At 37.8% G+C, this 72,089-nt stretch overlaps 3 protein-coding genes and 2 long non-coding RNA genes across 5 annotated transcripts in view; 4 read left to right on the forward strand and 1 right to left on the reverse strand.

The window, feature by feature from the left end:
* Positions 1 to 37,204: 37,204 nt before the first annotated feature.
* LOC110924631 (peroxidase 21) lies at positions 37,205 to 39,841 on the forward strand. Its single transcript, XM_022168624.2, has 5 exons — positions 37,205 to 37,320; positions 37,549 to 37,697; positions 37,853 to 38,041; positions 38,546 to 38,711; positions 39,275 to 39,841. The coding sequence occupies exons 1-5, from the start codon at positions 37,254 to 37,256 to the stop codon at positions 39,679 to 39,681; spliced, it is 978 nt and encodes a 325-aa protein (XP_022024316.1). The 5' UTR covers positions 37,205 to 37,253; the 3' UTR covers positions 39,682 to 39,841.
* Positions 39,842 to 51,831: 11,990 nt separating this feature from the next.
* Positions 51,832 to 52,616, reverse strand: LOC110906892. Its single transcript, XR_002573900.2, has 2 exons — positions 52,445 to 52,616; positions 51,832 to 52,091 (listed from the first exon to the last, which is right to left on the reverse strand). It is a non-coding gene; the product is annotated as an uncharacterized LOC110906892 (long non-coding RNA).
* Positions 52,617 to 53,996: 1,380 nt separating this feature from the next.
* Positions 53,997 to 55,743, forward strand: LOC110906887. Its single transcript, XR_002573899.2, has 3 exons — positions 53,997 to 54,123; positions 54,748 to 54,834; positions 55,542 to 55,743. It is a non-coding gene; the product is annotated as an uncharacterized LOC110906887 (long non-coding RNA).
* A 7,784-nt stretch (positions 55,744 to 63,527) lies between these two features.
* On the forward strand, positions 63,528 to 65,638 carry LOC110924626 (DNA-binding protein S1FA). Its single transcript, XM_022168620.2, has 2 exons — positions 63,528 to 63,679; positions 65,130 to 65,638. The coding sequence occupies exons 1-2, from the start codon at positions 63,644 to 63,646 to the stop codon at positions 65,343 to 65,345; spliced, it is 252 nt and encodes an 83-aa protein (XP_022024312.1). The 5' UTR covers positions 63,528 to 63,643; the 3' UTR covers positions 65,346 to 65,638.
* A 5,920-nt stretch (positions 65,639 to 71,558) lies between these two features.
* The window catches only part of LOC118486291, a 1,906-nt gene continuing 1,375 nt past the window's right edge, over positions 71,559 to 72,089 (forward strand). Inside the window, exons 1-2 of the mRNA XM_035982643.1 lie at positions 71,559 to 71,612; positions 71,685 to 71,987. Of these exons, the coding sequence (XP_035838536.1) occupies positions 71,559 to 71,612; positions 71,685 to 71,987 (357 nt within the window). The remainder of the gene's footprint in view (positions 71,613 to 71,684; positions 71,988 to 72,089) is intronic.

A 72,089-nucleotide genomic window follows, 5' to 3' on the forward strand; every position in this document is an offset into this window, starting at 1 on the left:
TAACGAAATTCTTGGGTAAGTCTTTGAGCTAGGTACCTTCTCTAGTCTTCTTCTCGTGTACGTACCAATTCATCAGTCAAGGTGTTTGCTAGTTCTACAGCTTCTTCTATGGTTTGAGGTCTAGCCGCCTTGACTACATGCCTAATCTCACTGATAAATCCCCAGATATAACGGGAGATTAATACTGGTTCTGGTGATGTAAGGGTTGGCACTATTCTAGCATATTAAAAGAATGTAGTTGTATATCCCTTACTATCCACTCCAGTCATCCTAAGGTTTAGGAACTTATTTGCTATTTGTTCATTTTCATTGGGAGGGCAAAATTTCCTTTCCACCATGTTCTTACATTCCTCCCATTCCATATTGTAAACCCTGTCACTTCCCCTAGACTGGAGGATAGTGTTCCACCATTCTAAGGCTGAGTTCATAAACAGATTGGAAGCAAACATTATCTTATCCTCTTCTGCACACTTGCTTATTTTTATGACTGCCTCAGTCTTTTCTATCCAGCGTAGAGCTGCAACGGCCCCTTCATTGCCCGAGAATTCCATTGGTTTACAAGACCAGAATTCTTTATAAGAACAACCATAAGACATTGTCCTTCTTCTTTTGGGAATGGGCACTTGAAGTATGGGTCCATTGTTTACGCTGTGTTCAGGTTCGGTAGATCGTTTACTACCATGATTACTTTTATTTTCCGCTTCCTTAACCATTTTAATAATATATGGCATTGCATCTATAATCCCTTGTGCCACTATGTGTTGGATGGCACTGTTATCCACTTGATTTCCATTGTTATTGTTGCTGGGTTATTGTTATTCTGGTTTTCCTGGTTCACTTCGTTGTCCATTTGAATTTTAAACATTTGCCACATATTAATATCACAAGATAATATTTAATATAATCAATCACACAACACGCATATTGATGTGACACCTGTGTCACTGTAACCGTCAAACAAATGCCAAACCAATGAAATTTTGTATTTCATACTTGGGAATTGTGAAAATATGTGTATCATTTGCACATATCAATTCTTGTTCGATTTCGGGCTTTAAGTCGCTTTCTGGAAGGTTATACACGATCTGATGCGTAAATATAACCAGTTTAATGCAACAAACACTCCGGAATAGTGACATAGGCTTAACATACCTTAAATAACCTTTACATAACTTAGAAATAAGTTTTGGATGGTTTGGTATGCCGAAATCAAGTTTATTCGCTTACAGGGACTATTTGCGTCAACTTGCAAAAGTCTGCCGTTTCGTAAGGCAACTTATAGTCCGGAACTTGATTATAAGTTAAACATACCATATATAACCTAAAACATGGCTTAGAAATAAGCTTTGATAGGTTCGGTGTGCAAAAACATGCTTACATGATCTTACAGGGACTAAAAGTGTCAAAAACGGCGTAAGTTTGCATTTTCGCGCATATCTTACGTTCTGGCCATATCTGAACATCCAAAATTTTTGTACACACTAAAATATTTTTATTTTAGTAATCGGCATGCAAAAATTCCATTCGTCGCGTAATTTGGATCGTTTTCGCGTCCGTTCGAGTTTCGTCGTAAATAACCGAACAACGTGACCGTACGACCAAACGAACCGACATCCGAGATGTTTTCGAGCATATTTCAGGTCCCCTACACTTTAACGACCTTGTGGATCCTTGAAAATGACTTTACGGAGGCTAAAAACGTCAAAAACAAGCTTAAACACGTGCAGGGACCATTTCTGCCAAACTTTGAAAGTTCAGCCTACACCGTCGCGCTGCGCGACGGCCATAAGGCTTTGTGGTCGCGCTACGCGACGATCACATCTGGGCAGAAACATTATTTTCAGCAACAGTTTGTAAATTCAGGGGCCTTTCTTGCAATTCCTTTGTGTGGTGACCAAGTTAACACTTCTCCAAGGCATGCTAGCTGTCCCTAAACACATGTATGGTTGTGATTTAATGCTTAATGACCAAGAAAACCACTTGTAATGATCCTAGAGCATCACCACAACTATAAATAGCAAGGCCTTTCACTCCATTCTTTGCTCATTCTCATTCTCTCCTCTCTACATCTGCTTGGAAGCTTTCTAAGCTGATTTGGGACTTTGTCTTCTTGTTGAAAAGATAGCAAGGACCCTTAGTGAGCATTCTTTCATTCTTTTTATGGCTTTTTCCTTATGTAGTGCAGAAAGTCAAACGTATGGCCAACAGTTTGACTTTCGGTTTTGACCATCAATTGGTCAAGTCAAAGTTCAATTGAACTTTGAAACGTGATTGTAATCACGATAGTTATAATCCTTCGTGATTATAACCGCTGATTACCACGTTAGCTAGTTGTAGTGTCGAATCAAAGTTTCGGTCAAAATGCGTTTTGGCACGCATTTTGCAATGGAACTACTTTAGGGTATCAAAACACCTTGTTTTGATACCAAATCAGTAGGTTAAACATGTTTTGACATGTTTAACTCGACACTATTAGTTTAGTGCTTGTTTAGGGTCGTAAGGTAAGCGGTCTAAACAACCGCTTAGCCTTTCGAACCCGACCCGTTTGGTCGATCTTTAGGATCCGACCAAGCTTAGTTAGTGATCATAGTTTCATAGGGAATAACCATTGAGGTTATACCTTATGATCACATAGGATTGGTTAGTCATTTGCTAGTTAGCTTGTATGCCCATAGGAAATGACCAAAATGCCCTTTTAAAGCTAAAATCCGTATTTTGCCTATGTGAACTTATTTTTGACATATAATCTGAATTAGTAACATGTTTAGGGATAATTGGGCATGTAAGACTTGGCATAGCACATAGTTAACCATCCGAACATAGTTTTACGCTAACGACGCCTTATAGTAGCTTATGTTACCATAATGTGTCGAAACGGGTTAAAAGCACTTAGGTAGGCTTTCCAATCTGAATGTAAGGTCTATTAAATCATACCATACGAGTTTAACTACTCGTTTGATTTATAGAACCTCATTCTATCCTATCTCCCGATTTAGGTCCGGTTATTTACATAGTTACCTATATAGGGTGCCGTTTGATTCCCTGATCACTCTAGCTTTGCTTGGTTGTTGTTCAAGACTTCTAAGCACCCTCAAGTGAGTACATAGTCCCCTCTTTTACTGTTTTCAAACTGTTTTGGGGTGGAACACATGTGCCTACTTGATACGTTCATGTTTCCCATGTTTTTATATCATATGCTTACTATGTTCAATAGTACATTATTAGTACACGATTTCATTATGTTTTGCTATGTATGTTCACTTAACATGCTAGCACATTGATTTCCATATACTACATTTTGTCGCATATGCTCATCCAGCATATGGACACATTGTTTTACATTTTGAACCGTTGTAACCATTTGATCATTTGAACCGTTGTAACCATTTGACCATGTGAACCGTTTGTAATCATTTGACTATGTGAACCGTTAGTAACTGTTGCTTATGTGAACCGTTTGCAACCGTTGACTAGATGAACCGTTGGACTATATGAACCGTTTGTGACTACTTGACTATGTGAACCGTTTGTAACCATTGATTGACATGAACCGTTGAAACCTGTTTGAACCAATGGGATAGGGAAGTGATTAGGTAACGGGGCGGGTATAATGTGTTAAAAGCATGGTGGATACGCCGCTGGTACTTCCTATATATAAGTGCTTTTAATACATTATATATCGTTGCGTTATCTAGATCACTTGGGCAATGGTAAATAAAACAAAGTTGTAATACAAGGTTTTCCAACAATATATTATACTATTCGAGTTTTATTCCATAAACGATTTACAAATCTGGATTTAATTAAACAAATATTTTGGGGTTAAGAATCATGGCTACGAGATTTTTATAAATTATAACCAATTTGATTTGAGTTGGTTATTTATGTCACAATACTATACTTTTCAAAACAAGGTTTTTAAATAAGTATTGCAATATGTAAAACGAGCCATGAATCTGAAACTCATACAAAACCTATGTACTCGCCGGCATTTTTATGCTGACGTACCTATTTTCACATGTGTTTCAGGTACTATAGTTGATGATGCTTGATGATGATATTGGTGTATTCTCACATAGGATTGGACAAGGCCTTAGCGACTTTAAAACTTGGAGGATAATAGTTGTATTTATCTAATTTGTATCAAAACATTTAGTTCAATAATTCAATAAAACGAAACTATTTATTCCATGGTTGTGAAACAATGATTATGTTACAACACTCCCCGACGTTTCCGCCATGTTTTGTTGTTTTACGTGGTCGGGGTGTGACAATTGATCAAAATCGTCGAACATTGCGACTTACTCTTTCTTATATATTATGCATCTAATACAAACTGAAACTAGAATTTAAAATTTACAATACTATGATGCATCCATAGCTATTATCTAGATATATATATATATATGTATATATATATATGTATATGAATATATATATATATATATATTTCCAAACATACACACATATTATATATATTATTATTTTATTATTATTATTATCATCATCACTGATATGGGTTCATCCAGAACTCCATATTACGCTCGTCATACTTTCAGACGAGCCGTTCTCCGATCTGCCTCATCCTCTCACTACCTTCTAAAATCTCCTCACCAAAGGTTCGAAGTTCTTGCACATTCTCTGTGCTCATTGGGGGTGTAGGGGCTGGTACTGGGTTTGTGAACTGGGGCATAGGTTCTTGGTGTAGGATCGTTTTCAGACCCGAACGAGTCGATCAGAAGAGTTTATCTCAGTTTCAGAGGCGGAAACTAAGAATCCGAGTTCAATTCAGCAAGAAATACACTTTAAACTGTCGTTTGATTGATAATAATGACGTTTACAACGAGTCGACACTTCGGCAGCACTTCGTGGCAAACCGGAATGAACTGTTACAGATTTCGCTCGAGACAACCTATTTATAGAGGTTGTGATTTCGCTTGAACTCATTCAAGCGGAATCACCATTCACAATTCAAGCGGAATCAGTCTTAACACTCGAGCGGAATCAAACTTTTGGGTGATTTCGCTTGAAATTGACCAAGGTCATTTCAAGCGGAATCTCCATAATTCACATTTTCTCGATTCTCATGCCCTGATCTAGCATGATCTATACAAGACTCGATACAAGACGTAGACGACAGAAGGATGCACCAACAAACTCCCCCTCGGATGTCGATGGAGTCTTCAGTGTCGAGTCTTCGCATCTTCAGTCTTTATCAGCCTTTGGGCTTCTCTTTGAAGTATCTGACGCTATAAGCATCCTCAAACTCTTTCTTCTCTTCTCGTTCAATCTTCTCTCAGATGTTGACGTCTTCTCTATTCATCAGCATCAACATTCACTCCCTCTCAAATGTTGAATCTTTAATTTTGTCAGCAGCAACAATCTCAGAATCAAAACCTGGCTCTTTGCAACTCAGACTCCCCCCTTAATCAGCTGGGATCGCAGTCTGGCTTTCACAGGTTTAGAATCGTTGCTTGACTCAAATCTGCACATAAACTCTACCACAAACATAAAATTTATGATATCAAACTTTAACACACTCAGACACCACTTGTAGAAATCTCAAAATGATTTATCTTTCAGATTCAGGTGAACCACTTGCAGGAATATCATTTTCAAAACTTCCGATGTCCACTTGTAAGATAGATTGTTAAGACTGTAAAAGCACAATCTTCCCAAACCTGTAAAGGGGTTAAATTGCGAGGGCCGTGAGAGCTCAGGTCGATACTTCCGTATACGCAGAGAGATGACGACTTCGACTTTTGGTGTGTCCCCTTTAGAGGATCTTTTCTTCAACAGCAATGATTATCAATTTTATTGTTTAATCATTTTTGCTGAGGACGAGCTTATATTTCAAAGCATTTGCAGAAAGTATTATACAGGGACTAGGTCAGAATTTCCATTCAGCAGAAGTCCCGGGATAATACTCTAGATATCACTGAGTATAAAGACCTAGTATCTCAGAAAGAGGGACCTTTTGATGTGTGTAAAATGCAACATATAAATCACATCAATTAAGGCATAAAACTAACCCTTTTTAAGTACTAATGTTGGAAAAAGAGTGTTTTTGTCTTCCTTTTGTATTTCCAGGATGAAATGAGCTCAAATTCACAAAAGAAGCAAAAAGACAACTAATTCTAGCATAAATACAAGGAAAGGAATAAAAGTAGACTGCCCGGACCCTCAACGGCATCCTCCAAAGCAAAGAAGAGAAAACAGAAGCCTGAACACGCCCCGTGCTCAGCCAGCACGAGGCTGTGCCCAAGAAGCAGCATAAAAGACAAACTTGTAGAAGCTTCTATTGCCCACCACGGGGCCGTGTCCAGTGAGCACGGGGGCGTGGTGAAAGTACAGCAGGCGCATTAATTGTAATTGCGAATTACAATTAATGGGGAGAGAGTGTCAGACGGGCACGGGGGCGTGTCCAGCGGACACGGGGCCGTGCCCAGCCTTCTTTTCAACCTATAAATAGGAGTGCTTGGTTTCATTCCATCTCATCCCTTGGCACACCACCTCTCTCACACTTCATTCACCACCCACCACCACCATAACACCATCATCCACCACCATCATCCATTGTCCATCGTAGAGTGTGTGAGTCGTCTCGGGATCCAAGATTGATAGTAAGAGTTCTTGACAATCAAGGCCATGTTTGCCTAAGTCTCTTACATCACTTGGTGAAGACAAGTGTTTAGTATAATACTTTTTATTTTTAATCTTTTGCACTTTTTATTTGGTTTTGTATTAATGACTTTAATAACTAGTTGCTTATGTTGAAGGTGATCTTTCCTTATCGTTTGTCCGTGGTGTCTTGGCATTAACTGTCTATATAAAATAAAAGATTTTCACCATTCATATCTCCACGGTCTATATGGAGGTATGTTGGCTACCTGGTCGGGGGTTAAGGGAACGGTTTGGTAAGGGTCTTGCCCTTGTTCAGCGTTTAGAGGTCCTGCAAGGGACCTGGGTCAAATTTAGTAGGATCTCCTTCAATGCCTATAGGTATTGGATGGCGGGGATCCAAACTCTTTGACCCCCTCATAAGTTAACTACTATTAATACTATAACCCGGCTATTTAGGACTGTATCCCTGCTGACTCAGACTACTTAGTCGAGGGTAACGTCACCGCCAAAAGCGGGGCCTACCATAATTTGCATTAATAACTTAATTCATTATCTTCCAATAATCCGACCCTTTAGGATTGTATCCTTGCTGACTCAAACTACTGGGTTGAGGGTAACGTCGCCTTCAAAAGAGGGGCCTACTACAATAACTAAGATAATCTCTTAAACAAGTGCAAAAGTGCGAAAATAATCAAAGGTTATACTAATACACGAGTCGGATCCAAGTGATTCATCTTGTCTATCTGTTTTGATTTTATTTTATTTTTCAGCATTTAGTTAGTTTTTATTTTCTTAGTTTAATAACATTTTTCTAACTTTTGATTTGATTAGACGTTGAGGATAAATCGGTATTAAAAGCTCTTGTGTCTTTGGACGACCTCGGTATCTTACCAACACTATACTACGTCCACGATGGGTGCACTTGCCCATATGTGTGTTTAGTGTTAGTGAATATCGTGTTTTTATAAATTTAAAACTTGGCTAAAGGTGTAAAAAGGGCTTAAGTATACATATAAATTATATATACACCAACACACATCACCTTTCAAACAAGATTTCGGGGGTTACCCATATATCCAAGAAGTTGTTCCCCACGAGATAAGCAAGTTTGAAATTTTAGATTTATATCTCGTTACAATCTACTAAATGTGCAAAAACCTACTGGCATATCCTCAGTGAGATTGTTTATTACATTTATAACTTTACATTTCTTTAGCATGTTGTGACAATCCACTGATGTACTATCATTTCCTCTTTTTCACAACAGAACTCTTTTTCATTTTATCATGTTTTTGTTGTTTTTCAATATTTTTTCAAGTCAAAAATGAGTTTTGCTTTTTCAAATGTTTTTGGATTTTTTAAAATTTCTTACTCCCCCTAAAATGCAAACACGTTTTAGGAAATTTGAAAATAAACTGTACAATAAACTTGACAACCGATATCAAATCGCATCAATTTCGCCATCCACTTGGCATAAACAATCAGAACTCCCCCTTTCAACAAACTATTTTCTCATTAAGATTTCAAAACACTTAAGTTTGTTTTAATCAAAATGATTTTTTCGGAAAATTAGTTTAGTTGATTTTACCACTTGTAAGTATGGGGATGTGGTTCATCATATTGTCTTCAACCACTTGTATGAGGATTACATCAAGTTCAACTTAATGACCTTGATTAATCACCTTTTAAGAACCAACCTCTGTACCACTTGTACGACAAACATAATTAAAAACAAAGAATGATGCCGATTCATGTTCCACGCTTACCAACCTGGGAACTCCGGCAAGTCAGGTTTTTCTATTCAAAGAAAATATCCACCCAAGCCTGACCAGTCTTAGGTGTTACCAAGTCATCATCACTTGGTTTCTTACATTTCCTCTTCTTCATAGAACTCTTTAACACCTTTGACCTTTTTGTCAATCATTTTTCCAAAAATATGTTTTACAGTGGGGTTAAAGGTCTTTTCAACATCAAAAACCTTTTTATCATCATAAAATTGGTTTGAAATCTCAACTTTACCAATTTTCTTCTTAAAATTTTTAGCACTCAATGGTGGAAAATTTTCATCATCCATCTGAGTTACTGAATTTTCACCTTTTACCTCAACCTTTGGCTCATCTGATTTTGTGGAATCAGATTCATCGCCAGAAGATAGCTCCTCTGATTTTGACCTATCAGAATCATCTCTAGAACTATCAACAGACTTCTTAACAACCCATTTCTGGTTGTCAGATTTAGCTTTTTTGTTGTAAAACTTGTTTGAACATTCACCAATTTCAAATTTTGAGTTTTTGAATAATTTGGTTCGGTCAATTGGCGGTTCAAACTCAACCACTTTCTCTTTGAGTTTAGAAACTCCCTGTTTGGTTTGAATTGCTTGCGAACAGTTCATCGCAAGATGTCCAATTCTACCACATTTGAAACAGGTTCGAGTTTTCTTTCTCTGATTAGAATTTCATCTCTTCTTGCTTCTTTGCAAGGAACTCTCTGTTTGACTGTCTCCAAAATGCTTTCTTTTCTTCTTCTTCTGATGATGTTCCTGAAACAAATGTCATTTTTTATTTAAAATCACGAACATATTTTTCATTTTTCTGTTGGAGTAAATCCAAGACCTTTCTTTTTGAAATTACGGTTCTGATTTGGTTTCTTTCGAAAACCGGAACCATAACCTTTTTTCTTGTTTTCTATTTTTTTAACTCTTGAGGTGTATTTTTTAGGTTTATCAGTAAGATTTAAATCTTTTATTTCAGAAATGTTAATTTCTATAAGTTTGAAAACCTTTTTTATCATCTCAGTTTTGACACCTCTTATTGGAAATTCCTCATCAGAATATAACTTGTCAGAATCATTCAAAGTATAAGCTACTTTAAATGTTTCATCATCCAAATTAGATTTTGATAACAGGAATTCTTTATCATAAACTCTTTTGCCCTGTTTTTTATTTTGACCCGGAGTGCTGGACTCAGACTTTGACTCCGACACCGACTCTGACTTTGACTCCTCAGTTTCATCGTTATCTAACACATGATCCACCACTTTCTTCATCAATTGAGATTGTTGATCAGTGTCAGACGATGTAAACGCGACATCAATACTTTCTGGCAAATTGACTGACGACTCCGACTCCCACTGTAAGTTTGTAGCCTTTTGGACTCTTTCAGAATTTGGATTTCTGGGCAAATATCCATTTCCAGCGGGGGTGGACACTTGTTGTAACTGACACCTTGTTTCTTACCAGAATTTTTCTTGTCAGCCTTTTTCTTAGTGTTTTTCTTCTTCTCAGTCTTCTTCTCAGGAGTCTTTTCTTCAGAAACTGTCTGTTCTTCAGTTACTTCATCATCTTCAAATGCCTTCATGCCTTCAATAGTTAGATAAATCATGTCAATGACATAAGAAGTACATGAGTAACTTTTCAACAAACGATTTACTCTCTCAGTCTCAATTCTTTGCAACTCCAGTTTCTGTTCAAGAACAGCACACTTTTCAATGTAGTTATTCACAACTTTCTGTTTGATCATGAATGCTCCTTGAAGTGTCTTCATTGTTGTTGCCTGTTCTTCACTAGTGTCATTGTACATGTTCATTGCTTTGTTCAGCACATCATACGACTCCTTTAATCTGTTCATGTTGTGAATCAATGAACTATTTTGTTTCTTCATTGTTTCACAATTTTCACACATTACAGGACTCTTTTTCGCAACAGCTTCTTCATTAATTTTGAATTTTGGAACTTCTTTCACTTTTCTTCGGACCACCGGAGTTTCTTCATCATCACTACTTACCGGTGTCTTGACCTTCTTCTTTTTCTTCTTGGCTTTCTCATCTTCACTGTCACTTTCTGCCATCATTTTCAGATGTTTTGCCATTCTTTTTGCATAGTATTCAGCACTATCATCATCACTATCTTCTTCAATTCGGGCAACAAAAGCTGTATGAACTGGAGCTTGGTCAGGAATATAATCATCCCAAGTGAAATTCTCCCAACTAAACCCTTCAGGTAACTTTTCATCATCTTGATCAATCACACATGCTTTAGCATCAGTTGGAATATATTAATCCCAGTTGAACCCTGTTGATGGCTACTTCTCTTCTTGATTTACCATACATGCTCTCTTTGAAGAATCATCAATCACATTTCTTCCATGAGCAGTTTGTGCTTGATGTTGATGATGTTGAGTTGGTTGTTGAGCAACTTGATGATAGATGGCCTTCCTGTAGTAATATAACAACCCTCGGTAAAACAGACATCCTCATAATATTTCCGACACCCTAATATATTTTAAATATCTCAATGTGTCTTTATATGCACCCCGTATGTGAAAACCGAGTCCCAAGATAGATTATACTATATAAAATAAATAAAAACAATAATTATTAAGTTGAGGCGGGCCGCGTAGGGCCTCACCTCAAGTTAAAGCGGGCCGCGCGAGTGTGTACCAGGATATCGCCAAAACCCTTAGTTGATGCGGGCCGCGTACATGTTTGGGTAAGTGAAGGCGGGCCGCGAGCGTCCTGATTTGTGGCACAGCCCGGAGCGGCCACGTGTTCGATGCGTGTCGAGGCTACATAGTGACCGGACCAAGCTACGCTTTGACCCGGAGTTGACGCGGGCCGCGTGAGCCCGGCCCAAATTTCACGCGGGCCGCGAGGGGACTCAATTACAGCACTATAAATAGAAGGCAACGGCCTTCAGTCTGCTTTCGTTCATTTTCTTTCTGTCTCTCTACACTTTTAAATAGTGGGCATTATACCCGAGTTCAATATCCCCTAAAATAGCGAGGTTCTGCTACGATGTAAGTATTATAACCCCTGGAGACGTATTAGATACGCTGCCCGATTGATCTAGGGTTCCGTAACGGCTGTCGTGGTTCTGCCCGACGTAGTCGTTGGAATGCCGTCTCGGGGAGGGTATTACTAATGTTAAAATGGGTTATTATACTAACACACGTGCATTTGTGTAAATTATAGATATTCACCAGGAAACCCTAAAGAATCACCTAAGACAGCAATGTGAGTTGATTCGCTTTTTGTAAACCTTTTTGTTTACTGTTCTCACAAAACCTCACTTAACTAAATATATACAAAGAAGTTTTTGAGTATTTGTAAAGAATACAATTATAGTGGGTATGTTGGGGTTTTGTATACAAAATTGGTTACTGGCGTGGTAACATCCCATAAGTTGAGTATGACCGTACCACTGATGTTAATTGTGATGTCTTGGATACAAATGTAATTGCGGATGTGCCCTCAATACTGCAAATTGGTTTTTACTTAAACTTGATTAAACTGGGAATCACTCACCAGTATTTCCCACTGACAAAATGTTTTTAAAACACGTTTCAGGTAACAAAATGTGAAAGCCAAATAGAAGCCAGCTGGACAGCACTGAAGGCTTGGAAAAGTGGCAATAAAGTTACCTAAGAATAAAATGGATGTTTTTATTAAATAAATAGGATTTATTCCTATGAAACGTGTGTATTGAAAACTTGGGTTTTTACCCATATGTTTATTGTTATAAAACATGGTGGTTTACTCTGATTAAAATATTTCCTAACTACGGTCCTGATGAAAATTTCCGCTGCCAAATTGGATAAATAAATGTGATACCACCGAAACTGGCTCACGGCCGCCCGTTCCCGGGAGATAGGGATCGGGGGCTGTGACAGAAGGTGGTATCAGAGCTATGCCGCTGATTCAGCCACAGAAGTGTTCTGCTGACATCAAAGTGTTAGGAAATAAACTATGGAAATACGTGTATAATTGTATTTCTTGTTATGTGTTATCTGACTATTTGTTAGTTTACAGTATGAGTGACCAAGGACCTTCTGACGCTTATCGTCAACTGTCTGGTTCGCCTAGAAGCGAAGGCACCTCCTCTTCTCAGCCTGCCCTCTCAGGGTATTCTGCTGACACAGAAGAAGGAATCTTTGTGTTTAAGGCTCAGTCTGAAGAGCCATTTCCTCAGAAAAAGAGGGGATGGTTCAGTAGGGGAGCGCACGAGCGTAGGAAAAGAATGAAAAAGTTGCAGGAACAGCGAGTGTTAGCCGCAGCAAAAAGAGAAACTGATGCTTATAATCAGGATATGCTCAATAGGGGTATCGCTAATATCCATATTTTAGCAACCACTGCTGCTGACCCAAACCTGGAACAAATGCTAGCACCCCAACCACAAAATCCTGATCAACCCATGGAAATGGAAGACCAGATAGAAATGCCTGATTTCAACCCGGAGGAAATACCTAGGGTACCTGCACCTGATCCTCTAGACCCAAACAATTACGACCCCTGGTGGGACGATGTTAGGGACTACGTGCAACAAAACCCAATACAGGAAAATGTGCCAATACCCAACTTAGGAACTTATCCAGGGTTAGATCCTCAAGATCCCTACAACATTAGTGATGCATACGTTAGGGAAATTTTAGAGAATCCATACCCGTACCAAGCCCCTATGCCTCCGTATCAGGAACCCGTACCTCAGTTTCCAAACCCAGTCCTAGAACCTGCACCCCCAATGAGTGCAGAAAATGTCCAGGAACTTAGGACTTTTGGGGAGGAAATTTTAGAAAGCAGTGATCGTATGCGACAGGTGGGAGAACGCCTCGTATGGAAATACGATGAGCGTAATATGGATTTCTGGATGAATCCATATCAGTAAACGTGATGACAATACGGTAGTAGTAATAATAATATAATATGTGTGTATGTGTTAAAAAAAAAAAAAAAAAAAAAAAAAAAAAACTACGGATGCATACTATTAGTATTGTAGTTTTACATTTCAGTCGGTACTGTAAATTTTATTTCTGTACTGGTGTGTATTGATGCATACTATATAAAAAGAGTAAAAGTCGCAATGCTCGACGCTTTTGGTTAAAAAGTGCGTGTCATGTGATTGGCTATATATAAATATTATTTGTGATATTAATATTTGGTAAATGTCTAAAATTCAGATGGCCGACGCGGGAAATCAAGAAAATCTGAATAACGATAACCAGAGTAACATTAACGTGGTTAATGAGAATTCGGACAATAATAACAACGGAAACCAAATGGATAATAGTGCCGTTCAGCATATTGTGGCACAGGGAATTATAGATGCGATGCCATTTATTATTCAAACAGTTCAGGAAGCGAATAATAAAAGTAAGCATAGCAGTAAGCGACCAATTGAACCAGAAAACAGCGTGAACAATGGACCCATACTTCAAGCGCCCGTCCCCAAAAGAAGAAGAACCATGCCACATGGTTGTTCTTACAAGGAATTCTGGTCCTGCAAACCAATAGAATTCTCGGGCAATGAAGGACCCATTGCAGCTTTACGCTGGATAGAGAAAACTGAGGCAGTTCTGAAAATAAGCAAGTGTGCTGAAGAAGATAAAATAATGTTTGCTTCAAATCTGTTTAAAAATGCAGCCTTAGAATGGTGGAACACTATCCTCCAATCCAGAGGAAGTGATAGGATTTATAATATGGAATGGGAAGAATTCAAGAACATGGTGGAAAGGAAATTCTGCCCTCCCAATGAAAAAGAACAAATAGCAAATAAGTTTCTGAATCTAAGAATGACCGGGGTAGACAGTAAGGGTTACACTACCACATTCTTTGAATATGCTAGGATAGTACCTACCCTTGCATCACCTGAACCAGTGTTAATCTCCCGTTACATTTGGGGATTAATTGGAGAAATTAGACATGTAGTCAAGGCAGCTAGACCCCAAACCATAGAAGAAGCTGTAGAACTAGCCAATACCTTGACAGATGAGTTAATCCGTACTAGAGAAGAAGACCAGAGGAGAAACCTAACCCAAAGGCTTACTCAAGAATTCCGTTCTGGGAATTCCAATCGTAGGAATGTAGGTTCTACCTCTGCACCCTACTGCAAAGCCTGCAGAAAGAAGCATTCTGGAAGATGCTCTACTTACTGTAATTTTTGCAAGGCCCCAGGACACAAGGAAGAGAATTGCAAGAAGAAATCCAGTAATGGAATGTGTTTCAATTGTGGGGAAAAAGGTCACATTAGGACAAACTGTCCGAAATTGGCTCCAGCTGCAACCAACAAAAATCCTAAAAATGCCAGAGCATTCGTGCTAACTACAGAGGAAGCCAGGATGATTCCAGACGTAATTGCTGGTACGTTTTTAGTTAATGATATTTTTGCTAAAGTATTATTTGACTCTGGTGCCAACCAAAGTTTTATTAATACTTCATTTTGCAAACTCCTAAATCAATCATTAACTAAACTACCACAAGAATGTCTAGTGGAAACCGCAAATGGAGAAACTGTTAAGATTTCTGAAATCTTGCAGGAAGCAAGAATAGAAATTTTTAATCAAAAATTTATGGCAAACCTTTACCCAATGAATCTGGTTGGATTTGATGTAGTGTTAGGAATGGATTGGTTAATAGCCAATAAAGCCAGTATTTTATGTGATCAAAAGATAATTCAGTTAAAATCCCCAAGAGGTGAAAAGATCTCAATTAAAGGAGATAAACCTTTTAGATCCACTAAATTCATCTCTGTGATGAAAACTGCAAGTTGTATAAGAAAAGGATCTATAGTATATTTGATTTCAATAATCACTAACACTAAAGGAAAAGAAGTAAAAGATATCCCAGTAGTATCCCAATTTTCAGATGTCTTTCCAGAAGAATTGCCAGGACTACCGCCAGACAGGGAAGTTGAATTCAGAATTCATCTGTTACCAGGAACAGCACCGATTGCCAAAGCACCTTACCGTTTGGCACCCGCGGAAATGCAAGAACTGAAGAAACAACTAGACGAGTTGTTGGAAAAGGGATTCATACAGCCAAGCTCATCGCCATGGGGAGCGCCGATTTTATTTGTTAAGAAAAAGGACGGATCAATGCGTATGTGCATTGACTACCGTGAATTAAACAAAGTCACGATTAAGAATCGGTACCCATTACCGAGGATCGATGATTTGTTTGATCAACTTCAAGGAGCTCGATTTTTCTCTAAAATCGATTTAAGATCAGGATATCATCAATTAAAGGTACAGGAAGAGGATATTCCTAAAACCGCATTCAGAACAAGGTATGGTCATTATGAATTTACTGTCATGCCATTTGGTTTAACCAATGCCCCAGCCGCATTTATGGACATGATGAACCGAATATGTAAGCCATATTTGGATAAATTCATAATTGTCTTCATAGATGATATTCTAATTTACTCTAAAAGTAAAGATGAGCATGCAAAGCACTTGCACTTACTTTTAAGTTTATTGAGAAAAGAGAAGCTTTATGCTAAGTTTTCAAAGTGTGAGTTTTGGTTAGAACAAGTACAATTCCTCGGACATTTAGTTAACCATGAAGGAATTCATGTAGATCCAACGAAAATCGAGGCAATTACCAAATGGAAAACCCCAGAGTCACCAACTGAAGTTAGAAGTTTCTTAGGATTGGCCGGTTATTATAGAAGATTTATTCGAGATTTTTCTAGAATAGCCATTCCTTTAACTAAGTTAACCTGTAAATCTGTTAAGTTTGAATGGGGACCAAAACAAGAAGAAGCCTTTAGAATCCTTAAGCAAAGATTAACCCATGCACCGATACTAGCATTACCAGAAGGAACTGAAGACTTTGTAGTCTTTTGTGACGCTTCTAAATTAGGTTATGGATGCGTATTGATGCAACGTCAAAAGGTTATAGCTTATGCATCTAGACAGCTTAAGAGTCATGAAGGAAATTATTCGACCCATGATTTGGAATTAGGAGCCATAATTTTTGCCCTTAAGATTTGGAGACATTATCTTTATGGTAGTAAGTTTACCATATTCACAGATCATAAGAGTTTAAGATATGTCTTCGGGCAAAAAGAATTGAATATGAGACAGAGACGCTGGATGGAATTACTTAGTGATTATGATTGTGATATCCAGTATCACGCAGGAAAAGCCAATGTGGTGGCTGATGCTTTAAGTCGAAAATATCATGAAAAGCCAAAAAGGGTACGTTCTCTTAAATTAAATCTACAAGTAGATTTAAACAATCAGATTAGAAAAACACAAGAATCAGAAATCAAGGAGGATACTGAAAAGTTAAAAGGAATGATTAAGGAATTAGAACAAGGAACAGATGGAATTTGGAGGTTCCATAAAAAGAGAATGTGGATACCTAAATTAGGAAATTTACGTCACCGTATATTAGAAGAAGCTCATAATTCTAAATATACGATGCATCCAGGAAATGATAAAATGTACCAGGATTTAAGGAAAAATTTCTGGTGGATAGGAATGAAAAAGGATGTAGCAGCTTATGTTTCTAAATGTTTAACTTGCTCACAAGTTAAAGCTGAACATCAGAAACCCTCAGGATTGTTACAACAATTAGAAATACCAGTTTGGAAATGGGAATTGATAACAATGGATTTTGTTACCAAATTGCCTAAAACAAGGAAAGGAAATGATACAATCTGGGTGATTGTAGATAGATTAACCAAGTCAGCTCATTTCTTACCAATGAAGGAAACTTTTAGTATGGAACAATTAGCCAAATTGTATGTAAATAAAATCGTTTCTTTACATGGCATTCCTTTATCAATTGTTTCCGATAGAGATAGCCGTTTTACTTCTCATTTTTGGTCAAGTTTCCAAAAAGCAATGGGAACTAGGTTAAATCTAAGCACAGCTTATCATCCTCAAACGGACGGACAAAGCGAAAGGACAATTCAGACAATGGAAGACATGCTTAGAGCTTGTGTAATTGATTTTGGAGGTAACTGGGACGAACACTTACCTTTAATAGAATTTTCTTATAATAACAGTTATCACACAAGTATCAATGCTGCACCATTCGAAGCACTTTATGGACGAAAGTGCAGAACCCCAGTCTGTTGGGCAGAAATTGGGGAAAAACAATTATCTGGACCCGAGATAGTACAAGAAACAACTGATAAAATCATTCAAGTCAAGGAACGACTGAAAACAGCACGTGATCGACAAAAGAGTTATGCCGATAACAGACGCAAACCATTAGAATTTCAAGTAGGAGATAAAGTATTATTGAAAGTCTCTCCCTGGAAAGGAGTGGTAAGATTCATCAAGAGAGGAAAGCTTAGTCCCAGATATATTGGACCTTTTAAAATTCTTAAAAGAATAGGACCTGTAGCCTATCAGCTAAAACTGCCAGAAGAAATGGCAGGAATACATGATGTATTTCATGTATCCAATCTTAAAAAGTGTTTAGCTGATGAATCACTCGTAGTACCTCTCAAGGATATAGAGGTTAATGAACAACTCAAATTTGTAGAAAGACCTCTACAGATTGAAGATAGAAAGATTAAGAATCTCAAGCATAAGAGATTGGTTCTGGTCAAAGTAAAGTGGAATTCCAAAAGAGGACCCGAGTACACATGGGAACTTGAATCGGAAATGAAAAAGAAATATCCACACTTGTTTCAGTAGATCTCGAGGACGAGCTCTAAAACAAGGTGGGGAGGATATAACAACCCTCGGTAAAACAGACATCCTCATAATATTTCCGACACCCTAATATATTTTAAATATCTCAATGTGTCTTTATATGCACCCCGTATGTGAAAACCGAGTCCCAAGATAGATTATACTATATAAAATAAATAAAAACAATAATTATTAAGTTGAGGCGGGCCGCGTAGGGCCTCACCTCAAGTTAAAGCGGGCCGCGCGAGTGTGTACCAGGATATCGCCAAAACCCTTAGTTGATGCGGGCCGCGTACATGTTTGGGTAAGTGAAGGCGGGCCGCGAGCGTCCTGATTTGTGGCACAGCCCGGAGCGGCCACGTGTTCGATGCGTGTCGAGGCTACATAGTGACCGGACCAAGCTACGCTTTGACCCGAGTTGACGCGGGCCGCGTGAGCCCGACCCAAATTTCACGCGGGCCGCGAGGGGACTCAATTACAGCACTATAAATAGAAGGCAACGGCCTTCAGTCTGCTTTCGTTCATTTTCTTTCTGTCTCTCTACACTTTTAAATAGTGGGCATTATACCCGAGTTCAATATCCCCTAAAATAGCGAGGTTCTGCTACGATGTAAGTATTATAACCCCTGGAGACGTATTAGATACGCTGCCCGATTGATCTAGGGTTCCGTAACGGCTGTCGTGGTTCTGCCCGACGTAGTCGTTGGAATGCCGTCTCGGGGAGGGTATTACTAATGTTAAAATGGGTTATTATACTAACACACGTGCATTTGTGTAAATTATAGATATTCACCAGGAAACCCTAAAGAATCACCTAAGACAGCAATGTGAGTTGATTCGCTTTTTGTAAACCTTTTTGTTTACTGTTCTCACAAAACCTCACTTAACTAAATATATACAAAGCAGTTTTTGAGTATTTGTAAAGAATACAATTATAGTGGGTATGTTGGGGTTTTGTATACAAAATTGGTTACTGGCGTGGTAACATCCCATAAGTTGAGTATGACCGTACCACTGATGTTAATTGTGATGTCTTGGATACAAATGTAATTGCGGATGTGCCCTCAATACTGCAAATTGGTTTTTACTTAAACTTGATTAAACTGGGAATCACTCACCAGTATTTCCCACTGACAAAATGTTTTTAAAACACGTTTCAGGTAACAAAATGTGAAAGCCAAATAGAAGCCAGCTGGACAGCACTGAAGGCTTGGAAAAGTGGCAATAAAGTTACCTAAGAATAAAATGGATGTTTTTATTAAATAAATAGGATTTATTCCTATGAAACGTGTGTATTGAAAACTTGGGTTTTTACCCATATGTTTATTGTTATAAAACATGGTGGTTTACTCTGATTAAAATATTTCCTAACTACGGTCCTGATGAAAATTTCCGCTGCCAAATTGGATAAATAAATGTGATACCACCGAAACTGGCTCACGGCCGCCCGTTCCCGGGAGATAGGGATCGGGGGCTGTGACAAGTAATCATTGTTGTTGAATGGATTTTGAGCTCCACTTGCTTCTCGATTGGTGCACTCCCTCTTGAAGTGTCCTTTCTCCGTGCATCGAAAACAAGTGACTTTAGATTTGTCAAAACCTAAAGTAGAAACGTTAGCCTCACGAAGATCATCTCTTCCAGTGATTTGCTTGAATTTCTCAGCTCTCCTCAACACGCTTGCCAAGCACCATTTTATGTCCATCAGCTCCATCTCTTCAGCATCAATCTGGTCGTAATCCTCCTTAGTAAGCACTGGATTCCCGATTCGACCTGCAACAAAACTACCCTAAGATTCAAGAACAGTTCCCAATAAAGACATATGGCTTTTAGCTAACTCCTCAGAATATTCCTGATCATTTTCAATATTCAATACAATATTGCATTGAAGCTTTTTGCCATTTCTTGTTGTTGAAACATTCGGATCAAATGATGGAAATGATGAGAAACTTGTGTTGTTGTTAGATCCTTTTGATGAACTTCCAGATGAGTTCTTTGGATTGTAAGCAGTTTCAACCTTTGGTGACAAGTTGGTTGTTTTCTCATTCAACCCTCCTTTGTAGTACAAACTGATGTCTTGTTCACCATCAAACACTTTCATCCTAGAAATCTTAATCTACTCCATTTCCTGTGCCTCCAACTTTTCAATGAATTTGCTCAAAGTTAGCATGTTAAATCCTTTCTTGTTTCTGAGCATCATCAAATATGTTCCCCATGTTTCGTGTGGTAAAGCATCAGCCAATTTCTCGATCAACTCCTTATTGTCTTTGTTGATGCTCACCCTCTTCATATTCACCAACAGATTGCAATATCTTTCAATAATCTGCTTTGTGCTCTCGTTCTTTAAACCACGAAACAAATCAAACTCTTTCTTCAAAAGTGATTTCTTGTTCTTTATCATTTCCTGACTACCAACAAACTTTGATCTTAATGCTTTCCAAATTGAATAAGAACTTCCGTTATGTTGCAATAAGACCATGATGTCTTCTTTCACAGCTTGTTGTAGCAGACTTAGCATCATTTTCTCATTCTTATATTTCCTCTTATCATCCGCACTCATATCTTTGATCGGAATCTCCTCTTCATCGTCATTTGTCGGTCTAATGTATTTCGTTTCCACGCACTCCCAAGCATCTAAATAGTTAGCTTGTACCCAATTCTCAAACCGTCCTTCCCAACCTTTATACTCCTCAATGTTCATGAGCTTAGGCGGTTTTTGCATAGTCCCCGTTTCGTTTTCTAGCATCATGTTCTGTGCAACAGTGATCGGGGTAACCGGGGTAGCGAATGCGTTATAAAAATCCTCGTCCATGATTCGGATATCAAGAATTTCTCAAAACAGACTGTTCAAGCGAAATATTATGTTTCACACACAAACTGTTTTCAAGCGGAATCAGTAACAACTTTCAAGCGGGATACCGTTTTGAAGCGGAATTAAACTGAACGTTTCAAGCGAAACCTCAACTGGAGCGGAATCACAAAGTAATTTGGAGCGGAATCACTAAACAGCTTTATAACAACCCTAACGTAAACCGACACCCTCATAAATTTTTCGACACCCTAATATATCTTAAAATGTCTCAATATGTCTTTATATGCACCCCGAGCCTAAAGTAGATTATAATATATAAAATAAATTAAAAACAATAAATATTAAGTTGAGGCGGGCCGCATAGACCCACCCCAACCATTTACGCGGGCCGTGTAAGGGCGTAACCGGACTCCGCTAAATTCTTTAGTTCATGCGGGCCGCGTATGATCCCGTTTAAGTGTATGCGGGTGGCGAGAGACCTAGAATGTGGCGCAGCCCTGGGCCGCCACCTGGCCCAACACCTGGCAAGCCTACATAGTGACCCAGCTAAGCTACGCATTGACCGGAGGTCAACGCGGGCCGCGTAGGCCCTATGCTCATGTTACGCGGGCCGCGAGAGAGACAGAATCAGGCCCTATAAATAGAACGCATCGGATTTCACTTTCCGACGTTCAAAACTTTGTTTCTTTCTCTCAATTTTACGTAGTATACACTATACCCGGGCGTTATACCCCCTAATTAGCAAGGTTCTGCTACGATGTAAGTATTATAACCCCTGGAGACGTATTAGATACGCTGCCCGATTGATCTAGGGTTCCGTAACGGCTGTCGTGGTTCTGCCCGACGTAGTCGTTGGAATGCCGTCTCGGGGAGGGTATTACTAATGTTAAAATGGGTTATTATACTAACACACGTGCATTTGTGTAACTTATAGATATTCACCAGGAAACTTTAAAGGATAACCTAAAACAGCAATGTGAGTAATCTTCTTTTTGTTAAATGTTTTACAAAACCTCACTTAATTAAATATATATAAAGCAGTTATTGAGTATTTGTAAAGAAAACAATTATAGTGGTTATGTTGGGGTTTTGTATACAAAATTGGTTACTGGCGTGGTAACATCCCATAAGTTGAGTATGACCGTACCACTGATGTTAATTGTGATGTCTTGGAAACAAATGTAATTGCGGATGTGCCCTCAATACTGCAAATTGGTTTTATTTAAACTTGATTAAACTGGGATTCACTCACCAGTAATTCCCACTGACAAAATGTTTTTAAAACGCGTTTCAGGTAACAAAATGTGAAAGCCAAATAGAAGCCAGCTGGACAGCACTGAAGCTTGGAAAAGTGGCAATAAAGTTACCTAAAAAGAAATAGATGTTTTTCTTAAATAAAATAGGGTGTACCCCTATGAAATTATATGTACTGAAAACTTGGGTTTTACCCATGTGTTTAATATTATAAAATGTGGTGGTTTACTCTGATAACATATTTCCTAACTACGGTCCTGATGAAAATTTCCGCTGCCAAATTAAATAAGTAAACTTGATACCACCGAAACTGGCTCACGGCCGCCCGTTGCCGGGGACTAGGGATCGGGGGTTGTGACAGAAGGTGGTATCAGAGCTATGCCACTGATTCAGCCACAGAAGTGTTCTGCTGACATAAAAATTTAAAGTGTTAGGAAATAAATTACTGGAATACGTGCATAATTGTATTTTCTTGTTATGTGTTATCTGACTATTTGTTAGTTTACAGTATGAGTGACCAAGGACCATCTGACGCGTATCGTCAATTGTCTGGTTCGCCTAAAAGCGAAGGCACCTCCTCTTCTCAGCCTGCCCTCTCAGGGTACTCTGCTGATACGAAAGAAGGAATCTTTGTGTTTAAGGCTCAGTCTGAAGAGCCATTTCCTCAGAAAAAGAGGGGATGGTTCAGTAGGGGAGCACACGAGCGTAGGAAACGTATGAAAAAGTTACAGGAACAGCGAGTGTTAGCCGCAGCTAAAAGAGAAACTGATGTCTATGCCCAGGATATGCTCAATAGGGGTATAGCTAATATCCATATTTTAGCTACCATTGCTGCTGACCCAAACCTGGAGCAAATGCTAGCACCCCAACCACAACTACCAAATCCTGATCAACCCATGGAGCTAGAAAACCCTGAAAACCAAATAGAAATGCCTGATTACAACCCGGAGGAGATACCTAGGGTACCTGCACCAAATCCCCTCGACCCAAACGACTACGACCCCTGGTGGGACGATGTTAGGGACTATGTGCAACAAAACCCAATACAGGAAAATGTGCCAATACCCAACCTAGGAGCCTACCCAGGGTTAGATCCTCAAGATCCCTATAACGTTAGTGATGCATACATTAGGGAGATCTTAGAGAATCCCTACCCATACCAGGCCCCTATCCCTCCGTACCAGGAACCCGCACCCCAGATTCCAAACCCAGTCCTAGAACCTGCACCCCCAATGAGTGCAGAAAACGTACAAGAACTTAGGACTTTCGGTGAGGAAATTTTAGAAAGCAGTGAGAGAATGCGACAGGTGGGAGAGCGTCTCGTACGGAAATACGACAAGCGCAATATGGATTTTTGGATGAATCCATATCAGTAAATATGATGATGGAAACAGTAGTAGTAGTAATAATAATAATAATAATAATATAATAATATATGTGTGTATGTGTTAGAAAAAAAAAAACTACGGATGCATACTATTAGTATTGTAGCTTTACATTTCAGTCGGTATTGTAATTTTAATTTCAGTACTGGTGTGTAATGATGCATACTATATAAATAGAGTAAAAGTCGCAATGCTCGACGCTTTTGACTAAAAGTGCATGTCATGTGATTGGCTATATTCAAATATTATTTGTGATATTAATATTTGGTAAATGTTTAAAATTCAGATGGCCGACGAGGGAAATCAAGATAATCTGAATAACGATAACCAGAGTAACAATAACATGGTTAATGAGAATCCAAACAACAATGGAAACCAAATGGATAATAGTGTCGTTCAACATATAGTGGCACAAGGAATTATAGATGCAATGCCATTTATTATTCAAACGGTTCAAGAAGCGAATAATAAAAGTAAGCATAGTAGTAAGCGACCAAGTGAACCGGAACACAGCGTGAACAATGGACTCGTACTTCAAGCGCCCATTCCCAAAAGAAGAAGAACCATGTCATATGGTTGTTCTTACAAAGAATTCTGGTCCTGTAAACCAATAGAATTCTCGGGTAATGAAGGACCCATTGCAGCTCTACGCTGGATAGAGAAAACTGAGGCTGTTATGAAAATAAGCAAGTGTGCCGAAGAAGATAGGATAATGTTTACTTCGAATCTATTTAAAAATGCAGCCCTAGAATGGTGGAACACTATCCTCCAGTCAAGAGGAAGTGATAGGATTTATAACATGGAATGGGAAGAATTAAAAAATATGGTAGAAAGGAAGTTCTGCCCTCCCAATGAAAAGGAACATATAGCAAATAAGTTTCTGAATCTTAGAATGACCGGGGTAGATAGTAAGGGTTACACTACCACATTCTTTGAATATGCTAGGATAGTACCAACCCTTGCATCACCTGAACCAGTGTTAATCTCCCCTTATATCTGGGGATTAATTGGAGAAATTAGACATGTAGTCAGGGCAGCTAGACCCCAAACCATAGAAGAAGCTGTAGAACTAGCCAATACCTTGACTGATGAACTGGTACGAACTAGAGAAGAAGACCAGAGAAGAAACCTATCCCAAAGGCTTACTCAAGAATTCCGTTCGGGAAATTTCAACCGTAGGAACGTAGGTTCTACCTCGGCACCATACTGCAAAGCTTGCAGAAAGAAGCATTCTGGAAGATGCTCTATTTATTGTAATTTTTGCAAGGCCCCAGGACACAAGGAAGAGAATTGCAAGAAGAAATCCAGTAATGGATTCTGCTTCAATTGTGGAGAAAAAGGTCACATCAGGCCAAATTGTCCGAAATTGGCTCCAGCTGCAAATAACAAGAATCCTAAAAATGCTAGAGCTTTTTTTCTAACTACAGATGAAGCCAAGATGATTCCAGACGTCATAGCTGGTACGTTTTTAGTTAATGATATTTTTGCTAAAGTATTATTTGACTCTGGTGCAAACCAAAGTTTTATTAATACTTCGTTTTGCAAACTCCTAAATCAATCATTAACTAAACTACCACAAGAATGTATAGTAGAGACCGCAAATGGAGAAACCGTTAGAATTTCAAAAATCTTGCAGGGAGTAAGAATAGAAATTTTTAATCAAAAGTTTGTTGCAAATCTTTACCCAATGAATCTGGCAGGATTTGATATTGTATTAGGAATGGATTGGTTAATAGCCAATAAAGCCAGTATTTTATGTGATCAAAAGTCAATACAACTAAAATCACCAAGGGGTGAAAAGATCACAATTAAAGGAGATAAACCATTTAGATCCACTAAATTCATCTCTGTGATGAAAACTGCAAGTTATATAAGAAAAGGATCTATAGTGTATTTGATTTCTATAATCACTAACACTAAAGGAAAAGAATTAAAAGACATTCCAGTAGTGTCCCAATTTTCAGATGTCTTTCCAGAAGAATTGCCAGGACTACCGCCAGATAGGGAAGTTGAATTCAGAATCCATCTGTTACCAGGGACAGCACCAATTGCCAAAGCACCTTATCGTTTGGCACCCCCCGAAATGCAGGAACTGAAGAAACAATTAGATGAATTGATAGAAAAGGGATTCATACAGCCAAGCTCATCGCCATGGGGAGCACCAATTTTATTTGTTAAAAAGAAGGACGGATCAATGCGTATGTGCATTGACTACCGTGAATTGAACAAAGTCACGATTAAGAATCGGTATCCATTACCGAGGATCGATGATTTGTTTGATCAACTTCAAGGAGCTCGATTTTTCTCTAAAATCGATTTAAGATCAGGATATCATCAATTAAAGGTACAGGAAAAAGAGATTCCTAAAACCGCATTCAGAACAAGGTATGGTCATTATGAGTTTACTGTCATGCCATTTGGTTTAACCAATGCCCCAGCCGCATTTATGGACATGATGAACCGAATATGTAAGCCATATTTGGATAAATTCATAATTGTCTTTATAGATGATATTCTAATTTATTCTAAGAGTAAAGAGGAGCATGCAAAGCACTTGCAGTTACTTTTAAGTTTATTAAGAAAGGAAAAGCTTTATGCTAAGTTTTCAAAGTGCGAGTTTTGGTTAGAACAGGTAGAATTTCTTGGACATCTAGTTAACCATGAAGGAATCCATGTGGATCCAACCAAGATCGAGGCAATTACCAAATGGAAAACCCCTGAGTCACCAACTAAGGTTAGAAGTTTCTTAGGATTGGCCGGTTATTATAGGAGATTTATTCGAGATTTTTCTAGAATAGCCATTCCCTTAACCAAGTTAACCTGTAAATCTGTTAAGTTTGAATGGGGACCAAAGCAAGACGAAGCCTTTAGAATCCTTAAGCAAAGATTAACCCATGCACCCATACTAGCATTACCAGAAGGAACTGAAGACTTTGTAGTCTATTGTGATGCTTCCAAGTTAGGTTATGGATGTGTGTTGATGCAACGCCAAAAGGTTATAGCTTACGCCTCTAGACAGCTTAAGAGTCATGAAGAAAATTATTCAACCCATGATTTGGAATTAGGAGCCATATTTTTTTCCCTTAAGATATGGAGACATTATCTTTATGGTAGTAAGTTTACCATATTCATAGATCATAAGAGCTTAAGGTATGTTTTTGGGCAAAAAGAGTTGAATATGAGACAAAGACGCTGGATGGAATTGCTTAGCGATTACGATTGTGATATCCAGTATCACGCAGGAAAAGCCAATGTAGTGGCTGATGCTTTAAGTCGAAAATATCACGAAAAGCCACAAAGGGTACGTTCTCTTAAATTAAATCTACAAGTAGATTTAAATGATCAGATTAGAGAAGCACAAGAATCAGTAATCAAGGAAGATACTGAAAAATTAAAAGGAATGATTAAGGAATTAGAACAAGGAACAGATGGAATTTGGAGGTTCCATAAAAAGAAAATTTGGATACCTAAATTAGGAAACTTACGCCACCGTATATTAGAGGAAGCTCATAAATCTAAATATACGATGCATCCAGGAAATGATAAAATGTACCGGGATTTAAGGAAAAATTTCTGGTGGATAGGAATGAAAAAGGATATAGCAGCTTATGTTTCTAAATGTTTAAGTTGCTCACAAGTTAAAGCTGAACATCAGAAACCCTCAGGTTTATTACAGCAATTAGAAATGCCAGTTTGGAAATGGGAATTGATAACAATGGATTTTGTTACTAAATTACCCAAAACAAGAAAAGGGAATGATACAATCTGGGTGATTATAGGTAGGTTAACCAAGTCAGCTCATTTCCTACCAATGAAAGAAACCTTTAGCATGGAACAATTAGCCAAATTGTATGTAAATGAAATTGTTTCATTACATGGAATACCTTTATCAATTGTTTCTGATAGAGATAGCCGTTTTACTTCTCATTTTTGGTCAAGTTTCCAAAAAGCAATGGGAACCAAGCTAAATCTAAGCACCGCTTATCATCCTCAAACGGACGGGCAAAGTGAAAGGACAATTCAGACCATGGAAGACATGCTTAGAGCTTGCGTAATTGATTTCGGAGGTAATTGGGACGAACACTTACCTTTGATAGAATTTTCTTATAATAACAGTTATCACTCAAGTATCAATGCTGCACCATTCGAAGCACTTTATGGACGAAAGTGCAGAACCCCAGTCTGTTGGGCAGAAATTGGGGAAAAGCAACTATCGGGACCCGAGATAGTACAAGAAACAACTGACAAAATCATTCAAGTCAAGGAACGACTGAAAACCGCACGTGATCGACAGAAGAGCTACGCTGATCACAGACGGAAGCCGTTAGAATTCCAAGTAAGCGATAAAGTGTTATTAAAAGTCTCTCCTTGGAAAGGAGTGGTAAGATTCATCAAAAGAGGAGAAAGCTAAGTCCCAGGTATATTGGACCTTTTAAAATTATTAGAAGAATAGGACCTATAGCCTATCAGCTACAACTGCCAGAGGAAATGGCAGGAATACATGATGTATTTCATGTATCTAATCTCAAAAAGTGTCTAGCTGACGAATCACTCGTAATACCTCTCAAGGATATAAAGGTAAATGAACAACTCAAGTTTGTAGAGAGGCCTCTGCAAATTGAAGATAGGAAAATTAAGAATCTCAAACACAAGAGACTAGTTCTGGTCAAAGTGAAGTGGGATTCCAAAAGAGGACCTGAGTACACATGGGAGCTCGAATCAGAAATGCAAAAGAAATATCCACACTTGTTCCAGTAGATCTCGACGACGAGCTCTAAAACAAGGTGGGGAGGATATAACAACCCTAACGTAAACAGACACCCTCATAAATTTTACGACACCCTAATATATCTTAAAATGTCTCAATATGTCTTTATATGCACCCCGAGCCCAAAGTAGATTATAATATATAAAATAAATTAAAAACAATAAATATTAAGTTGAGGCGGGCCGCATAGACCCACCCCAACCATTTACGCGGCCGTGTAAGGGTGTAACCGGACTCCGCTAAATTCTTTAGTTCATGTGGGCCGCGCATGATCCCGTTTAAGTTTATGCGGGCCGCGAGAGACCTAGAATGTGGCGCAGCCCTGGGCCGCCACCTGGCCCAATACCCGGCAAGCCTACATAGTGACCCAGCTAAGCTACGCATTGACCGGAGGTCAATGCGGGCCGCGTAGGCCCTATGCTCATGTTACGCGGGCCGCGAGAAAGACAGAATCAGGCCCTATAAATAGAACGCATCGGATTTCACTTTCCGACGTTCAAAACTTTCTTTCTTTCTTTCAATTTTACGTAGTATACACTATACCCGGGCGTTATACCCCCTAATTAGCGAGGTTCTGCTATGATGTAAGTATTATAACCCCTGGAGACGTATTAGATACGCTGCCCGATTGATCTAGGGTTCCATAACGGCTGTCGTGGTTCTGCCCGACGTAGTCGTTGGAATGCCGTCTCGGGGAGGGTATTACTAATGTTAAAATGGGTTATTATACTAACACACGTGCATTTGTGTAACTTATAGATATTCACTAGGAAACTCTAAAGGATAACCTAAAACAGCAATGTGAGTAATCTTCTTTTTGTTAAATGTTTTACAAAACCTCACTTAATTAAATATATATAAAGCAGTTATTGAGTATTTGTAAAGAATACAATTATAGTGGTTATGTTGGGGTTTTGTATACAAAATTGGTTACTGGCGTGGTAACATCCTATAAGTTGAGTATGACCGTACCACTGATGTTAATTGTGATGTCTTGGAAACAAATATAATTGCGGATGTGCCCTCAATACTGCAAATTGGTTTTATTTAAACTTGATTAAACTGGGATTCACTCACCAGTATTTCCCAATGACAAAATGTTTTTAAAACGCGTTTCAGGTAACAAAATGTGAAAGCCAAATAGAAGCCAGTTGGACAGCACTGAAGGCTTGGAAAAGTGGCAATAAAGTTACCTAAAAAGAAATAGATGTTTTTTCTTAAATAAAATAGGGTGTACCCCTATGAAATTATATGTACTGAAAACTTGGGTTTTACCCATGTGTTTAATATTATAAAATGTGGTGGTTTACTCTGATAACATATTTCCTAACTACGGTCCTGATGAAAATTTCCGCTGCCAAATTAAATAAGTAAACTTGATACCACCGAAACTGGCTCATGGCCGCCCGTTCCCGGGGACTCGGGATCGGGGGTTGTGACAAGCTTGAAGCGGAATCACCAAATAATTTTGGAGCGGAATCACACAAAACTTTCAAGCGAAATCTCACTTTCAAGCGGAATAAGACCCAAATCTCAAGCGAAATAACTCGATTTCAAGCGAAATCAACTCGAAATGCTGCTGACGTCATCATTCAATCGAGTAATTTTAAGCGGAATATCAATTTTGACCAGTTTTAGTTCGAATTTTAACCTGAAATTTTTAAGGCTTCATTAAAACATGTTTGCGCACAACATTTGTGAAATTTGGCCGATTTTAACCATGAAAAGTTTTGATTTTCGAAAAGAATGGTGTAGAAACAGAATTCGCAGCTGAATTATATAGAACTCTTCTTCCTGAGCTCTAATACCACTTGTAGGATCGTTTTTAGACCCGAACGAGTCGATTAGAAAAGTTTATCTCAGTTTCAGAGGCGGAAACTAAGAAACTGAGTTCAATTCAGCAAGAAATACACTTTAAACTGTCGTTTGATTGATAATAATGATGTTTACAACGAGTCGACACTTCGGCAGCACTTCGTGGCAAACCGGAATGAACTGTTACAGATTTCGCTCGAGACAACCTATTTATAGAGGTTGTGATTTCGCTTGAACTCATTCAAGCGGAATCACCATTTACAATTCAAGCGGAATCAGTCTTAACACTCGAGCGGAATCAAACTTTTGGGTGATTTCGCTTGAAATTGACCAAGGTCATTTCAAACGGAATCTCCATAATTCACATTTTCTTGATTCTCGTGTCCTGATCTAGCATGATCTATACAAGACTCGATACAAGACGTAGACGACAGACGGATGCACCAACACTTGCTAAGGATAAGGGTTCTCTAGAATTTCCCTGATGTATTGATCATTATCATAGTAGGGATCTAGAGGGCCCAAGTCTGGGTAGGCTGCTAGGTTTGGCATGGGTTCGTCTTCTGGTATTCGGTAGCGTTGTTGGTAATCCCTATGGTCGTCAAACCAAGGGTCGTAGTTTTGGTCTAAGGGATTGGGTGCTGGTACTCTAGGTATCTCAATGGGGTCAAAATCAGGCATTGGGATTTGATTTTCTGAGTTGACTTCAATTTCCATTGGTTGTGTGGGAAACAGTGGTAAGGGCTGGGGTGCTATGAGTTGTTCCAGGTTAGGGTCTGCAGCTGTAGTTGCTAGGATATGGAAATTTTCTAGACTCCTATTGAGCATATCCTGGGTGTGAGCATCTGTTTCTCTCTTAACGGCTCCTAAAGCTCGCTGTTGTTGTAACTTTTTCATCCTTTTCCTACGTTCAAGTGCTCCTCTACTCAACCATCCTCTCTTCTTAGGAGGGAATGCCTCTTCAGACTGAGCCTTAAACACAAATATCCCATCTTAATTTTCAGCTGAATACCTGAGAGGGTAGGCTGTGAAGATGTGCCTTCGCTCCTAGGTGAGCTGCACAACTGACGGTAGGCGTCGGAAGGTCCTTGGTCGCTCATACTGTCAACTAACAAATAGTCAAATAACACACAACAATAATATACAGATATGCACGTATTTCCGTAATTTATTTCCTAACATATTGAATAATATCTTGGTGGCAGCAGAACACTTCTGTGGCTGAATCAGTGGCTTAGCTCTGATACCACCTTCTGTCGCAACCCCCGTCCCCTAGTTAACCGAGAACGGGCGGCCGCGGCCAGTTTCAGTGGTATCGGTGTTTATCATTTTGGCAGCGGAAATTACATCAGGACCGTAGTTAGGAAATATTTTATCAGAGTAAAATACCACGCTTTTATAATATTAAACACATGGGAAAATCCCAAGTTTCAAGTACACAAATTTTATAGGGATAAACCCTATTTTATTTAAATAAAACATCTCTTTATTTTAGGTAACTTTATAGCCACTTTTCTAAGCCTTCAGTTCTGTCTAGCTGGCTTCTATTTTTGGCTTTCACATTTTGTTACCTGAAACGCGTTTAAAAACATTTTGTCAGTGGGAAATACTGGTGAGTGAATCTCATTTTAATCAAGACATGTAAAAATCGTTGTACAGTATTGAGGGCGGTCGCGCAATTACATTTGTTTCCATCTACTTTAATTACCACCCACGGTACTGTCAACCCAACTTGTGGTCATGTTACTACTCACAATGTAGTAACAAATTTTATATACAAAACCCCAACATACCAACGATCATTGTAGAATACAAATATTCAATCAATGTTTAATATAATGTTAATCATATGAGGTTTTGTAAAAACAGTTTGCAAAAAGGAGGATTACTCACATTGTTGTCTTAGGGTTTTCCCTTAAGGATTTCCTGGTGATTATCTATTAATTACACCAATGCACACGCGTTAGTATAATAACCCAATATTTACATTAGTAATACCCTCCCCGAGACGGCATTCCAACGACTACGTCGGGTAGAACCTCGACAGCCGTTACGGAACCCTAGATCAATCCGGTAATGTATCTAATACGTAACCGGGTTTATGATACTTACCACGAGGCAGAACTTCGTTATTTAGGGGGGTATTATGTCCGGAAATTACTTTAGCTATGTAGAAATTCGAGAGAGAAAGAAAGATTGAACAATTTGAATGAACGGCCGAATGCATCAATTTATAGTGCTGATTTTCGTCTTCGTCGCGCCCCGCGTAGGTTCCAGCCAAGGGCTTCGCGGCCCGCGAGGCTAGCTAGGGTAGGCCCTAGCTGTGCTGATTCGGCCACTAGGCGTGGCACGAGGTTGCCACATGGCGGCCTGGGGGTTCGCCCTGACTACGACCTGTCGCGGCCCGCGTAGATCATCATCAACTCGTTCGCGGCCCACGAGCGAGGACTGAATCTTGTTTTTATTTTATTTTTAATTGTATATGGTATTTTGGGCTCGGTTTTCACATAAGGGGTATATTTTAAGACATATAGAGGCATTTTAAATATATTGGGGTGTCTGAAAAAATATTTAGGAGGGTTGTTATACCATCTCACACCTATAGACCCCCAATCCCCACTAACCGATTTGTTAATAGGGATCAACGTGCCACTTCTTCCCCCTTTGTGAATGGCATTTATAACATTTTTTTTGTTCTTGTACCGCCACCACCACTTCGCTAAAAGGCCCACATTTAAGTCCTTAATCCCATCTACTCCCAACCTGCCATTCTTCTTGGAATTAAAGACTTTTTCCCAAGCCACCCACCGGATTTTATTACCCACCCCCTCCATTCAACAAGAACCATATTCTTATCCCCTCAAAAGTTTTTAAAACTCCAATAGGAGATTTGAATAAGGATAAGTAATAATTGGCAAGGGAGCCTAACATCGATTTAACTAAGACTATCCTTTTCGCAAAAAGATTCCTCGACTTTCATGACGAAAGTTTCGCGTTGAATCTATCAACTAGCACTTTCCAATTAGTTATCCGATTCATGTTCTCTACCACGGGCATCAAAAGGTACACAAAAGGGAGCACCCCCTTTTTTGCACCTTAAGATATCCGCCATAATAGTCACCTCGTCATCACTAACACCTACCCCAAAGACATTACTTTTATTAAGATTAACTTTCAAACCCGAAGCTAAGTGGATGCTTCTTAGAATTCTTTTGAGAATTCTAAGACTGGAATCGGACCATTCCCCGTAAAACAATGCATCATCCACATAGAAGAGGTGGGTAAGAATTGGACCTTCCTTTGAGAACGGAAACCCTTTGATGATGCCCACTTGAGTGGCTTTGTGAATCATATTGTGGAGAGCTTTATGGCTTCTGATCAATGTAAAACACAATACTTTTTAGGTTACACAACTTTTTGTTTTGTTTTTGTAACACCAGACAACTTTAGTATAATGAAACCATTGTAAACAATTTTCTTTTTTGTATCGTACAATTTGTGTTAAGAATAATGTGTTTCTTTGTGTCATAAACTATACCTATTGTTAGTACTAGTAACGAAATGAACCAACCCAATACCAATAGAATAAAGTTGGTACCAATATCAGTGTTATTGGAACCGGTATTGATATTCGTTTTTACTGTGGTCGATCAATGTCAAACACAAGTAGATGTCATTTTGGGCATATCAATGCTTATTTTTCTTCGTTTTCGCTTCTGTTGTTATAGAAAGTGTCGGAATCGTACGATACTGAATCGAATCGAATCAATACAAACTGAACTCCTGTCACCTAGCGTGAGGAATCCTAGTAGTTCTAAAGTAAAAACAAATGAATTGTTAGAAACTAGTTGATTATGATAACATAAAATAATAAAAGTTTATTATTCCATATATAAATAAGTAACTTTTTCATGCATAAACACTTGTAACTTGTGTTTTGGGGATTTCTCAAAAAAAAACTTGATTTTTTTGTTTTAACCCAAAGGTTTTTGCCTTTTGCAATTTTAACCCTACAAAATTTGTTTTTTTTTTAATTTTAACTCAAAACTTTTTATTATTTGCAATTTAACTTCACAACTTTTGTCAATTATACTTTTCGTTTTTGGTTTAACGTTTTTTACGTTTCGTTGCGTACAGTTCTAGATTCTTCGAGTTAATACGACGCAACGTATGAGTGTGGTTCAACTTTTTTATGTTTTGTTTGAAATTTTGCAAGCTAACACGGCGCAACGTACATGTGTGGTTCAACGTTTTTACCTCTATTTTTTCATGTTTGACAGGTTCGTCGCAACACACAGATCCTAGGTCGAGTTGGTGTGTCGATCACGGTTGTGTGACATTAGTACTATTTGACAACATTTTACGCCCCGCCGTAACGCGGGGTATGCTTTGGGGGTTTTCGAAAGAAAAAATGCTTATGTATATGGTTGTCGTAACCTTGGCTTTAGGGGTTTTTAAAAAAAAATTGATTTTGTTTACTTTTCACCCAAAAGTATTTCATAAATTACTTTTAACCCAAAACTATTTGTTTTTTCTTTACTTTTAACCCAAAACTTTTTATCTTTTGCAATCTATCTTCACAACTTTTTTTACTTTCAAATTTGATCCTTTATAGTTTTCATTTTTCGCAAATTTTACGCTTTATGCTTGGTTCTAAATTTTGTGACTTAACACATCGCAACTTGCGTCTTTGGTTTAACGTTTTTACGTTTCGTTCTAAATTTTGCAAGTTACCACGACGCAACGTGCGTGTATGGGTGAACGTTTTTACATCGTTTATTTTTTCCTGTTTGACAGGTTTAACATAACGTGCGGGTCATAGGTCGACCTAGTTATAACTAAAGAATCCCCGCCGCATTGCGGCGGGTCTCAATTCTAGTTATAACGAATTAAAAAAAATAAACTAAAACTAAACAAAAGGTTGAAAAATCTATGACATATCATATTTCTTATATTGAGAAAGGATCAAATAGGAAGTTTATTTTGGCTTGGAAGTGTAGGAAGCAATAGGATTAGGACATGTGGCAACATTTAAAATAAAGAAAAAGGGTATTTTAGTCAATCCAACCCTTTCTTCTTCCTTTTCAAAACCCAGTAACTTCAAAACCCACCATCTTCAACCATTTCGTCACTTTCTATCTCAATAATCACTACATTATAGTGCGATTTTCATCACCAATCAATGATTCAAACACCCGATCAACGTGTTCTTCAGCTTTTTTGAAGAAAACCCAGTTTAATTTCATATAGAATCCCGTTTTTTCCGGTGATTTTGAAGATAATCACTCGATACGTTCGATTCGAGCGCTGATAAGTGTTTTAATCATTCAGAATTCGTCAATTGTTGAAGAAATCACTTCGATCCATGTAAGAAATTCCTTAATTTCATTTTTACGATCTGGGTTTTTGATTTAGTCATTGCGTTTTACAATCTTGGCGGGGGCCCGGGGGCAGCGCCCCTGGTAGCGGGGTCCCAGGGGCGGCAGCCCCTGGCGGGGTCCAAACAGTTCACAGAAAATTTGTTGTAATAAAAATGCATCAGAAAAATTAATTTTCTGTAAATTGCCTCTGGAAACTGCATTCGTAAACTGCATTGATTCAGACAGTTCACAGCACAGACAATTCACAGCACAGACAAAACTATTGTCATGGTTCAATGCGTTTTAGAGAGAACACTTTCTTTGGTGTTTTTAGGCAATTGCGTTTTAGAACTAAAACATTTTTATGTGTTTTCTGACCATTGCGTTTTAGAAAAACACATTCTTGAAGTGTTTTTGGTGCATTGCGTTTTAGGTAAAACACTTTTTAGGTGTTTTCAGTCTATTGCGTTTTACAGAGAACACTTTATTTTGTTTTTTAGGCAATTGCGTTTTAGAATGAGTCAACTTTAAGTGTTTTCTGGCCATTGCGTTTTACAAATAAGACATTTTTTTGTGTTTTTTGGTGCATTGCGTTTTAGGTAAAACACTTTTTTATGTGTTTTCAGTCCATTGCGTTTTAAACAGATATTTTAAGTGTTTTCTGGCCGTTGCGTTTTAGAAATAAGACATTTGTATGTGTTTTTGGTGCATTGCGTTTTAGGTAAAACACATTTTTATGTGTTTTTAGTCCATTGCGTTTTAGAAAGTACATTTTCTTTTAAGTTTTTAGGCTATTGCGTTTTAGAAATAAGACATTTCTTTGTGTTTTCTGGCCATTGCGTTTTACAAATAAGACATTTCTTTGTGTTTTTTATGCATTGCGTTTTAGAAAAATGTCATTTTTTAGGTTTTTTTCATTGCGTTTTACGTAACTGGGGGGTTTTCTATTGCGTTTTACGCAACTGGGTTTTTAATTTTTTTTTTTTTTTTGAAAATATGGCAATAGTATACTCGTTTTAAAGATAAAAAACGCTCGTTTTTTTGGTGCAATTTTTATAAAAAAATAATGTCGTATGAAAGAGTTATTAACGTTTAAAAAATGGGGGGAATTGGAGGAGAGAGAAACTATTGTCTTGCATTGACTAGAATACCCCTAAACAAACTCACGCGCCTCTTTTATTCTCTTTAATTTCCCTCATTTAATTTTAGCTCTTGATTAACTAAATGGATGATCAAGATCACTTCCTAGCCTTCTTAGTCAAATAAACTTCTTATCATATCTATTACTAAAACTCAAAATGTGTTTTCTTTTGGAATTCTAAGGTACAAGTATTTATTTCTATTTTGTTTTATTAAATGATATATTGTATATATGACATACAGTTATGAAAGTTGCCTTGCAAAAAAAATATATATGACATACAGTTATTTATAGCATACCAAGTTTTAAAATACTATTTATACGATACGAATCAAGCTTTATGGTAAAAGTAAATTTTGTAACAATGTAAAGCCGAAACCCTTTGGCCTGACTTGACAAACAATATTTGCATACAACTTATTCCTTTCATATAAACAAAACAAATTTCAACTTAATATAACCAAATAACATTATTTTATCGTATTTTAAAAATATTAAAATAGTTTGCAAGCTAGGAGTGGATAAAGGAACACAAAGTCAAAAAAATAGGCCAAGTGGACAAGCTTTGCATGCTTGTAATTTTCATTTGCACTTGCAAAGACTCCTCTATATAAAGAAGGTTAGCTAGTTGTATAACTTGCTCAAAAGTACAAGCTACATAAAGCATAGATACCATGGCAACCCACAAGTTACTTTGCAATCTAAGCTTCATCTTCCTCTTGTTCTTCCAATTTCATTTTGGTATTTCTATACACATTTTCACTTTTAATTTACTTTGTAACATGTAATTATACCAGGTGTGAGGCGATCTACATGCTGATTTATTAGTCGTTTGATTGGTTTCTTTGAAACCAACGACTTTTAGCACACGTAGATCACACACCTTGGCCAGTACTTACAACGTATACAGATATGATATATTAAACATATATGATATATATTTATACGTGTTATATATTGTTTTTGAAGGTACGAGTGAAATACGGTTAAATTACTATTCGGAAACTTGTCCTAATGCCGAAGAAATCATCAAAGAACAAGTCATAAGTTTGTATAATAAGCATGGAAACACTGCTGTTTCTTGGATAAGAACTCTCTTCCATGATTGCATGGTTAAGGTACTCTTTACTTATGTTTGTTGCATGGAAAAGATTCAAGCTTTTCATGATAAAACATTGTACAACACATAATGCACATGTTACAAGTCATCATTGCATGATCAATTCCTTCATTTCTTGGTTTTAATTCTTGATTAAAATGTTCTTTTTAATAGTCATGTGATGCATCATTATTATTGGAGAGCATAAATGGAATTCAGTCAGAAAAAATATCATCAAGAAACATGGGAATGAGAAACTTTAAGTACATAAACACAATCAAAGATGCTGTTGAGAGTGCATGCCCCTTGACAGTTTCTTGTGCTGACATTGTTGCTCTTTCCGCTAGAGATGGTGCCGTTATGGTATGTGATTATGCACTCTCTTATATATATATATATATATATATATATATATATATATATATATATATATATATATATATATATATATATATATATATATATATATATATATATATGATTTAAAATGAGAAGCCACTACGAGTTGTGAGAACCGTGAGAACTTTTTGATCCGGCACGAGTTGGGCCAAAATTTTTTTGCATAAACGTAGATGAAAACATTATAAACACATCTGTAAAAAGGTAAAAAAAAAGTTGTCGAGTCGTTAGTTTTGACTGATTCAAGTTTTTTTTTACGCCCTGATAAAAGCTGTAAAATTTTACACCAATGCGTAAAAAAAAACTTCTGTCAGTCAAAACTAACGACTTGACAACTTTTTTTACAGATGTGTTTATAATGTTTTCATCTACGTTTGTGAAAAAAAAAATTGGCCCAATTCACGCCGGATCAAAAAGTTCTCAGGATGAGAAGTTGGATGCAATCGTTTATTCGCGTGTGTTATGCAGTTGGGAGGACCGTGTATTGAGATGAAAACGGGGAGAAAAGATAGCAAGGAAAGCCATCTTGCGGAGATCGATGCATCGCTCCCGAATCATAACGATTCCATGATGTATGTCCTTGCTCGGTTTCAATCTATAGGAATTGATGTCGAAGGAACAGTGGCTCTTTTAGGTATCATTCATACTTTTTTACATCTACTTTTAGCTAACCACTCTTAACTCCATTTTGTATTAAAAGTACATTTTAAAGTATTTACTAGAATACGAATCTTGCTAAAGATGCAACAAAACTTTTGGACTAATGTGGAGAATCACAATCATGGAGAAAACATAATTGTGGTAGGGAAAATAACAAAGAGAAAGTTATCAAAATAGGCTAAGTTTTGGCTGCCCGCGGCTAAGATAGAGCTGACACCTTACACGTGGACCTGACACCTTACACGTGTAATTATTAGACTGACTCTTTTATGGGCTCACTAATTTTTGTGACCGTTAAATTTCAAACTCCTTACCTGACTTTGCTTATTTAAGTCTTCTAATTGGTAGCTTAGACTCGAGTTGGAACTAATTTTTGCGACCAAAATTTCACGCTCAAAATTAGTGATTGCCTTTGGTACCAAACCTTTTACGACTAAAACCATTGGCGACCGGCCCTGTCAGCAATCGATTTTGCGATCAACCATATTAGCCATTAGTGACTTGTTTGTGGACTGACCTATTACTGGTTTGGTGTAGGTGCTCACTCGGTAGGTCGAGTCCATTGTGTCAACATTGTTGATAGACTATATCCAACAGTTGACCCAACTTTGGACCCGAACTATGCTGAGTATCTCAAGGGTCGTTGTCCCCATCCTGATCCAGACCCGATTGCTGTGGAATACGCGAGGAACGATCGAGATACACCGATGATCCTAGACAACAGCTACTACAAAAACCTTATGAACCACAAGGGACTGCTTACAGTTGATCAAGAACTTGTATCGAACCCAATCACATCTCCATTTGTTGAGAAAATGGCAGCCGATAACGATTACTTTCACGAACAATTTTCTAAGGCTCTTCTCATATTGTCGGAGAACAACCCGTTAAGCGAGGAGGAGGGCGAGGTTCGAACCGATTGTCGTTTTGTAAACAAGGACTAAAATCACTCAAAGTGTGTGTAATTTCTGAATTTTGTGGTATTGTTATCTTTGTATGTGACATATCTAAGGTTATGTCACTAAAGGTGAATGAATAAACTTTGTAATTAATATTATGTATTATTTTCTTGTTTAACGACCTTATTTTAAAATGTGTCACTAAGATCATGTGTGTTTCTTTAGTCTTCACCAAAATGAATCTTAATATTTTCTTTCTCCAAATCTTTAATGCATCATTCAAAGAAGATAGACCATATTGTTCCATTATTAATTTGTTAAATTATTACAATTTGTGGTTTTTTATTAGTTAGTTTTATGATCCGTGTTATACTTTTGGCTTTTTCTCTCACATAAATTATTATTCAATCCAATTGTTTAAGAATTTGTTTGATATTTATATAATATGCTTTATCTATGGAGAATGAAATTAAATTATGCTTAATGAATTTATATTAATGAATTTCCTATAAATTACAATTTTGTTATACAAAAACTTTGTGATTTTGAGGGTAAGGTTATTGTAAAAAAGGTTAAAAGTGTGAGAAGTGTGAGAAATATTGTGGATATGACATGTGTCCTCAATTTAAATTAATTCAAAAGGGTAAACAAGTAATTTTATCATTGATTCAATTAATTCAAAACCTTCCATAACCGCCACTTTATTTATAGGAACATGATTTTATAAAAGATCTCTATAAAAACACTACAAATAACACTGCAACCACCATTTAGCACGTATATAACACCATTCAATAATTATATAACACCATTCAATAAGTATATAACACAATTCAATAAGTATATAACACCATTTTAAATATCTCTATAAAAACACTACGAATAACACTGCAAAATCACCATTCAACATATATATATATATATATATATATATATATATATATATATATATATATATATATATAACACCATTCAATAATTATATAACACCATTTAATAAGTATATAACACCATTCAGTAATTATATAACACCATTCAATAAGTATATAACACCATTCAATAAGTATATAACACTATTAAAGACACTACCTCCATTTCCATAATGTGTTCTTAGTATAATGTTCATAGTATGGTTATTATACATGGTGTTTTAAACCTGCATGCATGGTGTTTTACATCTGCATGCTAGTAGATGTTAAAGATTCCATATGTTAAAACACCATAGTATTTTAAACCAACATTCCAGTAGATGTTCTTCGCATGTTCATCGTATAGTGTTTTACACCTGCATTCCAGTACGTATTTAAAACACCAAGCTTTGAATCATAATACAATTAAAACACCACTGTATGAATATAGACAAGACATCATGGACTAAACATCTGATCGAAACATATTTTTTCTCTATATAAGTATAGCAATATGGTACTCATATTAAACATAAAAAAACGCTCGTTATTACGGTGTATTTTTTTAAGTTACGTATAAAAAGTTATTGACGTTTAAAAAAGACGAGGGGAAGTTGCACGTGCATTAATTTTAGTTTCTTAATTTAAAAATGATAAATTTACCTCTATACCCTTAATCTAGAAAATTAATATGTTTAATTGTAAACATTATTTACAATTTTGTCATTATGATCTCAATCATTAGATCAAAGATCTAATGGTGTAGATTCTTTCTTACCTTTATCACAAAAAAACCCTTTTTTACAGGAACCTCTAACATGATTTTGATATTATATATAGGGAAAATTTCACAGAATAGTAACCAAGTTTTAAAAGTGTTCTAATTAGCTCACTAGTGTCATTTTTGTCACAACTAGATAACTTAACATTCAAATCGAACCATGTCTTTTTTCCACGTGTCAAGAAAAAAATGGAGTATAAGATGTTGGGGTCGAATTATTTTAATATGTGAAATTATATTTATTAAAAATAAAAACCATTTAATTACATTAAAAATTAAAAAAAAAACAAGTTACAATCCACGCCATCACTCGACGTTAGCATCAAATAAAAGAGAAAAAAGAAATAAAAATCCACATCACACGATTACCTATGAAATGAATGAAAAAACCTTAATTTTAATGAAGAATGAATATTGAGTGACCTGATTGGAACACTTTTGAAACTTGAGTGACCTAACTGGAACACTTTTGAAACTTGGTTATTATTCTATAAAGTGTAGTTTAACATTTTATATATATAAAACAAATGAATTATTTTCGAAAATACAAATCTTATAGTAAGCTGAATTAAAATCTCATGGTGCCTCAGTTATTGACTCATTCAACTAGAAACGTTAGCTTAATTGTTAGATATAGGCTTGTAAATGAACTGAGCGAACACGAACGAGCCATGTTCATGTTCATTCATTTACCTTTAACCAAACAAACGATCGAACACGAACATTTAAATGAACGGATTTTCTAGTCCGTATTCGTTCGTTAAGAAAATGAACATGTTCATGTTCGTTTATGTTTGTTCGCTAAAAGTATAAACGAACGGTTCACGAACATAAACGCACACAAACACGCATAGTTGAACATAAATGAACATAATTGAATAAGGCTTTGAATTGTATAGCAATAGTAGAGGAGAATAACCTAAATATAGGTAAACCTTAATTCACATTTCATACGATAGAAAAGATTGCTTTTAAATTGGAAAATATAAATAAAATATATTACTACCATATAAAAGAAAGTTTTTAAATCGGAAAGCTAGTTACGGGATGATAAAGAAAATTAAATAGTTTTTTAAATTTAATTAGTAATAACTAAATTTAAAAGATGAACATAAACAAACGGATATAAACGAACACGAACGAACGAATTTAAATGAACGAACATAAACGATCGTTCATGAACGTAAATGAACAAACGAGACATTGTTCATGTTCGTTCGTTTATTTAAATGAACAAAAAAAATTGTTCATTTTCGTTCATTTATTAAACAAACGAACATGAACGAATTTCCCGCCGAACGATTCATGAACGGTTCACTGAACGTTCGGTTCGTTTATAAGCCTAGTTAGATAAAAACAAAAATAAAAATAATAGATAAAAAGAGATGGGATGTGTGACAACCCTCAAATTCACATGTATTCCGTACAACTTATTAATGATAATTAAAGTGCTTGGCGACTGTGTGGAATTACTTAACTGCTCTCTGATTACTGTGTTATACTTACATGTACTTGTTAACCTACTAGTAATGTACACAAAAGTTACTAAAGAGTCCTGTGTGCTTTCCAGAATGTTAAAAATTAAAAACGTTACAAAATATATATATATATATATATATATATAGGGCCGCTAGAATGAAAACCACCTCGAGTTGTAATAACCGCGAGAACTACACCCCACGGGTGGGCGTTCACCATGATTTTTTTTTACAACTACATGTGTGTATTATAAACACAGCCGTAAAAAAAAATTTAAACGCCGCGGCCGAGGGGGTAGTTTTTTACACCACAAGTTTGGTGTTTTTAATTTTTTTTCTTTTTTCTTTTTTTTTCCCCCAAACTTGTGGTGTAAAAAACTACCCGCTCGGCCGCGGCGTTTAAATTTTTTTTTTACGGCTGTGTTTATAATACACACATCTAGTTGTAAAAAAAAATCATGGTGAACGCCCACCCGTGGGGTGTAGTTCTCGCGGTTCTTACAACTCGGGGTGGTTTTCATTCTAGCGGCTCCCTATATATATATATATATGTGACGCTTTACGGATTAATTAAGCACTTTAACGGAACAACATCGAACCGGACAACCGGACTTTACCCGGAACATAAAAATATTGTCATTAACACTGTTTCTCTTTTTCTGAGCTAGTTAGAGTCCCCAAGTACCCTAACACCCGTTGTAAATTACAACACACATGACACTAATCTTGAACACTTAATTAAACTTAACTAAGGCCCTAACTAATTAGTTACAATCTAACCATGGAACCCCCCCCCCCCTAACGAGTTCGGTTCCCCATAGGGGACACCATCTTACAACCTTGATTATTTTAATCACCTTGCATATATCTAGATGACACAATATCCTTTGGTTAACTAGGAAATTTTGGTCTATAAGTAACAACATAAGTCCATCATTCATTCACCACCCTTAAACAAAAATCAACACTCCTCTCTCCCTTCCTCTTGACTTTCGGCTGAAACCATAGCACCACCCACCATCCATTTTCGATTTTGATCAAGTTATTTCAAGCATCCACAAGTGTGAAGGATCTCATACAAGGAAGCCCGGAGCTTGCGGATTGTCAAGAACCTCTCTACGACGCTTTTAACCACTCGTTTTTCGACTAGTTTCTTCCCTAGCCTCGAGCTAGTAGTAAGTGATTCTAATCACCTTCTTAAGCTTGTCTAAAGTGGTTAATAAGAATTTTGTCGGATAAAAATCATGAACACTAGAGAACAAAACTAAAAGTCTACTAAAAATGATGAACATGTTGGTTAAAGAATGAATATTAGTGTAAAACTCTTGGATCTTGTTTTGTTATGATTATTGGTTGATTATCTGATGTTTTGCTGATTAATATTAGTGTTTGATGTTGTTGTGGTCACTAAACATGATTAACGGAATCAATCGAACACAAGTTAGTAAGATAAAGAGTGAAAACATAATATGTCCCGGTTTTACAGCCAAATTCAGTTGGCTGTAAACAGGTTGTAAACACTACGAAAAACTGATATTTTGACTCTAAAACGTGTTATTATGAAATACGGTTCTAATGGCACCGGAATCGTAATTTTTGGACTCCGTTTATTATTTTAAAAGCGTCTTTTCGTAACAGCAGCTAGAGCTGCAATTTTTCTGCTGAAAAAGTGCGTCTTGTTTTCTGTTATAACTTGTAATCTGTGTGGAGTCTGATCACGAAATTTATACCATAGTTGACCACCGATTTATTTGTAATTACCCCACTGGAGTTTCATAAATCGGACGCTCGATGAATTTTAAATAAATTATCTCGTGGACTGTGGTCAGAAAAATATAAATCTGAATTCAGTCCGGAAAATGAATTTTTATAAAATATTGGCAATGAACCGGACCCCGATATTTTTACACAATAAAATTTGGAACGTTTAAGGCATTCTGTAAAAATTTGGGAATTTTTGGAATAAGTTAACTATTTTATTAAAATGTCCGAAAACAGCCGGTTTTGAATGTTAATGCTGAATTGACATAAGTTGTGACTTGCGTGTCTAAATGTCGAGTATGCTATCTGTGAATGATCTAACATGTTATCTGTGTTACGTGCACTATCGTATGTATGCTTATGAGTGGGGAATGGATGGGAAGTATATATATACGGGCATAAACAGTTAAAGTAATGCATGCTATGTGATAGATACGTGTAGGAACTTTGTGCTCTATTTGTAAGACACTAAATGACTAACTGTAAATCATACTAGGACGTGATTGACCGACCTTGACTGTTAGCGATATTTGAGAATCTAACCGAGCAAACCGAGGTGAGTTCACACTTTTCTACAAAGCATGGTAAATTCCCGGTGGGAATGGGAATGGGTACAGGAATAGGGATTCCTCGTCCTTTGAGACGTGTTCAGGAATGTAAATTCCTCGTCCTGTTGGGACGTGTTAGACTTACTGGACTAGAACTCTATCAGCGAAGTCCCTCCCTTTTTGTATCGACTTAATCCCCGAGGCTATGGCGAGCGGGTCATTAGTTAAGAGCACTATTAGGTTTAACAAACCTCACACCGTGCCAGTCGGACAGGCGTGTACTAATGGACTATGGCACGTCGCTGGTGATAGAACACCGACGCTAGGGCACAATTGATTTTTGTTAGTAGTCGATATGATAAACGAGTCTGGTAGTTTAAAATACTGGGGTAGCTCCCCACGGCCAAAGTGTCGGGCTGGATAGCCAGGGAAGGTGGACATGGGATGGTTAACAAATAAACGTTTTCGAACTATGGGGTAACCCCCACGGCTGGATAGCCGAATGAGATTAAACTATGTTTTTGGAAACAACACTAAAATGGACAACCAACCGTGAACTCACTCAACTTTGTTGTTGACTCGTTATTACATGCTTTGCAGGTCATTAGATGCCATGGAGCTTGCATATGGAGGTGGTCGTTGTGGGATGCGAACTGATATGTCCCGTACTTAATGAATAAACTTTATGAACTTATTAAACCTACGTTTTGGACTTTAAACTTATGAACTATGGACTTATGTTTTGAACTTATGTTTTATGCTTCCGCTGTTAACCTAAAATCGGTTTACTTCCTTTTGGTCACCAATCGTATTGTGTTTGGTTTTATTTATTTAATTATGTTGTTCAATATGATTGGTGGCTCGATCCTGGTCATGTTACGCCTCCAAGCGGTGATACTCCGCATGGTGGATTTTGGGGGTGTGACAGATTGGTATCAGAGCCATTGGTTATAGTGAACTTGGTTTTAAAAAGGGAAAAGCTTTTTGATAAAACCAGACTATAACCTGTACAGTGCTCAATAATCCACGACGACGCTTCGCTCCACGTGCAAGACTCGACACCATAAGTGGTATGATATACGTTATATTGTCGGTTAGATAGTTCTCACTGTGCATTAGTTAACGTGATAATTGCTATTTGAACCTTGTGTGCTTACTCTCTCCTGTCGTCCCACACTCACGCACTTTCGCGACACTTTCCTCACTTACGTTGCTTCATTATGAAGATCATGAGCAGACGCGGAGGACGTATCAACCTCACTCAAGCCTAGTTGACGGCTTTGATCAATGAACGAGTTGCTCAGGCACTCGCAGCTGTTCCTGCAGGAGGTCAACCTGCACAGCCTCCTGTGTGAACATTCAAAACCTTCATGGATTGCCGACCTAGCACTTTCAGCGGCACAGAAGGAGCTGTAGGCCTTCTTCACTGGTTCGAGAAGCTCGAGTCCGTTTTCGAGATGTGTGATTGCCCGGAAGATCGTAGGGTGAAGTATGCTACTGGAACGCTCGAAGGAGCTGCGTTAACCTGGTGGAACGCTCAGGTTCAGCTGCTGGGGTTGGTTGCTGCTAATGCCACCCTATGGAACGGTTTCAAGGAACTGATCAAGGAAGAGTACTGCAGTCGGGATGACATCCACAAACTGGAGGTGGAATTTTTCAATCTGAAAATGACGGGGTCTGAGATTGAGGCGTATACCAAGAGGTCGAATGAACTGGCCATCCTGTGCCCTACTATGGTGGACCCTCCCATCAAACGTATTGAGCTTTACCTCAAGGGCCTTGTACCCGAGATTCAGAGTCACGTAACTCCAGCCAACCTGGGTACCATTCAGCCAATTATCAAGTTGGCTCATCGTCTCACCGACCATGCGGTGGAGCAAAACAGGCTACCCAAACGTATCAGTGCCACGGCTACTTCTGATGCACCTACCGACAACAAGCGAAAATGGGATGGGAATTCAGGCAAAGGTTCTACTTCAGCTCAGTCCCAGCAGCGAAAGACAGATGAGTACAGGAGCCCCAGTCAGCAGTCTTCTGGGAATCAAGGTCAGGGTGGATACAAGGGAAATCACCCCAAATGTAATCGCTGTAACTTGCACCATAGTGGGCCATGTGGTAAAGGAAACTGTCATCGATGCAACAAGCCTGGTCACATGGCAAGGGACTGCAGGAGTCAGCATCCAGCAAATCAGAACCGGCAGCAACAGCAAGCCCCACCCAATCAACGCCAGCAGCGGCAACAACAAGGTAACAACAAAGGATGCTTTCAATGTGGCGCTGAAGGCCACTTTAAGAGGAACTGCCCCCAGCTGAACCAAAACCAGAACAATAACCAAAGAAACGGGAACCACAATGGAAACAACAACGGAGGCAACACTGGAGGTAACAATAATGGCAATGGCGCCCAAGGTCGTGTGTTCGTGATTGGTCAGGGAGAAGCAAGGAACGATCCCAATGTTGTGATGGGTAAGTTTCTTCTGGATGACTTCTTTGTTACTGTGTTATTTGATTCGGGTGCCAATACTAGTTACGTGTCCTTAAAAGTTAGCCAAATGCTTAAGCGCACTCCAACACTTTTGAACACCAAACACACGGTAGAAATAGCAAACGGTAAAAGTCTTGAAGCCACACACATAATTAAGGGCTGTAACCTCGTCCTAGCTGGTCAGACCTTCTCCATCGATCTTATCCCTATCGTTCTGGGTAGTTTCGACGTCATTATTGGGATGGATTGGTTATCTCAACACCAAGCGGAGATTATTTGCAAGGAGAAAATCGTCCGTATCCCTCGTTCTGATAAAGAACCCCTCGTGATTCGTGGCGACAAGAGTGGTGCTATTGTAGGCATCATCTCTTTCCTTAAGGCCCAGAAGTGTTTGCGAAAGGGCCACGCCACTATTCTAGCCATCGTTTCTGATTCATCCGCGGAAGAAAGGAAGATAGAAGACATTCCTATTGTGCGCGACTTCCCTGAGGTATTTCCTAAGGAATTACCTGGTCTTCCGCCTCATCGACAAGTCGAGTTTCAAATCGAGCTAGCTCTTGGAGCAGCACCAATAGCTCGTGCGCCTTATCGACTTGCTCCATCAGAACTTGAAGAACTGTCCACGCAACTACAAGAACTCTTGGAAAAGGGTTTCATACGTCCTAGCTCTTCGCCCTGGGGAGCTCCAGTCTTGTTTGTGAAGAAGAAAGACGGTACTTTCAGGATGTGTATTGACTACCGTGAGCTCAACAAGGTGACTGTGAAGAATCGTTATCCTCTTCCACGCATTGACGATTTGTTCGACCAGTTGCAAGGGTCGAGTTATTACTCTAAGATTGACTTGAGATCGGGCTACCATCAGTTGAGAGTCCGAGAGGAAGACGTCTCCAAAACAGCATTCAGAACTCGTTACGGCCATTATGAGTTTCTGGTTATGCCTTTCGGATTAACCAATGCACCAGCGGTCTTCATGGATCTCATGAACCGAGTATGCAAGCCTTACCTGGATAAGTTTGTAATAGTGTTCATCGACGACATCCTGATCTATTCTAAGAGTCAGGAGGAACACGAGCAACACCTGAGGCTAATTCTGGAACTTCTTCGAAAAGAGCAGTTGTATGCCAAGTTTTCTAAGTGTGACTTCTTGCTTCGCGAAGTCCACTTTCTAGGCCATGTGGTGAACAAGGATAGGATTCATGTTGATCCATCCAAGGTTGACTCGATCAAGAACTGGCCTGCACCCCGTACACCAACAGAAATACGCCAATTCTTGGGTTTGGCAGGATATTACCGAAGATTCATCAAAGATTTCTCAAAGATTGCACAACCTCTCACTTCACTGACTCAGAAGGGTGTCACCTATCGTTGGGGTGATGCACAGGAGTCCGCATTTCAGCACTTAAAAGATAGACTTTGTAGCACACCTATCCTCCCATTGCCTGAAGGCACAGATGATTTTGTGGTTTATTGCGATGCTTCCATCCAGGGACTTGGTTGCGTGTTGATGCAACGTGACAATGTCATTGCCTACGCATCACGTCAACTTAAAGTTCACGAAAGGAACTACACTACCCACGATCTGGAGCTGGGAGCAGTTGTTTTCGCGCTTAAGATATGGAGACATTACCTGTACGGTACCAAGTGCACCATTTACACCGATCACAGGAGTCTCGAGCATATCTTCAAGCAAAAGGAGTTAAACATGCGACAACGCTGATGGGTAGAGCTCTTGAATGATTATGAATGCGCTATCAAATATCATCCGGGCAAAGCCAATGTTGTGGCCGACGCCCTCAGTCGAAAGGATACCATACCTAAGCGTGTACGTGCGTTACAGCTGACCATCCAATCTAACCTACCCGCTCAGATTCGCGATGCTCAAACTGAAGCATTAAAGGCTGAGAACATCAGGGCTGAGTCCCTATGAGGATCGAGACAACGGCTAGAACAAAAGGAAAACGGTGCCTACTATGTTAACGGACGCATCTGGGTTCCTCTGTATGGGGACTTGCGCGAGCTCGTGATGGATGAAGCGCATAAGTCTCGTTATTCAGTACATCCTGGTGCAGATAAGATGTACCACGACTTAAAGACTACATACTGGTGGCCTGGTATGAAAGCCAGCATAGCAACCTACGTCGGTAAATGCTTGACTTGTGCGAGGGTCAAGGTCGAATACCAGAAACCATCAAGCCCACTCCAACAACTAGAGATTCCGAAATGGAAATGGGAGCAAATTTCCATGGATTTCGTTACTGGCCTGCCTAGATCTCAACGTGGAAACGATACCATTTGGGTGATCGTGGATCGACTGACCAAGTCTGCACATTTTCTGCCTATCAAAGAAACGGATAAGTTTTCTACTCTAGCAGACATCTACTTAAAAGAAGTGGTATCAAGGCACAGAGTGCCAACCTCCATCATTTCTGATCGTGACGCGCGTTTCACCTCTGAACTGTGGCAAGCTATGCACATGTCTTTTGGCTCACGATTAGATATGAGCACCGCTTATCCTCCACAGACGGATGGGCAATCAGAACGCACCATCCAAACTCTTGAAGACATGCTTAGGGCATGTGTAATCGATTTTGGTAACGGCTGGGAAAAACATCTCCCGTTAGTGGAGTTTTCATATAACAACAGCTACCACACCAGCATCCAGGCCGCTCCGTTCGAGGCATTGTATGGACGCAAGTGCCGATCACCTCTCTGTTGGGCAGAAGTTGGTGACAGTCAAATCACTGGCCCAGAACTCGTAGTAGATACAACAGAAAAGATTGCTCAGATACGACAACGAATGGCGGCAGCTCGGGACCGTCAGAAAAGCTATGTTGATAAGCGGAGAAAGCCACTCGAGTTCCAGGTTGGGGATCGAGTGCTACTCAAAGTCTCACATTGGAAAGGTGTAGTTCGTTTTGGCAAACGAGGCAAACTCAACCCGCGATACGTTGGACCCTTTGAAATCATTGAGAAGATTGGCAAGGTCGCCTACAGGTTGAATCTACCTGAAGAACTCAGCGGAGTTCACAATGTTTTCCACGTGTCAAATCTGAAGAAGTGTCTGTCAGACGAGACCCTCATAGTTCCTCTCAAGGAGCTCACTATCGACGACCAGCTGCGATTCGTCGAAGAACCCGTAGAGATTACGGATCGAGATGTTAAGATTCTCAAGCACACCAGAATACCTCTCGTCTGAGTTCGATGGAATTCCCGTCGTAGCCCAGAGTATACCTGGGAACGAGAAGACCAAATGAAACTCAAGTATCCCTAGCTGTTTAAGAAAAATGCAACCACTACTGAGACTAAAGCTACTGCAGAATTTCGGGACGAAATTCCAAATCAACGGGGGGGATGATGTGACACCCCAGGGAAATCAAGAAAACAACGCAACTTAACCAGCTTCCTCAGTAACCACGTGCTAAATTTCGGGACGAAATTTTCTTAACAGGGGGAGAATGTGACAACCCTCAAATTCACATGTATTCCGTACAATTTATTAATGATAAGTAAAGTGCTTGGTGACTGTGTGGAATTACTTAACTGCTCTCTGATTACTGTGTTATACTTACATGTACTTGTTAACCTACTAGTAATGTACAGAAAAGTTACTAAAGAATCCTATGTGCTTTCCAGAATGTTAAAAATTAAAAACGTTACAAAAATATATATATATATATATATATATATATATATATATATATATATATATATATATATGACGCTTTACGGATTAATTAAGCACTTTAACGGAACAACATCGAACCGGACAACCGGACTTTACCCGGAACATAAAAATATTGTCATTAACACTGTTTCTCTTTTTCTGAACTAGTTAGGGTCCCCGAGTACCCTAACACCCGTTGTAAATTACAACACACATGACACTAATCTTGAACACTTAATTAAACTTAACTAAGGCCCTAACTAATTAGTTACAATCTAACCATGGAACCCCCCCCCCTCCTAACGAGTTCGGTTCCCCATAAGGGACACCATCTTACAACCTTGATTATTTTAATCACCTTGCCATATATCTAGATGACACAATATCCTTTGGTTAACTAGGAAATTTTGGTCTATAAGTAACAACATAAGTCCATTCATTCACCACCCTTAAACAAAAATCAACACTCCTCTCTCCAGTGGCGGATCCAGGAATATTTTTCACTGGGTTCACTTTTTTAGATACTCCAATTTCATGTAACCGAACATAAAGAATTTCGGGTCGGTTCGATGGTTCGGATCGGGTAAGGTTCATCACATAATAAAAGTACGATACAATGATGAAAAGAAAATCGTCATTAGAAATTTAAAAACACAATATAAAATACGATAGTCTTTACAAATAAAAAAACTACCTAAAGTTGTTGACGACGAGTTTTCATCTTTTGAAAACGTTGCATTACACTCTCAACGGAAACTTGTTGTAAGAACTCCTTTTCAATGTAACAAATGCAAGAATCATTCATGTATCTACCACTTAATCGAACTGTTCTGTAATCAAGTAAGCAATATTAACTTAAAAACCACTTAATCAAGTAAGCAATATCAACAGAACAGATGAACAGATGAAACCCAATTTTTAAACCCAATTTTTATTAAAATTATCCTATATAGTTGGTATGATTGAATTAAAAAAAAATTTATTAAAAACCACTTAATCGAATTTTTAAACCCAATTTTTAAACCCACTGTTAACTTAAAAACCCAATTTTTAACCCCAATTTTTATGTAATCAAGTAATCAATAGATGAAAGTTGTACATCAAGTAATCAATCGAGTAATCAATCGAACTGAGATGATGATAATCAATTAATTCGTATAAAACAAAGAGACATAAAACTAACTGTAAATCTGTAATCACGGAGTGACGGAGGCGGAGGCGGTGGAGCAGCAGGAGCCGGAGGCGGCGGAGCAGCCGGAGGCGGAGGAGGGCGGAGGCTTGTTTGCTGCGGAGATAATGCGGAGCTGCTGCTGTTCGCTGCTGATGTTCGTGTATTTGGCGGCCGTATGTTTTCCAATATAACCCTAAATGGGTTTTAATGTTTTTATTACTTTAAAGAAAAAAAATTAAAAGAGAAATTAAAAAAAAACGGACAAAAAAATATGCAGTGCCGAGATTCGAACCCGGGTGGGTTAGGAAGAAAAGCGCGATTTTAACCAGTGGAACCAAGGCCTTTTATGTTTATGGGTTCCTTTTACAATATACTTATGGGTTCCTTTTCAGCTTCTTATATATATTTATGCTAAAAATTAAAAAAAGACTGGGTTCCCGGGAACCCGTAATTTGTACGTAAGTCCGCCCCTGCCTCTCTCCCTTCCTCTTGACTTTCGGCCGAAACCATAGCACCACCCACCATCCGTTTTCGATTTTGATCAAGTTATTTCAAGCATCCACAAGTGTGAAGGATCTCATACAAGAAAGCCCGGAGCTTGCGGATTGTCAAGAACCTCTCTACGACGCTTTTAACCACTCGTTTTTCGACTAGTTTCTTCCCTAGCCTCGAGCTAGTAGTAAGTGATTCTAATCACCTTCTTAAGCTTGTCTAAAGTGGTTAATAAGAATTTTGTTGGATAAAAATCATGAACACTAGAGAACAAAACTAAAAGTCTACTAAAAATGATGAACATGTTGGTTAAATAATGAATATTAGTGTAAAACTCTTGGATCTTGTTTTGTTATGATTATTGGTTGATTATCTGATGTTTTGCTGATTAATATTAGTGTTTGATGTTGTTGTGGTCACTAAACATGATTAACGGAATCAATCGAACACAAGTTAGTAAGATAAAGAGTGAAAACAGAATCTGTCCCGGTTTTACAGCCAACTTCAGTTGGCTGTAAACAGGTTGTAAACACTACGAAAAACTGATATTTTGACTCTAAAACGTGTTATTATGAAATACGATTCTAATGGCACCGGAATCGTAATTTTTGGACTCCCTTTACTATTTTAAAAGCGTCTTTTCGTAACAGCAGCTAGAGCTGCAATTTTTCTGCTGAAAAAGTGCGTCTTGTTTTCTGTTATAACTTGTAATCTGTGTGGAGTCTGATCACGAAATTTATACCTTAGTTGACCACCGATGTATTTGTAATTACCCCACTGGAATATCGTAAATCGGACGCTGTAACACCCCAAAATGGGTTTGATAATTTAAACTCGGTTAATATAAAGGAACCGGGTAAAATACCGTTTAGGGTAAAAACGGAACCGTAAATAAAATTTGACAAGAAATATTTAACCAAGTGGTGACATGTATATAAGTAACAAGATAACGAGTGTAAGTCTCATTATTAATTGAAACGAAGTTTAAGGGACCAAAACCGTTAAAAAGGGAAACATGATTTATTAAATAAAGGAAAACACACACACACACACTTGGTGTGTGCGTGGAACGATCAGGAAGAAGAAGAACAAGGGTTCAAACCCTTGTTCTTGATAAATCTTCAAATTGAAGGGTGGAATGAGGTCCAAATTCACAACTGAACATGAATTAACGATCACTTTCACAAGGGGATCATAAGGTATGTCTTAAAATTTAGATTTGATGATCTTGTTCGAAGTGGGTTATGATCAATCCATGAATTTGTATGAAATTAAGCATGTAGAGGTGTTAGAAACACCAAGTAGAACTTATGTTATGAGTAATTTCAAGTAATTGGGTGATTTAGAATAAAACCCATTGCATGAGTGTGAAGATGATGATCATGATGAACTTGAAGATGTTATAGTGTGATTTTGTGATATATAGGGTGTAGTATGATAGGCTTAGATAGATAAACTTGATGTGGAATTTGTGATTATGAGACTTTGCTTGAATGTAAGGGTTCATAAGATGAAATAAGGAAGAACATGCTTAAAGCACTTGTACATTATGCTTAGAAAATGATACGCGCACCAGGTGTTTGATGAAATGTCTAAAAGACAATAATAAGTGAAATTGTATGCAAGTAGTGGGTAAATGAATATAGTTCATGTGAGGATTATGTAGGGATGATGTCGAGTATGTTTTATGCCTGTTTGAATGGATTAATGATGTTAAGTATGCTTTATGTAGGTCGTATATTAGATGTGAATTTGATATGGTTGTTCACATGTATAAGCATATATGCTAATAAGAATGTGAATGTAATGACATGAGTGTATAGGAATCATGTCAAGATGGATGGAGCGTTGAAGGCTAACGGACTAAGAAGACTCAACCAAGTAAGCGAACGCAAATACGGACGCGCAAGGTAAGTGAATCCCGGACTTACACTTTAGATGTAAATTGTAATGTAGTACAATGACCATTGTGAATCATGTGAGAAAGTATGAAACGATGGAAGTAACAAGGTAAGCTTACGGTAAATAAGTCGAAAGTGGTTAAGAAATAGTTTCTATTAATTATAGGTAAGAAGGAAGGTTACATGATGATATTATTCAAAAAGATGAAATAAGTAGTTATACGCATAGGCATGAGTTTGATTGTAAGTAAGTAATTGGAACTCATAGGAGAGTATGACTAAGAACGCGTAAATGTGGAGAATTATGTGTATACGATTTACATACATAGACGTGTGTATTTAGGACTTGTAAGTAATACTGTGTAGAAAGTAAATTGTAAGTACTTGTATGGATAGAAGGGGTATGTATGCATGATTTGGAATTTAGTTATATGCACAAATGAATAAGACTTGTTATGCGTATACATAAATATGTTCGTATGAATGAAATCTAATGATGCTAACCGTTTTCCTATTGAGAATGAAATGCGGATGCAGATATACTTGTAATGGAAGTTAAAGGTAGACACCGAAATCCAATGCGGGTGGTTTGAATGGATGAAGGGATGGATTAACATGAGCGAAAGCATGATATGTTGACGCCTAATTACGCATGTTTAAATCTTATGTATGATGACACCGGTTACTAATGATGTGATTGTACGCGGTGTCTACAGGTTGTACAGAGCTGTGGATTCTCATCATGGAGTGTAAGCGGTCGAAGATCGAGTCAAGTCATGGATGGTACGTGTGGGCGCGTGGTCACGTAAATTAATATAAGTATGTCAGAATTTTATAAATTTACAGAATGCGTTAATGTATTTGATGTAAAAGAGTGATTTAATGTATTTCTAAGTATGTTAGAATGAATATAATGAAAGAGAATTTTTAAGTTCGTATTTCCGCTGCGAATCTTAGGTTAAAACCTGATAAGGCGTTACAGACGCTCGATGAATTTAAATAAATTATCTCGTGGACTGTGGTCAGAAAAATATAAATCTGAATTCAGTCCGGAAAATGAATTTTTATAAAATATTGGTAATGAATCGGACCCCGATATTTTTACAAAATAAAATTTTGAACGTTTAAGGCATTCTATAAAAATTTGGGAATTTTTGGAATAAGTTAACTATTTTATTAAAATGTCCGAAAACAGCCGGTTTTGAATGTTAATGCTGAATTGACATAAGTTGTGACTTGCGTGTCTAAATGTCGAGTATGCTATCTGTGAATGATCTAACATGTTATATGTTTTACGTGCACTATCGTATGTATGCTTATGAGTGGGGAATGGATGGGAAGTATATATATACGGGCATAAACAGTTAAAGTAATGCATGCTATGTGATAGATACGTGTAGGAACTTTGTGCTCTATTTGTAAGACACTAAATGACTAACTGTAAACATACTAGGACGTGATTGACCGACCTTGACTGTTAGCGATATTTGAGAATCTAACCGAGCAAACCGAGGTGAGTTCACACTTTTCTACAAAGCATGGTAAATTCCCGGTGGGAATGGGAATGGGTACAGGAATAGGGATTCCTCGTCCTTTGAGACGTGTTCAGGAATGTAAATTCCTCGTCCTGTTGGGACGTGTTAGACTTACTGGACTAGAACTCTATCAGCGAAGTCCCTCCCTTTTTGTATCGACTTAATCGCCGAGGCTATGGCGAGCGGGTCATTAGTTAATAGCGCTATTAGGTTTAACAAACCTCACACCGTGCCAGTCGGACGGGCGTGTACTAATGGACTATCGCACGTCGGTGGTGATAGAACACCGACGCTAGGGCACAATTGATTTTTGTTAGTAGTCGATATGATAAACGAGTCTGGTAGTTTAAAATACTGGGGTAGCTCCCCACGGCCAAAGTGCCGGGCTGGATAGCCAGGGAAGGTGGACATGGGATGGTTAACAAATAAACGTTTTCGAACTATGGGGTAACCCCCACGGCTGGATAGCCGAATGAGATTAAACTATGTTTTTGGAAACAACACTAAAATGGACAACCAACCGTGAACTCACTCAACTTTGTTGTTGACTCGTTATTACATGCTTTGCAGGTCATTAGATGCCATGGAGCTTGCATATGGAGGTGGTCGTTGTGGGATGCGAACTGATATGTCCCGTACTTAATGAATAAACTTTATGAACTTATTAAACCTACGTTTTGGACTTTAAACTTATGAACTATGGACTTATGTTTTGAACTTATGTTTTATGCTTCCGCTGTTAACCTAAAATCGGTTTACTTCCTTTTGGTCACCAATCGTATTGTGTTTGGTTTTATTTACTTAATTATGTTGTTCAATATGATTGGTGGCTCGATCCTGGTCATGTCACGCCTCCAAGCGGTGATACTCCGCATGGTGGATTTTGGGGGTGTGACAGGATGTTTAACATATGTGTGGATTTAAAAAAAAATGTATTTGAATGTTTTTTTATTATAATTATAATATTTTATCAAAAAATTTGTCAAGTTACATCAAAACAGAAGGTAGACGGGCAACAAGGTGCGCCACCACCCATTTCTGAATTGCAACCCCTAACCTTCCAAACACAAACCCCTGCCCCCTGGGGTTGAACAATTGTTGTGGTGACGCGTTAGACCCTGGTCAAGAAGTGGATAGCTTTTGGCGCTAGAGAGCCAAATGTATCAAAGGCAAAAGGGACAAAGACATGTTGGTTCTCTGCGCAAGCTTTAGCGTGCGTATCCACTTTCTTTGATTCTACCATTTTTGCTGCGTGTCCAGCTACACACCCGTTTTCCCTTAAACCAACCAAAGGGGAAACCCTCGTAAGGTCCACACAAGCATGTTTCCCCCCAGCCTAACCAAAAACGAGCAGATCCGCTGGTCGCGGAGTAGATCTCCCTTCCATAGGGTCCGTGAGGAAATTCACAGGGGCCTCTTTCTCAGGAGAAATCTCAGCTCTTCTTAGGATGTCCTACAAAACATTTTGCACCCAGTCATGCCGGTATTTGAACCCAGGGAGCTCTTTACGATGAACTGCGTGCTCAACGTATTTATACATACAAGCTTTACGGCATATCGGATATGTTTCATCTTCTGGGTATATAGAGATCATCAACCGGTTTTTATACCTCAAACGATAAAAATAATTAGATGAGTTTTTATACAGACAATGTTTTAGTTCTTAATATTTTAAAAATCATTTTTTAAATCATAATTTTGTACAACACGATATATTATATAAGTCATAGTTCTATAACGAATTGATTTGGGGAAACAACTAGTCAGGTTCCTTTAGTCTTCACTCAAGCTATGTGTAATTTCTAAATTTTTGCGGCATTGTTATTTATATGTGACATGTCACCACACCTAAATCAATAAACTTTGTAATTAATATTATAAATTATTTTCTTCTTTAACAACTTATTTTAGTATGTTCCACTAAGATAATTTTGTGAACGAATCTTGATTTTTTTCTTCAAAAACCTTTAATTTATTGTATCATAAAAGAAGATAGACATGCAGTTCAATTATTTATATTTGTTTAATTATCCAAATTTCTAATTTTTATTAGTTTTATTAAGATCTACGTTATTTTGTTTGACTTTTTCTCATATTAATGATTATTCGACCCTTTATTATAAGTGTTTGGTTGATAATTATTCGAATTAGGTTTATCCATACATATAGATAGAAATTGAATTCTACATAGTGAATCCATTTTGTTGTAATATTTTTAAAAACGGATAACGCAACTTATTCTCCATTTATCTTATATCTCAATGTAATTTCATTGGTAAAGGATATTAAAATGATGATAATAAAGTTGGGACAATTGGATTTTATATTATAAAGGGGAGGGGGCCTTAGAAATACACGGGTAGGTCAACAAATGTACGAACAGCCAATTAAAAATTAAGAAAATAACAATAAAACAACATCAATATAATAAAAAAGATCATCCGGTTTTTTAATAGGTTTGGATTATCTGACCATTGAATCAGCTTACCTATGATTTTCTTAAGTCAACTCGGAGAATTAAGCACATGAGTTGTCTCATTCAAAAGAGGCAAATTGCATAAAGATTTAATGAACTTTTATTAGAACTTTGATTGAATAAACTAAATGCTAGCTATCAAAAATTTGGACGAAGTTGACATCGACATGAGTTGTAAGGCCTATTTTTGGCTTTAAAATAAGAGGTACACCCTTTTTATATACAATTAAGTGGATATCAATCCTTAAGAGTAAACATCTTTATATTTGGAAAAAAAAAATGGAATTTAGTTTTACCTTTTGTGATATTGATAAACAAGAAAGCTAAGTTTTAGAATGTGTAACTAGTATATGTGGTAGGGATGAGCATTTGGTAGCGGGTACCAGTACCGTATTGGTACTAAACCGTATCAGTTATATTCAGTATCGGTATCGATTTTCACTTACCCCGTTTTTTTGGTACTGGTACCGGTATTTACGCGGTAAATATCAATATTGTACCGGTATATTCGGCACCGGTACCAATTTTTCCTGTATTTTTGTACCGGTTCGGTACTGAACAGGTGCAGTGCTCATCCCTAATATGTGGTATCATTATATATAAAATTAACAATAATTATGTTAAAAGTATTTAAAAGATAAAAAAAAAGAAAAAATTCATAAAAATATAATATTTTTTTATAGAAATGGCAAGTAACGATGGTGTAAATATGAAAGCCCGATGACCATTCATAATGGTTAGTATCCCCTAAGGTGTATTTTTCATTAAAACGACATCACTACGTCCCTTAAAAAAGTGTAATTATTAACGTTTTTATTCTCCTTTCAATCATTAATTCCGTGCCCCCCCCCGGTCCACATTTTGGCGTTATACTATAAACGTCTCTCTCTTCATACCCCTATAACGCCTAAGGGATAGTGTTGAAGGCGTAGTTAATTCCCTTCACACCCTTATTTTAAGTAATTATTTGTTAGATAACATGAGTTTGTTATTTGTCCCGATCACTATTTTAATTAATTATTTCTCTAGTAAATAATTACCCTCTTAAGTTCAATGAAATATCACATGATCGGATCTTAAAAAAGTTTATATATTAAGATCAATGCAAATGCTAGAAAGTGGGAATTTTATTTGATGATTCGAAACTGTAGTGCTAGTGTGTGGTCGAATATAGTCAAAGCTTGGATATAAAGTCCAGATCGATGGCCAACTTTGGATCATTAATTCGTAGTAAGCTTGGCGATGGTAAGAGGACTCGATTTTGGTTAGATCCATGGTTAGATGATTCGGTTTTGTAAGTGAAATATCCAAATTTATTCCGAGTAGAAGAAGAAGAAAAGTTTTGTAATATATCAGATCGGCTGTTCATGGATGATAATATATGTTCGGTTCTGTGGCAGTGGAGGAGGCCGATAGAATTGGTGAATGAGTTTTTGGAATTGACAGAATTAACTAATAAACTTGCAGGATTACAACTTTCGGAAGATAGAGACTATTGGCAATGGCACGGATCGAAGGATGGTTTCTCAGTAGTGGCAATAAAATCATGGTTGTCAAAAACAACAACAGAAAGCTCGAGTCCAGGTTTCAAGTGGGTTAAGTGGATTCCAATAAAATGCAACATATTCATGTGGAGGGCTTTAATGGAGCGTATTCCTACGAAAGACGCTTTAGTTCGAAGACACATACATGTTGCGGATACGGGGTGTTTGTTATGCAATGATGCAGACGAATCGGCTATGCATATTTCACTGCATGTGCGTTTACCGCATGTATTTGGCAGGTGATCTCGAGATGGTGTGGTATCCCAAATGTATTTGCTTTCGACACCAAAGACTTATTGGATATTGCAGACAACTGTGGGCGTTCTCCTATGTATAAAGAGGTGATAAAAGGGATTATAATCAATGTGTGTTGGCGCATATGGAAGGCTCGCAATGAGTTAGTTTTTAGAGGCATTCAGACAAAGGAAGTAGAGTTCATAGCGGATGTGAAGGATTACGGATTTTTATGGTATAAACATAGGAGAAAACATAGTATTTGTGATTGGGATGCGCGGTGTAAATTCACTTTGATGTAATTTGGGTTTTGGGAGGGTCGGTCTCTTTCTTGGAGATGAGTGGCGCCGGTTTTTAATGAAGTTTATCTTTCAAAAAAATATATATAACCAATGATACATAATAATTATACTGGCTATTTAATCAATAACACTTTTAACTTCCATCGTCGTTGTTAAGGAACTCGTATAATTGTCATAGATTTACATTTAATTTCCCATAATTTTAGCTCACACGGATGATTATGACAAAATGAGAAAATGTAGGTTTCTTGTTAGCAAAATCAAGTGAGAATCAAGTGTAAAGCAAGTGAAATTTTACTATGATTAAGCTTAGGAGATTACCCCTAAACGAAAGTGAAAATTAATAGTCTCATTGGTCAAATTCAAAGGTGGATATAGAGTGTAACAAGTGGTAACCCCTGTTGCCCCTTTATGCTTCGACATTAGTGTAAATTTTGGAAGATTTTGGCCTTTTTTTGATTTCGTTACCCCTTTCGTTTTTTTGAAACGTTGCTCCTATAATGATTTTCTAGACCAGCCAGCCACTGGTCAAATAGTCATAGTTTATTATTATTACTATTATTATTATTATTATTATCTTTTTATCATACATTAGAATTTAGATTATTAAAATCCAATTTATTGATTATGAGAAAATGAGAAAATGTAGGTTTCTTGTTAGCAAAATCAAGTGAGAATCAAGTGTAAAGCAAGTGAAAATTTACTATGATTAAGCTTAGGAGATTACCTCTAAACGAAAGTGAAAATTAAAAATATCATTGGTCAAATTTAAAGGCGGGTATAGAGTGTAACAAGTGGTAACCTCTGTTGCCCCTTGACGCTTCGACATTAGTGTAAATTTTGGAAGATTTTGACATTTTTTTTATTTCGTTACCCCTTTCGTTTTTTGAAACATTGTCCCTATAATGATTTTCTAGATCAGCCACTTGTCAAACGGTCATAGTTTTTTATTATTATTATTATTATTATTATTATTATTATTAATATCTTTTTATCATACATTAGAATTTAGATTATTAAAATCCAATTTATTGTTTTATATACAAAATACACACTAAATATATATGGGTGGCCGGGATGTAACCCGTCGATGCCCTCTCAACACCCAATGAGAGGTGTACACCTCCTCTTGTCCGAATTGAACCCGTGAAAAACACCCCAATCCTCCTCCTCCTCCTCCCCCCAGGTTTCAAGTGGGTTAAGTGGATTCCAATAAAATGCAACATATTCATGTGGAGGGCTTCAATGGAGCGTATTCCTACGAAAGACGCTTTAGTTCGAAGACACATACATGTTGCGGATACAGGGTGTTTGTTATGCAATGATGCAGACGAATCGGCTGTGCATATTTTTACTGCATGTGCGTTTACCGCATGTATTTGGCAGGTGATCTCGAGATGGTGCGGTATCCCAAATGTATTTGCTTTCAACACCAAAGACTTATTGGATGTTGCAGACAACTGTAGGCGTTCTCCTATGTATAAAGAGGTGATAAAAGGGATTATAATCAATGTGTGTTGGCGCATATGGAAGGCTCGCAATGAGTTAGTTTTCAGAGGCATTCGGACAAAGGGAGTAGAGATCATAGCGGACGTGAAGGCTTACGGATTTTTATGGTATAAACATTAGAAAAAACATAGTATTTGTGATTGGGATGCGTGGTGTAAATTCACTTTGATGTAATTTGGGTTTTGGGAGGCTCGGTCTCTTTCTTGGAGACGAGTGGCGCCGGTTTTTAGTGAAGTTTATCTTTCAAAAAAATATATATAACCAATGATACATAATAATTATACTGACTATTTAATCAATAACACTTTTAACTTCCATCGTCGTTGTCAAGGAACTCGTATAATTGTCCTAGATTTACACTTAATTTCCCCTAATTTTAGCTCACACGGATGATTATGACAAAATGAGAAAATGTAGGTTTCTTGTTAGCAAAATCAAGTGAGAATCAAGTGTAAAGCAAGTGAAAATTTACTATGATTAAGCTTAGGAGATTACCCTAAACGAAAGTGAAAATTAAAAGTATCATTGGTCAAATTCAAAGGCGGATATAAAGTGTAACAAGTGGTAACCCCTATTGCCCCTTGACGCTCCGACATAAGTGTAAATTTTGGAAGATTTTGACCTTTTTTTGATTTCGTTACCCCTTTCGTTTTTTTGAAACGTTGCTCCTATAATAATTTTCTAGATCAGCCACTGCTCAAATAGTCATTGTTTTATTATTATTATTATTATTATTATTATTATTATTATTATTATTATTATTATTATTATTATTATTATTATCTTTTTATCATACGTTAGAATTTAGATTATTAAAACCCAGTTGTTTATAAACAAAATACACACTAAATATATAAGGGTGGCCGGAATGTAACACGTCGATGCCCTCTCAACACCCAATTAGAGGTGTACACCTCCTCTGGTCCGAATTGAACCCGTGAAACCCCCCCCCCCCTCCTCCGGTCGGTTTCCCGACCCGAGCTACTCGGAGCCTGCGCCATCTTCAGTTGTTCACTCACAAATAAACACCCCCTCCCCCGGATGAAAGAAATGAGGAGTGTAAATATAATTAAGATTTGGGTGTTATTCATAAATACATAAAAGTCAAAGGACCAAAAAACAAACAAATCTCAACTCACAGAAACCATATACTACTACTGCACCTTGAAGTCTCCGTTACGCGATTTCAAACTCCCATCTCGCATCTTCTCTCGCTTCATGGATTACGAATCGGATCCATCCTTCGATAAATCGGTACTTCTCCTTACAGATCTCCTACTAATTTCAAACATCACAACTCAATTCTCATATATTTCATAAGATCTGTGTACGATCCATCTAATCTAGGGTTCTTAGCCTGTTTCAATCGATGTTGTTAATCGCTGTTAATTTTTGTTCGAATTGAGTTTCTTTGATTTCCGTAACTGATTTATTTTTCTTCTGTTATGTAATTGTTTGTGATTTAAGTCGATTTGTGTCTAGAAGTGCGATTTAGGTTGTGAAATATGTTTATGATTGTGAATTTGAAGTGGAATTGTGTTAAGGAAGTGAAATTGAGATTTATTTATGTATCGAAGAACGTTTGATTTTGTTATATATGATTGCAAGTGATTGAAGTCTGGAAACTGATAGCTGTGTTGTTATTTTGTTATCATAACTGATGATTTCATTTTTCTGTGTTGTGTAAGTGATCGCGATTTAAGCCGATTTATGTCTGGAAGTTTGATTTAGGCTGTGAAACGTGTTTACGATCGCGATTTAAGCCAATTTATGTCTTGAAGTGTGATTTAGGTAGTGAAACATGTTTAGGTATGTGAATTTGAACTGGATCAGTGTTAAGGAAGGGATATTGAGATTTGTTTATGCTTCTAAGAACATTCGATTTTGCTATATATGATTGCAAGCAATTGAAGAGCTAGAACATGTATAATCCACTATTATATCTGGAAACTGATTGCTGTGTTCTTATTTTATTTCCGTAACTGATTTCATTTTTCTGTGTTGTCTAATCGTTCGTGATTTAGGCTATGAAACACGTTCACGGGAGTAGGATCAAATACAAACCACATTTTGTATACAAACTGTACGAACCATTTAAAAAGTGTCACGTGGCATCTAACCAATTATAGAGAAATGATAAAATAAATTAAATAACATCCTAAATAATATCAATTATATTGAATTTCCTATAAATATGCTAACAAACACTTAATTCTTTATTTGGATCTTCCTTTTGTTTTCAATGTGCTAATTAAGAAAAGTGCTGATATCATTCAAATATGTGCTAAAATCAATTATCTTGATTAATTTTCATGTGCAAATATAATTCAAAAGTGCTACTTTTATGTATGTATTGTTTTGGTATGTGCTAATTTAACTGTTTTAAGTGCTAGGATGTGTTCTTACGGTTTGCAGGATAAATATGGTTTGTACCGGAAGCAACCCCCTACGTTCACGATCGTAAATATAACGAAGAACATTCAATTTTGCTATATTTGATTATAAACAATTGAAGAGCTTGAACATACATGATCCACATTATATATGGAAACTGATAGCTGTGTTCTAATTTTGTTTCTGAATCCTTAAACTGTTCATATTTATTTGAGCTCTCTTATGGTGGATATCAATCCTGAATCAACTAGAATGTGCTATTTCTGAGTTCTGAATACTCATGCTTTATTGTTCTCACTAATTTGATCAGCAATTTGTGAACAAGAATGTCGAAGCCACCGGATTCAACCCAGGTTTGATTGTTTTGCTTGTTGTGGGCGGGCTACTGATAACATTTCTCGTTGGCAACTACGTACTCTACATGTACGCGCAGAAGACTCTGCCGCCACGAAAAAAGAAGCCAGTTTCCAAGAAGAAGTTGAAGAGGGAGAAACTGAAGCAAGGTGTTGCAGTACCCGGAGAATAGACCCGACACCCGAAACAAAACCGCGCATAAACTTGTCAATGTTTCAGTACCTACAGTCATGTTGTGAGATGCTTGCGTTATTGTTAGTTTTGGACTTTTGGTTCTGTTTATTTAATCATGAGTGGTTTAGTTTTGACATTTTGTTAGTTTAGACCTGATCCATCATTGTGTTCTAGCAGACTAGCACTAGTCACCCGAGGGCTCGTGAACCATGGTAATAATAATAACTTTAGTTTGTGTTGCAGTGACTCTTGTTCTTATGAAAATGAATGAATCGAAACCTCTTTATTTAAGACTCATCGATATGGGCACATGTTAACGTTATGGCACATGTTATGAGTCGTTTTTAAGAACGATAGGTGACTTGCAAGAGAAAAGGTTATATCAACGTAATGTGAATCGCATTTTTGTTAGGGATGGCAATTTGTTTCGGGTTTGGGTTGGCATCATCTGATCAGAACATGTTTTGTCTATTTAGGTGCTGTTTGTTTTTGCAGACATAAACTGTCTGCAAGCTGATTTCATCTGTTTTCATGTCTGCAACTGAAGATATGGTCTGAAGCTCTGCAAGCTGAAAATACAAGACTCTTTGATTTTTTAAGAAGATAATGTCTGCACAAGCTAAATCATCTTACAAGCATGATTATTCCTAGCAACATCAACTGCTCATATGTTTCTGCTTATTATCTCAGATTCAAACCCTATCATATCAATAATTTCAACATCAATTTCGCTCAATGTTTGAAGCTTAGATAACTCTCATCACACCATTCACTTCAAACTTATAAAAATCCTTCTAAACACGTATCATATCAATAATTCCAACACCAATTTCCACCAATCAAAATCACAGATTCAAACCCTAACATATCCAGATCCCCAATTTCAACACTCTAACAACCAAACCAAAGAGACAATCGAACACCAATCTCACCTATCCGACATCGTAGCAATGGTTTTAAACGCCATAATCAACGACCGATCCGGATTCGAGCCGCGATTCTGCCACCGTCCTAACGAACTAGACAAAAAATCACTGGTAACACCGTTCGGTTTGGAAATAACCGTGGATAATCCACCATCATTGAGCAAAAAATCACTGGTAACTCGGAGGTCTCATCGATTGAGTGCGATACTGAGAACGAGGCCGCACTCCGAGCAGACTGTGTCTCCAGCGGAGTGATCGAAGACCACCTCGGTGCTTTTCCGGCAGTCGGAGCAATAGGCGTCCATGTGGATTGGGTTGATTTTGGGGATTTGGTTATGGTTAGGGTTTGAAAATGGATTTGGTGTTTGCGCGCCTGCAGACATTAGCTCCTTGAAGATGTTAGAAGAAAAAACAAACACCCCCTTAATCGTGTCAAAAAAATACTCTGACGTGTCCGGACATGACTCACTTACACATTTATTTAAACGGGTTGTACAAGTCTAAAGGGCTATTTGATAACTTTTGAATAGTTAAGTGCTAAACCAGTAAGGGTTTGAACCATTAAGAGCCAGCAGTATAATGCTTAACAGAGGCAAATGTTTGACCAATTCAGATTACAGGTCTTAACCATTCAGACTCAGTATAATGTTTAACCATTCAGAGGCAAGTGTCTGAACCATTCTGACATCTATTCGCGAAACAAACAGTCTGAACCATTAAGTACTGAACCAACAAGAGTCTGAACCATTAAAAGGCTCATTAAGAGCTAAACAAACAGCCTCTAAGTTTAAGCAGGTTGAAGGGTAAACTTGTTCATCTGCAACTTAAACCGAACATGTCTCGTGCAAAATCTCTGGTTAGACAGGTCGACCCAGAAACTTCTGACAGGCCAAGAATGACCTAGAAACGCCATAAGCGTAGAAGGGTAAAGACATCACGAGAGCTGCGACACGGCAATCTTGCCCGAAAATTGTGACAAAGTTGTTTTGTTTATATTTAGTTTTGACAGGACCCATCATTATGTTATATAGTAATCAGCCCTGGTCACCCGAGGGCTTGTGAACCAGGGTAGTAATAACTAGGAGTGTCAATCGTGTCGGGTTGATGGGTTAGCGGGTTGACAGGTTGCGGGTTGGTGGATTGAAATGTTCAACCCGAATTCGGCCCATATTATTATTGTTCGGGTCAAAGATTTCAACCCTAACCCGACCCATATAAATTCGGGTCAACCCAAACCCGACCCATTTAACCCATATTTTTAAATGAGTCATATAAGCTGATGATCTATAAACGAGTTGTTGCGTTTTATACGGGTTATCGATAACATGTTTAATAATAAGTAGGGGAATTGGCCTGTAATAATCCCACCTAGACCTTATTGGCCATTAATAATCCCACCTCAGAATATTCCCCCCACCAGTCCCACCTTTCACCTATTTTTCCTACAATGGTCCCCCGTTAAAAAAACTTAACGGAGTTAAGCTTTTTTCCAAATTACAAACAGATTTTTAGGGCTTTTGATCAGAACGATGATACGAGTCCATTGATGTAAAACTTACTTCGAAATGGTGCTCCAAGTGACTTGATTTTGGTTAATTGGAAATTTAAACACCCGAATTGAAGCGTCGTTTTCATCGTTTGGAGCACCGTTTCGAAACAAGTTTTACATCAATGGACTCTTATCGTCGTTCTAATCAAAAGCCCTAAAAAATATGTTTGTAATTTGGCAAAAAGCTTAACTCCGTTAAGTTTTTTTTAACGTGGACCATTGTAGGAAAAATAGGTGAAAGGTGGGACTGGTGGGGGGAATATTCTGAGATGGGATTATTAATGGCCAATAAGGTCTTAGTGGGATTATTACAGGCCAATTTAAATTCGGGTCAACCCAAACCCGACCCATTTAACCCATATTTTTAAATGAGTCATATAAGCTGATGATCTATAAACGAGTTGTTGCGTTTTATACGGGTTATCGATAACATGTTTAATAATAAGTATGAGTGTGACAAATAAATAACATAATGTATCAAATTTAACATTATTATAACTAACCATGTAAAATAGAAACGGAAAAAATAAAAACAAAAATATATAAGATTCCAAATAGTTAAACGGGTTAATGCGTCAACCCGTTTTTAATACGGGTCAACCCGAATCCGACCCGTTTTTTAAACGGGTCGTGTTAGTCGACCCAAATCTGTTTTTTATGTGTCGGGTTCGAGTCGAGTTGACGGGTCGTGTCAAGAATTGCTGTCCCTAATTAGTAATAACCTTAATTCATGTTGCATTCGCCAGTTGTTCGGAATTTTTGGACACTTTATGTCTTGAAATATGAATATCACTTAAATTCTACCTTACACAAGATATTAGATACGTATCAACAGAAAAATCAACTTTGTGCAGAAGTTATTTTTTCAATTTTACTGAATCAGTTGGGCTGTTGTGATGCCAACGTGATGAGCATTTTGGTTAGGGATGGTAAGTTGTGTCGGGTTTGTGTCACCTCATTTCAACACATTACGTTTAGTTAATTGTATAAAGAAAACTACCTCCTTAACCCAAGACCCGCGTTATCGAAACAAGCTGTTAAGGTAGCATTTTGTTTTTAAATCCTAATTTTGAACGATTTGATGGGCTGAGCCGTGTACCCACAACCACCGAACACAGTCTGTTCATGAAACTGGTTAGACGGGTCGACCCAATTACATCTAATAGTAAACTGATTATTTTGTTGTTGGGAACATGTGGTGTTGGGATTTCTATCCCCATCCACCAACAAGACCAAACAAAATTTGCATCGTGTTAAGTTTTGGACAATTTGTTGAAAAAATAGAGCCAAAATTTGCATAACTAAAAGTCATCAAAAAGTCAATAGCCACTATTAAGATTCTTAATGGGTTGATTTGGGATTATTATCAATCCAAGAACTATGTGTGGCAAGAATGGGTTGATTTGGGTTTAAAAAAATTGCATATGGGTTGATTTGGGTTTAAAAAAATTGTATACAGGTTCATTTGGGCCAACTAAAATTATACAATATGAATGCATGATGATTATCAACTTGAACCGACAACTCAGATACAAAAAATTAAAAATAAACCGCATATGGGTTTAACATTTATTTACCCTTACATTAGCTGGGAAGAACTTACATTAGCTGGGAAGAAGAGTAGCGACAAACCTAAGTTGGCATAGGATAAACAAATTCAGAATGGGTCGTATTATTGACACACCTTGGCTTATTAAATCGACACTCTCAATACGCATCGTATAGGTCTATACGATGCGTATTGTGTTGGTAATTAATTCTGTGTCAGTCAAAGACTGACATTGTCTCACGGGGGTTAAAGTAATACGCATCGTATAGGCCTATACGATGCGTATTACTTTTTTTAGAAAGTACGATCAGCTTTCCGTCACTGTTGAGTGACGTAAAGTGATTGACGTATGCCCTATATGCATCGTATAGGGCTATACGACTCGTATTCTTTTCTGAATTTGAATTCTTCTCCTCCTATTTAAACGACGAAGAAGACGATATATATATCGTTTTCGTTATATATTCACATTCACTAACAAACATGTCTTGGTACAACTATGTTTTCGGTGAGCCGTCTGAGGCGGACACGAGCACGTTTATTTCGGATAGCAGTGTGGTATATCATTTTTTTAGAGTAAACTGCAATTTTACACCCTGAGGTTAGGGGTTATTGGCATGTCTACCCCCCTAAGGAAATAATTGCAATTTTACCCCCCACTGTTTGACCTTATGTCGCACTTTTACCCCCCGGCGTCAAAATGGGTAACCAGTCAACATAATAACCTGACGGTCAAAGGGTATAAATGTCATTTTGCTCTTATGTCAAGCTTATTTGATACACCACCCCCTATAAGAATCACACCACCGCATAATTACCCCCCAACCTTCCCACCATCGACCTTACCTTCTTCTCCGGCGATCCGTGTCTCTCCGGCGACGGCGACATCTCCTCTTCCGATCATTCTGCTCCTCGTCCGATCATTCTTCTCCTCGTCGGATCACAACAACCACAGCCGCTAGCTTAATTCTCAGTGGAAATGCCGGTCTTTTGGGTAATCCGCTATATCATCCGCCACACCAAAGGTATAATCGGCCAATGTTAGTTAATCAGTGTCAGATTTAGTCATTATCATGTTATAAAACAGGGTTTAGGGTCTGATTTGGTTCACTGTTGGTTTTTCTACAATTGACCTGACGATGAGCTTATCAAGCTCATCTTTGGTGCTCCACCTGGTGGTCTCCGTGTTTAGGAGGCCTGTCCTCAACTTCCATCTACCACCGGAAAGTTTGGAGCGGATGGATGTTATTTAGCTTATGTGTAATATGTAGGTTAACTTAACTTAATCGAACCTTTTGTGTAATATGTAGGTTAACCTAACTTAATTTATTTAGCTTTTGTTGACATTATGTTTGATAAAAATTAGGAGCACACTCATGTGCATTTGCAGGTTGTAGGCATAAGTTGAACAGAGTTTGGGCATAACACACACTGGTTGTAGGTTGGTCACAGTTTGGGCATAATCATGTGCTTAATCATGTGCATTTGCAGGGTGTGCTTAATCAGTGTGAATGCTTAATCAGTGTGCTTAATCATGTGCATTTGCAGGGTGTGCTTAATCAGTGTGAATGAAATAGCAGCACACTCATTATGTTTTGCAGCTTGTTTGATTGTATGCATTTGCACCTTGTTTGATTGTATGCATTTGCAGCTTGTTTACACTCATTATGTTGACATTAGTAGCATACTCAACAGTGCCATAAGTTCACATTAGCAGCACACTTATGTGCTGCAAATTGTACCGGCCATAGAACACACCCTGGTTTTGTAAATTTCAGGGGGTAATGTTGTGTGTTAACACAAAGTACAGGGGGTAATAGAAAAGGACAAATTAGTAATTTACCAGTGGGGGGTAATTGTGCGACTTAACAGGAATGTTGAGGGGTAAAATGTAAGGGTAATATAGTCATTTCAACTTAGACTTAACAGTTCTGTTACCCATTTTGACGTCGGGGGGTAAAAGTGCGACATAAGGTCAAACAGTGGGGGGTAAAATTGCAATTATTTCCTTAGGGGGGGTAGACATACCAATGACCCCTAACCTCAGGGTGTAAAATTGCAGTTTACTCTTTTTTTAACTTATTCTATTTTTTTATGAAATACTTAGCACACCGTTTGTATTAAGCGGGGTCTAATGTCCCCGATTCTTACGATTTGGGTGGAAATGATGATCACGCGCACGAGGTCATGTCGGGCTATCGTCCCCGTCATAATGAATCGTCGTTGCCAGACCTCAACGAGGTAAGTATATATATTTACTTTTTTCTATTCGGCGTTAAACTTACCATTACCTTTTACCCGTTGTTTTTTTAGTCTGCTATGCCCCGCCAAACGTTGCTACCAGATTTGAATGCGTGTAGCCATGATCAAGGTTATAGGTCTCCGTTTTATGAACCCGGTTACGTTCCCTCGTACGGACAGGAAGAATATGGCAATAACGTTTTCGTTAGTGGTCCCTCGGGAGTACAAGGAGACCTTAGTCACCCTTCTTACGTGCAAGAGTCATTGGGTGACGATCCAGCCGTGCAAGAGTCATTGGGTGACGAGCCACCCGTGCAAGAGTCATTGGGTGACGAGACACCCGCTTACCCTGAAGTTTCGTACAAAATTGATCAGGTACGAACAATATATATTTTTGTTAAATGTTATATTTTTTTGTTAAATAATTATACAATTGTTAATACAAAATACATTAAAATTGTTATATTTTTCAAATAG

The sequence above is a fragment of the Helianthus annuus genome, chromosome 2, assembly GCF_002127325.2.
Source record: "Helianthus annuus cultivar XRQ/B chromosome 2, HanXRQr2.0-SUNRISE, whole genome shotgun sequence".
NCBI classification, from domain to species: Eukaryota; Viridiplantae; Streptophyta; class Magnoliopsida; order Asterales; family Asteraceae; genus Helianthus; species Helianthus annuus.

What these genes read in the sequence shown, in the direction of transcription:
- LOC110924631 (XM_022168624.2), top strand. Translation starts at nt 37,254, where the DNA reads ATGGCAACCCACAAGTTACTTTGCAATCTAAGCTTCATCTTCCTCTTG. An exon ending in TCCATGATTGCATGGTTAAG is followed by an intron (nt 37,698 to 37,852) that starts GTACTCTTTACT and finishes TCTTTTTAATAG; the next exon opens with TCATGTGATGCATCATTATT. An exon ending in CTAGAGATGGTGCCGTTATG is followed by an intron (nt 38,042 to 38,545) that starts GTATGTGATTAT and finishes TGTGTTATGCAG; the next exon opens with TTGGGAGGACCGTGTATTGA.
- LOC110924626 (XM_022168620.2), top strand. Translation starts at nt 63,644, where the DNA reads ATGGATTACGAATCGGATCCATCCTTCGATAAATCG. An exon ending in ATCCATCCTTCGATAAATCG is followed by an intron (nt 63,680 to 65,129) that starts GTACTTCTCCTT and finishes TAATTTGATCAG; the next exon opens with CAATTTGTGAACAAGAATGT.